Source organism: Papaver somniferum, chromosome 11 (assembly GCF_003573695.1).
Source record: "Papaver somniferum cultivar HN1 chromosome 11, ASM357369v1, whole genome shotgun sequence".
NCBI lineage: Eukaryota > Viridiplantae > Streptophyta > Magnoliopsida > Ranunculales > Papaveraceae > Papaver > Papaver somniferum.
Window position 1 is genome coordinate 98,687,860 of NC_039368.1, and position 72,089 is coordinate 98,759,948.

At 35.7% G+C, this 72,089-nt stretch overlaps 4 protein-coding genes across 5 annotated transcripts; 1 reads left to right on the forward strand and 3 right to left on the reverse strand.

Moving 5' to 3' along the window:
- The first annotated feature begins 17,282 nt into the window (after positions 1-17,282).
- On the forward strand, positions 17,283-19,043 carry LOC113323414 (protein trichome birefringence-like 36). Its single transcript, XM_026571713.1, has 5 exons — positions 17,283-17,708; positions 17,802-17,973; positions 18,067-18,245; positions 18,331-18,489; positions 18,563-19,043. Exons 1-5 carry the CDS (start codon positions 17,365-17,367, stop codon positions 18,882-18,884), a joined length of 1,176 nt encoding a protein of 391 aa, XP_026427498.1. The 5' UTR covers positions 17,283-17,364; the 3' UTR covers positions 18,885-19,043.
- LOC113323415 (germin-like protein subfamily 3 member 2) lies at positions 18,930-19,952 on the reverse strand. The gene has a single exon (XM_026571714.1). It carries the CDS (start codon positions 19,897-19,899, stop codon positions 19,246-19,248), a length of 654 nt encoding a protein of 217 aa, XP_026427499.1. The 5' UTR covers positions 19,900-19,952; the 3' UTR covers positions 18,930-19,245.
- Positions 19,953-20,765: 813 nt separating this feature from the next.
- Positions 20,766-26,157, reverse strand: LOC113321148 (ABSCISIC ACID-INSENSITIVE 5-like protein 1). 2 transcript variants are annotated; one of them, XM_026569036.1, is made up of 5 exons: positions 25,769-26,157; positions 23,448-24,708; positions 21,738-21,809; positions 21,589-21,618; positions 20,766-21,235 (listed from the first exon to the last, which is right to left on the reverse strand). In XM_026569036.1, the coding sequence occupies exons 2-5, from the start codon at positions 24,591-24,593 to the stop codon at positions 21,146-21,148; spliced, it is 1,338 nt and encodes a 445-aa protein (XP_026424821.1). In that variant the 5' UTR covers positions 24,594-24,708; positions 25,769-26,157; the 3' UTR covers positions 20,766-21,145. The 2 variants fall into 2 exon arrangements, with proteins under 2 accessions (XP_026424821.1, XP_026424820.1); XM_026569035.1 differs by having other exon boundaries at positions 21,729-21,809.
- Positions 26,158-50,805: 24,648 nt separating this feature from the next.
- On the reverse strand, positions 50,806-53,877 carry LOC113323151 (ACT domain-containing protein ACR12-like). The gene is made up of 10 exons (XM_026571419.1): positions 53,631-53,877; positions 53,388-53,433; positions 53,147-53,269; positions 52,526-52,620; positions 52,260-52,338; positions 52,073-52,132; positions 51,916-51,971; positions 51,639-51,744; positions 51,482-51,550; positions 50,806-51,066 (listed from the first exon to the last, which is right to left on the reverse strand). The coding sequence occupies exons 1-10, from the start codon at positions 53,792-53,794 to the stop codon at positions 51,004-51,006; spliced, it is 861 nt and encodes a 286-aa protein (XP_026427204.1). The 5' UTR covers positions 53,795-53,877; the 3' UTR covers positions 50,806-51,003.
- Positions 53,878-72,089: the final 18,212 nt, after the last annotated feature.

Consider the following 72,089-nt stretch of genomic DNA (forward strand, 5'->3'; position numbering starts at 1 on the left):
AATTCTTCAAGTGTATATGACTCAAGCCTGGGAGGTGAGTCACGGACAAATGATTCATTAGATATGATAAGCAACAGAAAAGACCAGGAGAGAGAAAATAGGGCAGTAAAGAGATGAGGGCTCTGGGGCGAGGTTTATTCTATTTATATGAGGATAAAAGGAGGAGCAGTTACTGTGCAAATTAGTAACCATCATATCCCAAGAGTCGTGAACTTAAACCGCCGATAACTCCCCATTGTGACCGTAGCATGAACGTGTGACTGTTGACATGGTCTTTGACCAGTCAAACAGTCAGGGGAATAATGTTGATACATGAAAATATTTAATCCTGAAAAGGAGTGTCCCCTAGATCACTAAAAGTTCCTCTTAAGAGGAAGGAACTTGGGGACTAGGCCTAACTCATTAGAGTGGGGCGGTCCTAGCCCATCCAAGACCATGTCAAGACAGATGGGCTTTAACCCAAAAGGAAAGCCTCTTAGGGTTTAGTATTAAATTAAGGAAAGGGAAATAGTAGTTAGTAATATGCTAATCTTATGAGCACTTATTCATAAGATATTCATCATAAAAGGGAAAGAGGAGACACTTCTTGAGATCATCATTAATTCCCCTTTACTTCCCTAAACCTACCTTCTCCTTGGGAGTACTTTCTGTGATTAGGGCTAGTTCCTCCTTCCCACATTTTACCCATCAACAGATTTCCAGGTAGTTTGATCGTCCCCTTCTTTCTTATGTAGCAACAACTCCCATCTCCGAATATTACTAGACCTCCTTCAAAATCGCTTGAATTCACAAACCACGAAAGATTTCCAATCATATGTCGGCTACATCCACTATCAAGGAACCATTGAAAGGGTGATGTTGATTTTATAGAAAAACCTCTCATACTAACGCTACTATCCCGTTTGGGTTTTCTTGTTAGATTTGTACACCTTTGTAGAGTAGTAAACAGTTGTTCAGATTTCTTGTGAAGATTACTAGCAACCTTTAAACTTTTCTTGAAAGGTGTACATGTATGTTGAAAATGATCACGAGAAACACAAAACATACATGTATCAACATCTTTAAACTCATCTAAGAAGTTCTGAGTCACATCATATTTCACAAAGCCTAAACCTCGCTTATCTCATGACTTACGACAATTCTTCAGGGAAGAATTAAAGGAGTTTTTCAAATCTATTGAAAAAACTTTGACAGACTTCAAATCCTTATTTTTTTACAATTTCTGCAACAAGATCAGAATTGATCCGGATTTGTTCATCCAACTTCTTCTAGAGATTAACTAGCTCTTCAGAACGATCTCGAAGATCAGAGTTTTTGAGATAAATTTCGCAATGAATACCATTAATTTTCCTTATCAATCGTTGTTTCTCTCGACACAGATTTTTGATGATTTTTTCTAGATCAAAATACTCAACTTCATCGATGGTTTCTAGAACACACTCGGAGTTGAGTAGATCTAATCCTGGTGAAGTGTTTATACAGACTTATGAGGTCTTAACATGTTTGCATGCTCTGATACCAATTGAAAAAACGGGGGTCTAATAACCACACCAATATTTCGTTTGGAAATCTGTATGGACTAACTCCAATATAATTCCAATAGAATCAACTAGCCAGTCAGACTCAATCAAGGAAATATATCCAAGATTTATATCTCAATTTCTCAATACAATCTGCAATCGAACAGATAGAAATTTGTGAGCCCGATTGATATGAGAAATAACTTGAATGGTATCAAAAACCAGTGTTCAAGTGTCAATCAATTTCAATAAACAACCAAAGGTCAGATTTACCAATTAATTAAACTACGCACAACCTCTGATATTTCAATAATATAAACAAATATAATGCGAAAAAGAAATAACACACACACCAGAAGTTTTGCTATGAGGAAACCACAAATGCAAAATAACCACGGGACCTAGTCCAGATTTGAACACCATACTGTATTAAGACGCTACAGACACTAGCCTACTACAAGTTAACTTCGGACTAGAATGTAGTTGATACCTAATCAAGTCTCACACCGATTAAGGTACAATCGTGTTCCTTACGCCTATGAATCCCAGCAGGACTCTACGCACTTGATTCCCTTAGCTGATCTTACCCACAACTAAGAGTTGCTACGACCCAAAGTCAAAGACTTTATACACAAATCTGTCTCCCACAGAAAAGTCTATTCTGATAGATAAATCTGTCTCCCAAAAAAATACCTACAAATTTTTTGTTCCGTATTTTGATAAATCAAGGTGAACAAAAACCAATTGATAATCTGGTCTTATATTCCCGAAGAACAGCCTAGAAGTATCAATCACCTTACAATAACTTAACTATATGGTAGTAGAACAAGTTATTATGGAATCACAAAGAACGAGACAAAGATCTTTGTGATTACTTTTTATATCTTACCTATCAGAGATAAATCTCGAGCCAATCTTAGAGAAGATAGTACTCAATACGATAGAACAAGTAAGACCATAACATCAACTATAGAGGAAATAGTTGGGTCTAGCTTCAGAATCCCAATGAAGTCTTTAAGTCATTAACCTATAATGGTTTTAGGAAAAACCTAGGTTAAAGGAGAGTCAACTCTAGTACGTAACTAGTATCATACTAGAAGTGTGGGGATTAGGTTTCCCAGTTGCTAGAGCTCTCCCTTATGTAGTCTTCAAATCAGTGTTTGATAACGATAGCTTTGAAACAAAGCAATCAATATTCACCGTTAGATGAAATCCTGATTTAAGATTCAAGATAAGTTTGCTTCAAACTAAAGCAATATCTCTCCACCGTTAGATGGTCGCAGCTTGTTACACAAAAATAAAATAAACCTTCATTTAGATATGGGTAACCGTACCTAAACGTGTATATTGAGTTAGCTCAACAATAGTTACCCGAAGTTAGCCATATGAACACTTTTTTATTAACCTCATTCATCTAATACTTCTAGATCAAATGAATCTAATTGTGTTACTCATAGAGTTTTTCAATTGTTTATATTCTCATAGAAGTATCCAAGACACAATTGGAAAAAAAAATCGAATTTATTCAAGAGAATCAATTTATGAACATTAAGCCACGGTTTGCAAAGATTGCATTCCTTAATTTATATATGAATTTGTTCATGAGTATGAAATCCTATTTAAACGATTTTAGAACTTAAACCAACTCAGTTTGCAAACGGGTATGCAAACTTAAGTTCCAGACTTTGGTCTTGTCGGACAGTTCGCAAACAGGTATGCATACTGTCGTCCCGGATTAACTCAGGTAGAACCATTTGCATACTGGTATGCATACTTGGTTCCCGGATTTTAACAGTTAATACCGTTCGCATACTGGTATGAAAACTTGGTTTCCGGACCTGAAACATGCTACAACCGTTTGCATACTGGTATGCATATTGTGTTATATCCATATAATGGTTAATTGTTCTAAACTCTCATTTCAATCATTGAAACATCCTTAGAAGACGACAATAGCTGTCTCACACAAACTATTAGCTTATAAGTAATTTTGAAGTGATCGAATGATCAATACGAAATATTCCGAGTCTACATCAAATGACTGTCTCACACAAATCATGTAAGATGTTTTAAGGCAATTTTCACATGATCATATTTTGACTCATTATTTAGTTTCCAACAAATAAATTGTTTCCAACTAAATTCGTCAAGTATAATGATGAATGTAGATAAAGAAAAAAGCTTCCAACACATATTTCGAGAAAGATATAAGCAAGATAAACTCAGTTCGAAATATCAAATGTGTATAATGTAAGAGTCTATATAGCTATACGACTTAGTCCCAATAGGAGATAGAATAGAATAGACTTCTGAGTGATAGATAAGTTTTAGTCTCTACATACTTTTTATTGATGAAGTTCCTCAAAGATCTCCTCAGTAGATCTTCATCTTCAATCAATGAATGCCGTGAAGTCTAAAGTTCAACTACACATTTTATCCTAGTCTGAGACATAGCTATAAGAAGAATAGAAATCAAGACTTATAGTTTTGATCACCTAAACTTGACAAACGAGCTTGAGATAGCAACGCTTGTGAGTTCGACCGAGCAGTGCTCTAACACTTGTCAATGAGATGAAGGTCAATGGTAACACAATGGAAGATTCTTCAATTGTAGAGAAGATCTTACGAAGTTTACCTGAGAAATTTGAATCAAAATTTACTGCTATAGAATAATGTAACACTGCTGCAACTATGACTCTTGATGAGTTATTAGGTTCTTTACAAGTTTATGAACAAAATTACTTGAAAAAAAAACTGCAATAAACCAGTTAAAGAATCACTTCAAATTCAAGTAAGTTGGAATAACAATCAAGGAAGATCTAATGCTGTAGGAAGACCTCATACCGGAGGTTATCAGGGAAAAATACAATTTTTTATAACAAAAATTCTGTGCTACAATTGTGGAGATTATGGACACTTTGATAATGAGTGTTCTTAACCTAGAAAGACAACTGATAACAACTTCAAAGCAAATATAGAAGAGAGTCAAGAAGAAGAAGAAGAGAAAGATGAAAACTTACTACTTGTCTGTCATACAACAGAAGAACAACCTCATATTAAGTGGTATTTAGATACAGGTTGTAGTAATCATATATGTGGCAGAAAAAAATATTTATCAATCTTGATGAATCAATACGTTCAACTGTGAAGTTTGGAAATAATTCTACAATTCCAGTTATGGGAAAAGGAAGAATAAGAATTGTTCTTAAGAATGGTTCAAAGACATACATCATGGATGTATTATATGTACCAGGTTTACATCAAAATTTGTTGAGTATGGGTTAATTATCAGAAATAGGTTATTCTATAAACATCTACAATGGTGTTTGTTCTATACATGATCGTAATAGAAGACTTATTGCAAGAGTACAGATGACCAAGAATAGATTGTTTCCTTTGAATATTCAGTTTCAAAAGCGAAGTTTTTATAGTACTCATGTACATAATGACTCTTGGTTATGGCACAAGAGAATGGGTCATGTGAACTTTACAGTTTACAAGTTTTAGCAAAGAAAGAGATGGTGTCGGGTTTACCCATTATTGAGATCCATGGATCAAGGTGTGAGAATTATAAATTTGGAAAATAACACAGAGATCCATTCCCAGTGAACAAAGCTAGAAGAGCTGAACAACAGTTGGAGATAGTTCATAGTGACTTATGTGGCCCTATTAAAGTAACTTCACATGTAGGTAGTAATTACTTTATAACTTTCATTGACGATTTTAGTGGAAATGCATGGATATATCTACTTAAACAAAAGAGTGATGCTTTTCAAGCTTTTAAAAGTTTTAAAGCTTATGCTGAAAAACAAATTGGTAGAGCATCAAAATATTATGAACTGATAGAAACAAAGAATATACTGTTGTTGATAGTTTTATAAAAGAACATGGCATTCAATATCAGTTAACAACTAGATATACACCACAACAGAATGAAGTAACAGAAAGAAAAAATAGAACCATAATGGAGATGGTACATACTATAAGAAGAGAAAAGAATATACCAAAGAATTTCTAGGGTTATGCAGTTGATTGTAAAGTTTATTTACTTAATAGGTGTCCTACAAGTAGTTTCAATAATACGACACCAGAAGAAGCTTGGAGTGGTACAAGACCAAGTGTAACACATCTTAGAATATTTGGATGCATTTCTTATGCCCATGTGCCTAAAGAGATTAGAAGAAAGTTGGATGATAAAAGTGAAAATTATATTGTCGTTGGTTATATCTCAGTAACAAAAGGATATAAATTGTTTAATCCAGAAACATGAAATGTAATAACAAGTCGAGATGTGATCTTTGATAAAGATTCCCAGTGGGATTGGAATACTACTTCAACAAGAAAAACTGTCAGAAATATACCAATGACAGTTGAAGAAGAAGTAAACATTCAAGATGATGTTATAGAACAACAAGAAGAAGGAAGACCAAGAAGAAATCATGTCATACCAACACGTATGAATGATTATGTCTTATCAAGAGAAGATGATGTTACAGATGACGATGTGATTAATTTTGCACTCTTTGGAGATTGTGATCTTGTAGCTTATGAAGAAGCTTCTAAAGAACAAGGATGGATACATGCCATGTATGCAAAATTGAAGTCAATTGAGAAGAATAACACATGGTAACTTACTGCACTTTCACCAGGTAAGAAACCCATAGGTGTTAAGTAAAAAATACAAGTAAAATGGTGAAGTAGATCATCTGAAAGCAATATTAGTTGCTAAGGGATATAGACAGAAATGATGAATAGATTATTCAGAAGTGTTTGCACTAGTTGCAAGACTTGATACATTACATATGATTATTGCTTTAGCTACGCAGAAGCATTGGGAGATTTTTCATATGGATGTGAAGTCAGCATTTTTGAATGGTATGCTGGAAGAAGAATTGTATGTTGAACAACCAACATGTTATATAATGGAGGGGAAGGAGAATCAAGTATACAAGCTAAATAAAGCTTTGTATGGTTTGAAACAAGCACCACGTGCTTGGTATACAAGAATAGATTATTATTTCATAAAGAAAGGGTTTACAAGATGTCCATATGAACACAATTTATACATGAAAAATGATTCTCTTGGCAATCATATTATAGTGTGTTTGTATGTTGATGATCTTATTTTCACTGGTAATATCTCAGAGATGATCAAGGAATTCAGGGAGGATATGGTGAATGAGTTTGAGATGACAGATCTTAGGTTGATGTCATATTTTCTAGGTATTGAAGTACAACAAACTGAAAGAGGAATTTTTATTAATCCACAGAGATATACAAATGTGATACTTAAGAGTTTCAAGATGGAAAATTGCAATCCAACTTTAACACCAGTAGAGGAAAGATTGAAGTTGACAAAAGATGGATCAGGAGAACTTGTGAATTCAACAGACTTTAAGTGTCTAGTTGGATGTCTCAGATATTTAACTGCGACAAGACCTGATATTATGTATGCATTTGGATTGGTTGATTTATGGAATCACCAAGACAGTCACATTTACAAGCAGCAAAACGTATTTTGAAATATGTTAGAGGAACAACTAGCTTGGAATTCTTTATACAATTTCAGAAGATCCAAAGTTGGTTGGATATACAAATAGTGATTGGGATAGAGACACATAAGGAAGAAAGAGCACTTCTAGTTATGCATTTCATATAGGAACATGTTTTTTCTCCTGGTCATCAAAGAAGCAACAAGTTGTTGCCTTATCTATAACAGAAGAAGAGTATATAGCTGCTGGAAATTGTACTACACAAGTTGTATGGTCGAGAATGATGTTGAAATCACCTTTTCATGAGCAAATAACACCTACAACAACAGATTGTGGCAATAAGTCCTCAATTTCATTGACAGAGAATCTCGTGCTTCATGGAAAGAGTAAGCATATTGATATCAAATATCATTACTTTAGAGAACTTGTCAGTAACAAGGAGGTAACTGCGGAATTTTGTGAAAGTGAAAATCAAGTAGCTGATATTTTCACCAAGTCTTTCAAATCTAACACTTTCATCTACTTGCGTGGAAAGCTTGGAATGATCAGTAAAGACTATCTTGGTTTAAGGGAGGATGTTGAAGGTTACCAAGATAGTATGAATAAGACAGTATGGATCAACTATGATAGTTGACGTAGTTGAGTGGATCAACTAAGTACAGTTGACACAGTTTGAGTGGATCAACAAATATTATTAACACGGCGTGTATGGATCAACAAATATATTTGACATGGTGGATTTAGCTTGGACATGAAGTAAGCTTGTGAAGCAAGTTATTCTGGTTTTGGAGTTTTTTTGCGTTAGAATATTCTAGAAGAGTCTATGATTAGAGTTTGATCTTGTTAGGAAAGTCTTTTGCTTGAGAGTCAAGTTTGTTAAACTATATATACGCTGTTGAGCCATAATTTTTAATATATCAAGAGAGAATTAATTTGAGTTGCTCGTGTTTTTCATTAAGTCTTTAATATCAGATTTTCTACAAGCATTCATAACATGTGAGAGCTTCCATCACCCTATCGATTTCAGGTTGGAGAATCTATATTTTGGGCAAGATTATTCAGGTATGTGAGGTTAATACAAACCTTTACTTTGTCATCCTTCTTTATTACGACTACAGTGTTAGAAATATAGACCGGATACTGACATTCTCCTATTATGTTTGCTTTTAACATATGATTTATATCCGCATTAACTGCTTTGCACAACTGATCAGCTAACTTTCGATTTTTATGTTTCACAGGTTTGAAAGGTTGATCTATATTCAATGAATAACATGCTACCATTGGATTGATACCTGGCATGTCTAACATTTTCCAAGAAAAAAAAAATTGTGTTTTGCTTCAAGACCCGCTGAATTAGGATTTGCATCTCTGATAATTCCACCAATCCCTGCAAGTCCATACATCATAAGAACCGTCGTTTGGGAATTGTACTAAAAGAAACTGGAATTTGATCTCGCCTCGGTTCCAGGGACAATATAGTTTCTTTCTAAGAGCATCTCCAATGCTAGGGGTGAAGGTAATCCTATGTGGAGGTGTTATTAATATCTTTTAGTTGTGGGTCATAACTACATGGCTAAAATATAATATAAATTTGACTTGCTACCTAAAGTCTCATCTTTAATGCTAAGGTCCTAGTCCTCTAAGAAAAATCAATTTTGGAATAAAAAATGATGATGTGCCATTATACCTAGGATCATAGAGAAAGTAAAGATACGACTTTCTGGTTTACCCTTTCTTATGAGATGGCATCCATGTTGTCATTTATTATTAACCTTCACCCTAGCATTGGAGATAAATATTTATTCAAAAAAGTGTTAAATCCTATGTGTCATGACTTTTTAAGACCTCCATCCCTAGTATTGGAGATGCTCTAAGGCTTAGTCCTATGGTGTGCTAATCTAGCAGCTAGATTAGCAGTCCACGTCAGCTAGAGAAACCTCCTAAGTAATATGGGAGTGCTAATCTAGTAGCTAGTCCCTGAATAGAACAACGTTGAACGTTGAATAGTTCAGCACCCAGGTGAGCGCTGCACAGAATAGCGCTTGAGTCAGTCAACTGGGTTGATAGCACCTCACCATTCAGCGCTCAAAAAATCGATATCTTCCCAGAAGATCGATGTTCTTCCCCATTTTCACTTCTCACTCATTTCTCCCCCGTTTCTCCCGAAAATGCATGTCCAAATTCAAGAGTTCCAGAATACTTTTTCAAATTCCTTCAATGGGGTTGTTCTACATCGAATTTGTGATCGATTAACGGTGGTTTGATGTGATTCCATCCACGAAATCAATCGAGGTAAGAAATTTAAGATTTTTGATTTTTGGTGCGATTTATTCAAATTGATGATTGATATTTCGTATTTAGATGATTTATATGATATGTGCATGATGTAATTTGATTATTTGTGATGATTTCTTTTTTCGGGATTTAATTTGATTATTTGTGATGAACAAAAAATGAAATTTTGATTTTGTAATGAAAATGAATGATAATTTGTATGATTAGTTTGTAGGTAAAATTTGTATGATAATTTGATTATTTTTTATTATTTGTAGGGCAATTTTGTGTTTCCTCCCCTGTCAAGATTGCTAATTAGCGTTTCCTCCCCAAATAGATTAAAATTAGTGTTTCCTCCCGTCGTTAGTTTTTCCATCCAAATCTCAGTTAGCTGAGTCAGCACTACGGTACCCGTGTCATATATAAAATTTATTTCTGTAAATTTTCCAAAATACCCGCATCTTCTTGGATAAATGCAATTTAATCGTAAAACCGTTTTTCTCCGTAGTAGTGAGGGGTCCCTGAATCGTGGTTGTTCCGGCACTTTTATAGCTGAAATTGCTTCCTCCAACCCCTGCAAAACCGAATTGGGCGAGTACCTAAATTTCCCAATCTCACACATTCTAAACACGGCTTTAATATTCTCCATCCTTCGCTTAAATCTAATGGAAGATTTGGAGATTTTTTCATGTAATTTCGGCTAGGCTTAATATCAAACAATTGCCTTACATTTGGATCTACAACAACAAGATTTGGGGATTTCGGTCGTGACTGAATTTGGGTTTATTCGAGAATCAGATCTCGGATATTGTGAAATTATGTTATGAATTATTGCCATCTCGTTGATGATTCGTCAACAACAACAGAATTTTGGGGTAGCCGTGTATACATGGAGGAAGCATGGGATTTCAGATGTAATTTGGGTATAAATTAAGTGTTCGTTATGGCTAAAATTATACAATCAGTGATGTAGTGTTGTTCGTGGTGATTGTATGGGTAATTCTGACATGTAAATAAAGATGGAACAGAATTAGGCTTTTGATGTGGCATGAGATTGAGAACACTGCAATCTTGAGACATGAATGAATATGGTGCCTCTAGGTGGTAGTGGAGGCTAGAGGTTCAGAAGATGGAAAATGGAATAAGTGTGATTTTGTGGCTATTGTTTGAGATGGTTCAGTGAAGGAAGGTTCTGTACTCGAACTTGAAAGGATTTTGGTGTTAGGAAATGGTGATGGTCAGATGGTGGCTATTTGGAAAGGTCAAACAACAAAGATGAGGTTATTTTTGGAATTTTGTTTGACACATGTATATTTTTCCACGCGTATACCTCTGCTGACACAGCTAACTGAAATTTGGATGGAAAAACTAACGATGGGAGGAAACACTAATTTTAATCTATTTAGGGAGAAAATGCTAATTAGCAATCTTGGCAGGGGAGGAAACGCAAAATAGCCCTTATTTGTATGATAAAAATGAATGATAATGAATTTCAATGATAATTTGATTATGATTAGTTTGTATGATTATTTGTGATGCAAATTTTTATGAAATTTAGTTTGTACGGTTGATATTATTTTCATGTTTTGTTATTTATTGTAGTATGAGTATGGATGAAAATACGGACGAATTGCTAGATCGTTTGGATATAGTATCGGCAAAGACTATTTATAAACATGTATGTAAAAATACGAAAGATCATTGCAAAGTAAGCTTTAGAAGTAGTTTGAAAGAGGTTGAAGTGTATTATAAAATTGTAGTGAACAATAAACCGGAAGCACAACGATATTATAACAATTGTGGCTTTTCTTCTGTTTTTGAGTTTGATTTCGCCAATGGGGATAGAGGCTTAGTTGAAGCCATAGCTGAGAGATGGTGGGAAAAAAGAAGAGTTTGAAATTGGCCTCATTCATGTAGATTTATATATGTTAACGGGAATTCCCACTGGTGACCCTAGTAAATGACCAGTGCGTATGCCGCAGTTGGGTAGTGATCTAACATATCATGCTCTGAATGATTTATATTTCTTGGATATCAAAAATTTTCATGTTGGATGGGACGCTAAGAAAAATTCATTATTCTTGGTTATCTTGAAAAACTACATTAACAGTAGAAAAAACCATGACAATATTGGATGTGCAGAGACATTGACACGAGCATTCTTTATGTGGTGTTTTGATCATTTTCTTCTTGCGGATTCTAATGAAAGAGCAGACAAGCATTAGGTTTTATTTTTGGATGATTTAGATAGAGTTGGGGAATATGATTGGGGTATATCTTCGTTAGGTTATACCTATAAATTTCTTGATGAATGGTCAACCAACGGTAAGGATTTTTCTGGCATGGTTATGGTAGTTGAGTATTAGTACTATTATTACTTCCGCAACATGCAACCCTTGCTTTGTCAGACACCGGGAGGATATTATAATGTTTTTCCAAATATTAGTCTCTTTAAGAATATTAACATTATATCAAGGAAGAAGAGGAGGCCAAAAGGATACTAGGAAACACTCAGTCACAAGCGCAAGAATACAAATTGACACTAGAACAAGTGCATCATGTTTTTGGCAACCACGGTTAGACAGTGAATATGTTGTGGGAGAAAAATATGAATACGCGCTACAAGTATCCAAAAGGAGAGTTTTGTTTTTTGACCTGAATGACAACACAAGAGTTAGTTGTTACTTGGTTAAGAGATTTCATAGGAAGATTGTAGGTGAGATTGTAGTCCCAGCAAATCCTATGAATTTGCAATCAGTTGAGGACGGAGGGAATATAGATGTAGGAACCGACTATTATGCAGCCACAGAGGATCAATATAACACTTGGTGGAAGAAGAAGAGTGTTGTAATTATATCACTGAGGCGTAACGTTCACAGAACATCGATGAGATAGCACTGGGTAGATCATCTGTTCCTCGTCATTTGTTTCCTAGTCATCCGCCTCCTGACATGATGTCACAGACATATACTTATGACACACAGAATGAGCCCCTGTGACATCTGCCAGAAATAGATTTTAGCATATCATTTTCTAATGAAGCCGGTGTAGCAAATCCATTACCATTTCCAAGGATTGCTTGTCCGTATAACTTTCGGGAGATGAGTTTGACAGTAATAAGTGCATTTACATTTACATTTATACTCATTTTCATTTTAAGTTTCTTGAATATTTAACTAAATCTCTCTAGTTTATACTTGTAGGAGGATTACTATAGGTTTATGGAACTACAATGTTCATTCGAGCTTGGAGCTCGTAAACTCGTATGGACTGAGACATACCGAAGAGCTACAACTTCATGTTCCTCATATGGCATATCTACATCTTCTTCAGTACCATATATCCAATCCAAAATACCAAACAATCCAGATGGGGCTACATCACAAGACCTCACATTGGGCGGTACATATGAATGGCTTATAGGTCAACAATTTTACACTTCTACGGTCGAAGATGGAGATACTACATCACAAGATCAACAACAACATCACTAAGGCAATGAATTTACCGATGTGTTGTTGGCGAAAAGCGAGACTAATATTTTTTATGACACTCAGTTCACCCAACAACAACGACAACCCCATAATTTCTTTGACCTGAATTAAAATACTTTTCGTAGTGTTTACGAAACCATATGGAGTATGATTTGTTTTTTATGGAGTGTTATACTTTTAAGTGTTATTTATTTTATGGAGTGTTATTTGTTTTTTATGGCGTGTTTGAAGTTTTTTTTTTTCATGTATGTTGATTTATAAAAGATAATTTTATTCGTTGTATTAGGTACACTATGCAGGAAGCTTTGAGAAGAATTTTGTTCGGCCTTCCGAATGATGAAGATGATTTTGAGACTAATGTTCTAGCAGTCGCTACACTTTTGGATTCACAGAGAAGGCAAGGAATACATCAAACCGTCCCGAATGAAGTCAAGATTCATCAGAGGGTGCATAGAAAACGTGTAGATGCCGATGCTCGTATGATGCAACAATACTTTAACTTCAATTTTATGTATGGGCCAAAGAAGTTCAAAGGTCGGTGTGCTTTGCCTCCTCCCCTTTTTCTGAGAATTTTAGAGCAAGTTTGTGATTATGACCATGCTTTTAGCCAAAAAAATGATGCTTGCGGTATTGCTGGTCATGCTCCATATATGAAAATGGTTGCCGTCATGAAACATTTTTCCAAAGGTGTTGCACCCGATTCCTTAAATGATTACACCCAAATGGGAGCGACCACAATCTACTATTATACTATGAAGTTTATGGATGCAATTATTTGGATTTATAATGGTTGATACATGCGTCATCCTACCGCTCAAGATATAAAAAGGATTTCGGCAGAAAATGAAGCTCGAGGATTTCCTGGGATGCTTGGTAGTTTCGATTATTTTCACTGGGAATGGAGAGCATGTCCAATGGACCTAGCAGGATCCCACTGCCGCTATAAGTCATATTCCTCGGTTGTTTTGTAGGCGGTAGATTCATATGATAGATGGATATGGTATTCCTATTTTGGGTTGGTTGGGCATAACAATGACCTTAATGTCTTGCATGCTTCGGGTTTTTTCGATAGACAACTTAATGGTGTATCACCTCCTTGTCATTATCAAATCAATGACAGGAGCTACGACAAGGGGTACTACCTAGGAGATGGTGCATATCCTATGTATGGTTGCATTGTGCAAGCGTAGAAACCCACCTCAACCAATAGAGAATATCTTTTCAATCAATACCAAGAAGCCAAAAGGAAGGATATAGAACATGCATTTGAAACCTTGTCGCAATTATAAAATATCGGATATGAAGGAAATTATGAGGGGGGTGCTTGGTAATGCATAATATGTGTGTTGTGATGGAATATCACAATGAGGAATGGGGGAGGATCACGGGAGATGAACCTCAACCGCCAATTTAAGGAAACGTAAGGCTAGATCCTCATGTATTGTAAAACCCTGTGATTTGGGAGGAACTTCGCTTGGAACTCACTACACACATTTGGAACCGACATGGAGAAGGTTTGAGAGATGGTGATATTCCAAACATGGTGATGGATGACGCCTTGCCGGAAGTTCATGAGGGTATAACCGACCTGGATACCGATGAAGACCAATATGACCCTCAAGGAGATGGTGCATTGGATGAGAATGGAGAGTAAATTTCATATTCACCAATTTATTTCACCATAAATACTCTTTTTATCGTTCAAGCACGTTTTCATTAATTAGACATTTTAATTAGTTCTTGTAATAACTTCGTAATACTCTTTTTTTCATTTAAGTACGTTTACAATTACATTACATATTTAACTAGAACTTCATAATACTTCTTCATGCATATACTTCATTCAAATCAACTTCGAGCTCCACCAAATATCTCCAAATTGGTGGTATGAATGAACGGAATTCTATGATCCGCTTGGTATGCAATCATAGCATCTTCACGATTACCATTTGATTCCATTAATGAGACGACAAAAAGCTTAACGCTTGATGCTTGCTAACCGACATTGTAGTTGTTTTCGGCATCTTCCATTAGCATTACCATTGATTCTCACAAATTCTTCAAGAATTTGTTCTCAAAAAATGTTACATGTTTGAGACGTTTCTAAAGGATTTGTGTTGTTAATTTTGCGAAAACTTCTCACCAAGTCATTGTCTTCGGTAATTGAGAATCCAACCATGCTTGAATTTTGAATTGAGAATTTAGGAGAAGAAGAAGAGAGTGAAACTTCACAAGTTTGGGGTGGGGATTTTGAGTTCATGTTTTGAGTTTATATAGGGAGAAGAAATGATCTGAGTTTGGGATGGAAATGTAGTCGTTAAAAAAGCGTTGAACCAAACAGCTCCCCAGCGCTGAACAGAACAACGCTTTGCCTAACAGCTGCAAGATAAAAAAATAGTTGTTATTTTCGACGGCTGGTAAGGAAGTGTTGTACCATTCCGCGCATCAGATCAAGATGACCGTGAAATCTCAACGGCTCGGATTTAATGGATGTTTGAAATATTAACAACTATATTTTCAGGCTACCCTATAAATAGAGAACTACTTCTCCTTCATCCCTCACACCAAAATCAATTGATTCTCTACTTCATTGATTTTCTTCTTCTTCTTCACATGATTTTGTTCACACAAAATTATGGCACACTGTAGTAGAAAAGAGGATGAGGCACTAACTTACGGTCGGGTTATAGCAAGCAACGATCTGACTAAAGGAAAACATCAAAAAGGTCCAATATTTTGGAAGAAGATTATTGAAGAGTAAAAAAAATTCCTAGTGGTACCGAAAGGGATAAAAAGTCATTGCAATCAAGGTGTAACACGTTGAGATCCGAAGTGAGAAGATATATTTCATATATTAGGCCCTACTTCCGAAACAGACCTACGGGATTGACAATCCAGGATTATGTAAGTACTTGAAAAAAAAATTGATGTTTTTTTTTTTCCTATTTTGATCTCTTTTTTCTTTCTCTAAATTTTTTCTTTCATTGTTTCTCTAATACATTTTTTTCCCAGTATTATCATGGAAAAAATAATTATGAAGCAGAATTTAAGAGACTTTGGAAACATGAATCGGTTTTCCAGATTTTGAAGACCTATCAACCCGACTACAATCCTGAGGTGAATAATGATGTTGGAGTTGGTATTTCCGCCCAACCTACTCAAGACAGTCAACATACGTAAGACAATGAAGCTGAAACATCCACTCCAGTATCTATGGATGAAGATTTGGAGGATATGGCAGAGTTTGGTAGCTCATCATCTACTCGTAATTCTGAAACCTCAGACATATCTCGTAGAAGACGTTTTTTCGAACAAACAGATGATGTTAGACATGCAGGAAGAGATAATGCAAAGAAAATGACTCGTGAGGCTAAAGCATCGCAGAGAGCAGATGGCAGAATGGATAAGCTCATCAAACGTCTTGAAAAATCACAAGAACAAAGGGTTTCCAAGTATGAAACAGGGGAAGAGTACCTCAAGAAGCACATGGAAAACTCTGACACAAACACAACAAAGGGAAGCTGACTTGAAGATCCTATGCCAAAACTTGAATGAAGTAGAGGAATTTACAAACTATGGAAGAACGAGATTTTGGTCCGTAATGGATTACCACCAATCCCTTAAATTAAAGTGATATATTAGTAATAATTCAAGTTATTTAAAAGTTCATTTTTAATTAAGTTATTTAAGCTATTTAGAAGTAGGATTTCAATTTCAATGTACTTTTTTATTTTTTAAGTTACTTAAGTTATTTTAATTCAATGTAATTTTTGAATTTCTTTAAAAAAAAAGATGTTTTTAGCAATGTGACGAAAGATATTCTCTTACTTTGGTAAATTTTCAAATTTTGAAACAAACAACCATTGGAACAAATTGTCAAATATTTCACAATTCAAAATTTGAAAACATAGTCGTTGATGATATAAACTAGGTGTAGGAAGAAAAAGGAAACATTTAAAAATTCAGAATTTGAAGAAAATAGCCGTTGTGGTGTAGGAAAAAAAAAGGGTCAAGCGTTGTATTGTGCTGAATACAAGCGCCTGTGTCTGGCGCTGAATAGTTCAGCGCAGATGCCCTGGAATATTCGTTCAGCGCTGAACCATTCAGCGAAAAGATCATTTTTTTTGTTCAGCGCTTCAATCTCGCTGATAGTTGAACTGCGAGCACATGCTGGAAGAGAGAATCTAATGTTAACAAATAGACCACATTTCTTTTTGAACTGCAACACTTTTCTGCTAAAGCCTGGTTACTGTTCGTAGGTAACAAATCCGCGCTTGTCAAAAAGTTTTCTCTTACATAGAAAACCAAAAAAAATTCAACCTCGTTGAAGAATCTCATACTTTCTCGTTCTCGCTAACTAAAGTTACTTAACTGATTAGTAAAGAGAGAAATGATCGTGAATTGCTAGACATAATCATATCAAAAGAAGGTCAAAAGAAAAGTAAAAGCCCAAGTTTATCAACCGTGACTTGTGCCGAAATTGAAACACATTTCCAATCTAGACCAGTGTTATTACTGCTATTTCTAACTTCCTTTAACTACCAACAGACTTTCTTATTACCTTCATTTACTCTATGTTCCATGGCTGAATTTAAACTACTTCACTCTTACCACTGCTTCCTCTTCTTCATTACTTTAATCTCCCTATTAACCATTTCTTGTCCACAAGCTACATATAGTAATGACCAACAATGGACGGAGGAAAAGCTTGATGGTGATATTAATATTGTTCAAACTAGAGGATTTTCAGGAAACAAGAGCTGCGATTTATCGTCTGGAGAATGGGTTTACGATCGATCCTACCCTCTCTATGATTCGGGTACATGTCCCTATATAAGTACAGCATTTAGTTGTCAACCGAATGGACGACCCGATTTTGATTACGAGAAATGGAGGTGGAAACCATATGGTTGTTCAGTTCCAAGGTAAGTTATGTGCAAAACAGTGTCAAACTTAACGTGCTTATAATTTACCCATGTAGACATATATATCAAGGGTGTTTTGGTTCATCAATACAGGTTTCATGCACTTGATTTTCTTGGAAGAATGAGAAGGAAAAGGATAATGCTGGTCGGAGATTCTATCACAAGAAACCAATGGGAATCTTTAGTATGTTTGATCCAAGCAGTGATTCCGCAGGATAGAAAGACCGTCACGTATGACGGTCCAACCATGGCATTCCACGCAAAGGTGATTAACATGTTTTTAATGAGTTAATGAATTAGATATAAGATTTCAATTACAGTATTTAACAAAACAAATTGAGTTCAAATGTGTTGTTAGGATTTTGACACAACAATTGAGTTCTGTTGGGCTCCATTTCTAGTAGCTCTGAAAGGAGGAAACAAAGAAAGAATTCTACATTTGGATTCAATTGAAGAAAATGCGAAATACTGGAGAGGCATCGATGTTTTAGTATTCGATTCAGCTCACTGGTGGATGCACCTCGGCAGATGGAGTTCGTAAGTATCAGTTCGTCCTCCTAATTGAAAGGCCTCATACTACTAGCTTGCACAAAACCCATTATGGTGTGCTTTACTGCTGCAGGTGGGAATTTTACATGGAAGGAAGGAGCATAATGACAAACTTAAATCCAATGGTTGCTTATGAAATAGGGCTTACTACATGGGCAAAATGGGTCGATTTAAATCTCAATCCACGGGAAACGCGTATCATTTTTCGAAGTATCTCGCCTCGACATAACAGGTGAATAGCACTATGGATACTGTTTTTTTGGTATAAGTGCATGAGCTAATGCATAGTTTCTTAATATCTACAGAGAATTTGGCTGGAAATGCAACAACCAAAGAGAACCTCTCAAGTTCTTTAATCATCAACAATCTCCTCGAACACCTGAGCAACTTCTAGTTCTGAAAAAAATACTGAAGAAGATGAATTTTCCAGTTTACTTGCAAGACATAACAAGAATGTCAGCTCTCCGGTTAGACGGTCATCCATCAATTTATGCGCGCGAGGTAGAGCATCATCGACGTAATAAGAGAATAAAACAACCCATAAGTTACTACTATTCAGACTGTAGTCACTGGTGTCTTCCGGGTGTTCCTCATGCTTGGAATGAAATGTTAAATGCAATACTTTAAAAGTTTGACAAAAACAATAGAAACTACTAGATATGTCATATGTGTTTTTCTTGAGTGCATTTGAAGTTTTATTATCACTCTAATAATTTCTTCACTCCTTTTCTTTCAAGTAGTGGGAAAAATGATTTCATGTGTAAACTTTTAACATGTTCTCTTTCACATTGGGTCTTAAGTCTTGGCAGCGCACGGTCTACGTTCGCTAATTAAATCCGGCATAATCAACAGGGTTAAGACGGATAACGAACTCGCTAAACAAATTAGGGTGAACTAGAACAGGAAATTTTTTGACAACTTCATGTATTCATTCAAAAGATATGTGCATCCTTTTCTGGCCGTTTAGCTATCCTTTGGTGTAGTAGTGCTACGGTTTTGGCATGAACCTTCTCCTTAAACTTTCAATCTCTCTAATAGTCAATCCAAAAGACTTCTCCAAGAGTTCTTCATTAATCCCAGATCCAAATATGGCTGTGGAAATTCTCATTAGTCCTGGATTTTGACTACTAAAACTCCCAAAAATCGTCGCAGGTGAATCCCCTACATTCATTTGAAAGTGAACTAGGCCTTTAGGAAAGACCATAACTTCTCCTTTGTTAATCACTTTTGCAAAAATCCTGTTTGAAGTATCTACAAATCCCGAATAAATCGTTCCCTCTAAAACGAGTGCAACCTCAGTTGCTCGCGGGTGGAAATGTGGAGGGTTAATGCTTCCAACACCAAGATCTGCTCGAACAAATGACATTCCCAGCGTGTTTAGTCCCGGAAAATTTGTCGGGTTCACCGATGTCGCTGCGATTCCTGTTGCGGAGAAGTTACCAGCATGCTTTACACCTGAAAAAATAAAATCGTTGACAGTTGCTTCTGATGAATTCTTGCATGAGAAACTTGTGAGATGGGATGATCTTGTCGACCCCGGTTTTGTTTCCGGAATGCAAAAGTCTTGTGCGGGATCTGGGTCGGATGCTAAGGTTGAGTGTATGTTCAGGAGGAATACAAATAACAAAACTGTTGCCTTCATTTTGTAGGCAATCCCTTTCCCTTCTCTAGTCTTTGCTATGTATATGTAGACTTTGATTGCATCTTAAACTCCTTTTAAGTTTTAACTCTAGATGATAAGAAAGTGATGGCTTACCCGATTCGGTGGTTGTTGATTATAATTATTGGGTATCATAGCATGATGGCATTATCCATTGCTTTGGAGACAAGGAAATGCAGAGGATTAGCTCCACCTACTCCCACTACTAGCACTCAGTTGATTCTTTTAACACGCTTATAATTGTTTCTCGTTAGGAAAATAAGTTAGGATTCCAACTATTATTTTCTCCTAGCTTTTGGAGTTACTGCCCAACCCCACACTGACTACCCTCTGAAGCCGGAGATGGTTGATTCTTAAGAAAGCTCCTAGCAAAAAAAATACACAGCATTGCCGTGTCCAGAGATGTCCAGAGAACCAAATTGTCTGGTTACTTGAACTTGCACTCACACTCCTAATCCTAGCTGCAGTCCTTCCATTAGAAAGCAAAACTCTAATGTCTTTAAAATTGCCACCATGAACAAAGAAACGAATATAGAGGTCGAAGACACAAGGGTATCCTGGAATTAAGACGATGCATACCGTCAGAGAAGAAATAGTACATCATCTCAGAACTCGAAACCATCCTGGAATTAAGACGATCCACCACGATTCAGTAGTTGTCACCTCCCTAAATGGTTAACATAAAACTCACCTCTTAAACAAATAGTACATCATCAGAAATCTTATACAAGCCTAACACGACTACTCATATCAGAACCCGAAATCATTTACCACTCCTATCTGAACCCGTTTACTGTTGGAATGTATGACCCAAAAAAACGTCCTTCCCTACCAGATCAGACATGGCATGGTAAATAAATAAACTTAATTACAAAGCTAGAGCCAGAACCAGCAGGTTACAATCGCACAACATTATTGCTTAAATATATATGATTAAAACCCTCTTTAACATCTATTTCTCTATGTATAAACGAAGAAACAAAGATGAGACATAACCCACTAGGTATAACAAAGCAATCCATTTTGCCTACCCTTCCAAGGAAACAATCACCTGAGAACTTTTTTTTTGTTATTTTGTTTTTTGTTCTCTCTTTTTGATAATAGGGGATGTAATAAAATGAGAATCTCCTAGAAATTAATTGAATGTTGAGGATAATCAGCAAACTCATCTTATTTCACATTAGACTCAGATGCAGGTTCTTGTTCCCAAGTGACTTACTCTTCCACTTCAAGAGCTGTTTGTTCTCCTCAATAACCTCAGCCTTTCAGTTGTCTTTTGTGCCTTAGTAGGGGGTTTTTCTTTCATCAGTTCTTGCAGCTGTACATACACAAAGAATCATATTATTTACTACAAACATTCGTTGGGTTATAGGTGATGCATAGTTAGTAATGGATCCTGAGAGAACGTCTTTACAAGACGAAAACACTAGATCACCAAGAAAAAACAGTTCGTTTACGAAATACACAGCTTTTGTTGCCACTGCCTCTTAATGGGGCTTAATGCTGCATACAACTGACACTTGGAAATAGTGCTACGCAAACTGTAAAATTGCATTCTAGGTCTCCCGTCAAATATAAAGAATGTCATCTTAGTTGCTAAATGAAGCATTATATAATAACCTGAAGGAGATCACTAGAAGTGAACGTTTAGAGAAGTATAGTGATAAGTACCTGCAGTCGTCTCTTCTTTTCCACCTCCGCCTGTTTTATATCAACGTCTCCAAATCAGTACAACAGTGGTAAATAAAATACCAAGAAAGCAGTCATAAAACAGGTAAAAGCTTATTTATGATATTAACGACATTACGTACAGCGCTCACCAGAGACTGCTTGAGACGCGCATTCTCTTCCTTCAGTTGATTCAGTTCTGCTTCTAGCTCCACTGTATACGCCTGCATAGATAATAATAAGTACACTTGGCTTATTCACTCGTTCATAACAGATGTATCTTTGTTTGTTGAACTATGGATTAAGAAATTAGAACAAGTGAACAACATGCAAATCCATTGTAGTCCAGCCCGGTTAGGATACCTGGCTTTCACCCAGCCGACCTGGGTTCAAATCCTGGCAATGAAACTTTCATTTTTTGCCTTCTCTGACGAATTACAATACAAGCTAAATTCAGTAGTAGCACATCAATCTCTATCAGAAGCTCTAACCAATATCATGGGTCCCTAGACCTAGTTGTATTCTATCCTGGCAATGTTGCTGAATATCTATTTAGTACAAGCAGAATGCAATCATTCCACAGAGTACATAAATTTGAACCAGATCACCAATGCCTTCAGCCTTTATTAGTTTTTTTGTTTTTGTTGGGTATTTGTAAACAACAGCTATGCCAGTCATCAGAGATTCCTACTTGGTAATATCACATACACATCAGAGATTCCTACCAAACAATATGCAAATCCATCAGAGTCACCAGAGATTCCTACCTAGTAATATCACATACACATCCATTCAGTTCTATACTACCAATGTTTCAAAAAGAGAAATCCCTACACAGAACTTGTTACTCATATACCATATGAGCAGATAAAAGGATATTTGAAAACACTGAAAAAACTAACACGCAACTCTTAAATCACCTAAGCAAGCACGTGCCAATTAAAAGGAAATACGACTTGAAAACAATTTAGCATGTGAAAATAGAAGAAAGAGAAAGATATAAAAGATACCCGTCTTCGCATATAATCTGATACATCTATCCTTTTGCTTTGATCCATTCTCTCTACACCTTTCTAACCTTCTAAGTCACTCTAGAGCAAAAACTTGTAATGGAAAGACAGGTTTCTAATCTTCTTAGGGCAAATAGAGAGACTGAAGAGGGAGCATAAATTCTCTTAAGTAAGAGTAAGATTATGCCCAAAACACAAAAAGGGACACCACAATGTTTCATCATGCCTTATCTGGATACACTCATCTTAATTAATTTTTTCATCAATTAATGCCTTTCCAATTTCGTCTATAAATTGGATTGATACGTGTTGTAGGTGGATTTTTGATTCTTGTCCCTAACTAGATACATTCACTCTATCTGTTTTAATTCACATCCATATATACTTTTTCAGTTTGATTGATACGTGCCATTTGAGTAATATCCAACTCATTAACAAGTAAGTCACTCAGTCGACACCTAAGGCAGCAAGTACATCTTTTGGGAGAGAATCGGACATGCATTAGTACTATCCTCCGGGACAAATATCTAACCAACTGACGACCTTAAAACCTTATGTGATTTCCTCACACTAATTCATATGGATGTCAGATGAGTGACAGCACGAGTACCTGGCCATGGTTGTGAGTCTGAGACAACAAAAAGAAGGTGGCCCGAGATTGTTCGCTGTCTCAGACTCATCCAGATAAGCATATCACTCTATGTACTGTTTCCACACAGACCATTCAGTCCTCATTTTTTTCAATTTTGAAACCTTGACAACAATCAATGGACCCACATATGCAATTCAAAACTTTTATGGCATTTTTGTTCGTAGTTGAATGAATATCAAAAAAATAAACCAAATATGTACCTGCTTTCTAGCTCTAGACCTCGCTGCAGATTCTCTGTTTTTGATCATTCTTCTTTGTCTTCTCTCCACAACTTTCTCAACTGGGCCGTCTATAATCCTCTTCCTTCCTCTCATTCCTCCCATTTGATCCAATCCATACTGATTAGTGCTTTCCATTTGATTCCCACACATACCATCAGAGGACACTGGACTTACAGGTGACCCTAGGGCCAGCGTCTGTGCTGCTGCAGCATAACCACCTCCAGCACCACCATTCCCTACCCTTCCACTAAAACACACACCACTAGATTGAAAACCACCATTTCTCTTCCCACCCCCACCAAAATTCGACGTTTCTCCAACACCAACTCCGGCATGTGGAAACCCTTGGTAAGCTGTTGGAATACCGCCTGAAACACCATTTCCAACAGTTCGGTGATCTGGAAATCCAAGACCCATTACAGGTCCCATTCCAAAATTTGGGTCTACACCAGCAGTGGTAGTTCCAGGGTAAACCCCATATTGTTGTGGCCCACCTGGTGTAGGTGCTGCTGTGGGTGGTGGAGTTTGTGACTGTAGTAACTGATGCTGAGCTGAAGTACCACAAGCTTCCCGAACTACCCCTGCTCTAACTAAGAAATCTTCTAAAGTCATTTCCCCAAATGTAGGTTGACGATGGGTAGTCCCGGAATTCCCGACATTATTAAGTTGTTGTTGCTGCTGTTGCTGCTGCTGTTCTCTGTGAATCTCACCCCAAACTTCTTCAACAGTTTTTCTACAGAGTGAGCCTGGAAGAGAGATGGAACCTTGACGAGGTAAACTTGGATGAGATTTTAAGGTTTTGGGGTCATTTTGATTTGTTGGTAATGTTTCACTATTTGAATGAACAGCTTGATTCTCTTCAGCAGTCCATATATTTGATAAGAACTCATCCATATTCATTGACCCAAAATTCTTCCCATTTTCCGATAAAGTATGTTGAAACTCATCTAAGGTTAACGAATATATTGAAGATTGTCTTCCTAATGAAGATAATGTATTATTATGATGATGGGTTTTTGATGATGTACCATTGTTGTTGTTATGATCATCTTGTTGCATTGGCTGTGATGATGGTGCTGAATCTACTTCACCATGAGTTAGGTTTTGATCTGATTCTGAAACCATGGTTGTAATAACTAAAGATTTAAGACACTGTAGGTCTAGACTGTCTAGTAGATTTGTGAGCTATGTTTTGTGAATACGATCAGAGAGAGTTGCTACAGTTCTGTGAATTCAGAGTCTGCAAAAATGAAATAAAAGAGTGTCAGGCCGAGTATTTCCTTCTTTTTTAAAAAAAAAAATCGGGAGTGAACAAGAGATGGTAGAAGAAGGAAACAAGATTCTCTGATTTTCATCAGGATTCAATTCTAATTACTCCCTTGAGTCTTCATTAAGCTACTAATTAATACTGTGACCTATAATTTATAAAGAACAAAAGTAGAAGTATTAAGTATCTGCCAAGAACACTATTTTAGTATTTTTGCTCAAAACAAGGAACCAAGAAAGGACACGAGTCAGACATGCAAAACAATGAAAATAGTTGTTACAGAATCAGACAACTCGTTTTTTGAAACTAGCAATCTTTTCCTTTCCTGTGATACTACTGTCTATTCAATTTCAAACACACTTCTTGATTAACATTGCTAAACTGTAATTAATCAATAAGGACTTTTAGGTGAAACAAATTTCTGCAGTAAACATAGTTTCAAACCTTTTTTTTGGCCCCACAATTAATCTGAAAGGGGAAGGAGATGGCCCCACGCTAAAACTGAAAAAGAATTGTGGGCCCTTGCCCCCACAGTATCAGTAATTTAATATCCGAAACTAATTGATGAAACATTGTGAAGATCATCAGAAGATTCAGAACCCTATTCTTTGATTTCAAGCATCCAAAATGATTTTGAAACCAGAGTAATTTTGTGGTAGATGATTTTATGTCCGGGAAAATAAGGCATTGCATGTCGGAATATTAGGTATAGAAGAGAGAGGTAAAAAGGCAGTACAAAGAGGTACAAGATACATACAGTACGTGATATTTTTCATATTTTATGCATAAAAAAGATTACTGTCACTGGAAATGGAATAGATTGGGAATCGAGAAGGTAAGATGCTTTCCTCTTTTGGTTAGTTTTACTCAAAAATATCTCAGTGGCAACTCCGTAAAAATATTTAACGTTCCGATCTAAGTTTTTACTCCGGCTACGCAAGAAACACATCATTAAGGTAAATCACAGTCAACACACTAATATAAATGTAATCCAATCATCACTGGAACATAAAAGTTTGGGTTTGATTCTTACTTTTTTAGGTTTTGGATAAATAGTAGTCGAGCTGGATCGATGAAGATTGTAGTAGAAGTAGTGTATAGCGGAATGTCAAGAGTATCTTGCAAATCAAAACTAGCTAGCGAGCCACAATCATAATTATACTGTCACCACCGATGAGGATATTCGAATCAAAACACAAAACTGCATTTCTTCTTCGTCTTTTCTTTGGTTACTTCACAGTATTGAAGAAATTTCGAATATATATATAGTTCCCAGCAACGGTAACTTCAAATCATAAGAATGGATCCTGAGCGAGAAAACGATGTTTAGAGAGAGAGACAGATAAAGAGAGCTGCTTCACCAAAGCATTTTCTTCGTCTAATGACGTTTTATATTAAAGTTTGGAGAGAAATGGTGAGAGTGAAGTTGGTTTTAGTCCTAGTAGTGCTACAAAGTTTTCTTGCATTAGTACTGTGACGACCATGGTTATCCCAGTAATGTGGGGTCCACAAAGGGGAGGGTTAGGTCAATTAAACTGAATTTCATAGAAAGCGTTCAGATCCGAGCCCCAGCCCTTGATGCACATAAAAAAAAGTTTGCAACCTCGAGCACCTGATTGACACGTTTAAGACGCGTGTCGATCAGACACCCTCTCTTTAAACTTTGTTAGGTTAACACGTGTCGACCTTTAATAGTTGAACTCTACAAAAGAGGATTCCTCGTTGCACGTGCGATTTCTGACACTTCTCAATCTATTGGCCGGACTACTCTGGTTAACCTTTACTATTGTTAATCTAATTTTCTAGTGAGTCGTCGAGCGGGTCTACAAGGCCGTCTTACGGGTTAGGAGTGCCCCAGGCGAGTTTAAATTACGAGACTTTTCTATGTGTCATTAGGATAACTCATATGGTATGGGGGTAAAAACATCCATAAGTTGAAGAGTATCCACATATATATATATGGATCCTCGCTATTTATTGGAGACAAAACCCACCGTGGAAACAAAAATAAGAAATTAGTCCATCCGGCCACTCTTTGTCCGGATTAAAAAAAAAAAACTCATCCGTCTAAATTTTGGTGGATCCCAAAATCTGAAATTTGCAACGCTTACAAATGTTACAAATGGCATAGAACCGTTGCTATGTTTTAGGAACACTTATATTTGTTGCTATTTACGTCATTCAAAAAGGTAAGACTCCCATCCGGTCATTGAGTTGTCCGGATGGGTAAAATGAATTTTGTTGCATCCGGTCATTAAGTGACCGGATGGGAGAAAAAAAAAAAAAAAATACATCCGAACACTCAATGTTCGAATGTTGTATCCGGTCATCCAATGATCGAATGGACCCTCTACATCAACCCCCTCAAATCAGTGGAGTTCCTAATGGAGTTGATGGTTTTATGGACTCTTAAAAACATCATAGTAGCGCTTTTTGGTCCATATCTTGTGAATTATCCAAGATTTATGGATGATTTTACTTTCATAGGAGTTGCCCTTAAATCAAGAATGGAAGGAAAATTTAAGTTCAGAAAAGATAGATTTATATATTAAAGCGATAATTTGGATTTATATTGGCACCTAACAATCTGGGTTGTAAACTTTAAAATTGGACTATTAACTATTAACATATACTTAGTGATGCTCATCGTTGTTTAAAAGTATTTTGTAACAATTATAACCGTTACAAGCTTCTATTACGATAATAATTGTGACAGAATCATTTAGTGACATTTATAATCTTTATCAATTAACTACCGCCTAATTCACCTACCCCTTAAGACGCTGTTAGTCTACACTTACTGTCTAAACACCCTCGGACATGTAGGCTAACTTTAGAAATAATAATAATTTACACTCCCTCAATCTCAGAAAAAATGATCGTGAAACACGGGAATAGTAATTTTTTGAAACAGTTCTACTAAAGGACATCTAGATAATTTTAAAATCATCTACTCTCACGAAAAGGTTCCGAGCATTCATGATTAGCATTGTCATCACTCGCAAACACAATTCTTTTGACAAACTTTCGGCTCAAGGCTATAGTTTTGGCACTTTGGCTTTCTCGATGCTTAATGAACCGGGAATAATATAGTGGATTTCTTGAAAAGGCTACATAATCACCTATCTAGGTTTGATGTCAATGCTAAACAATATAATTTTTTTCTTTCACAGATTAGGGATGGTAATACAAAAGGCGTTGGCTTTTTCCCAAATGCATTACACTGACTATAAACATTAATCAATATAGGTGCCGATTATGAGATTAATGAAAATCTCTTACGGACAATATTTTATTTCCTCTTTTCTTTTCTTTTTTCTTCTACAACTATTTTAACAAATCAGAAACAGTAAGTAATAAATTATACAGATATGTGTCGGTTTATCGATTTTTCTTGTACTGTGTAATAAAAACAAAAACTTTGTGGCTTTATGTGACTGTAATGAGTGATAAAAACAAAATTTATATGCGAAAACCAAGATGGTGTTAATTTAAACATGTCAAAAAAAAGTTACCCTTATAATAACAATTTTTTTCTTTTACCACCTTTGTTATCAATATTACATCCTTGATAGAGAAAATGTTTAACCGAATAAACATGGATTACTAAAACAAAATATCTTCGTCTTTTTTTTTGTCCGAACGCTTGCTAAACCGTATTTGTTATTGCTATCACCACTTATCATCACAACTCTATCAGTGCCAATAGTTTTGTTAACTTTTTTGTATTTATTACATTTACGACACCCGTTTCTCTTTCATTTAAACCTCACCTTCATCGTCTTTAGCATGAAGTGTGATCCATAATTTTTTTGTATGATAGGTTATTAAGTATTTTGACAAATATTATACTAACAAATTGATTTTCTTTTCTAACTATTGGTCAAATTATGACAGTTTATTATTAAAACAATTAATCTATTTTTTAATTGAACGAAAAGGAAGCCTAACTACATTATAATTTCATTAAAATAATAGCTTTGGGACCAAAAAATATTATTTTAGCGAATTTTAGCTTGCATAAGCTTAGTTGGGATAAAAGAATTTTATTATTTTAACGAGTATAATTTTAAAGAAGTCATACTATATTATGATTATCGTTAAAAGATCGGCTCCTTAATAATATGAAGTAGATCAATCATTTAGGTGCAAGGGTTCATTAACAATTTCATCAATAAAGATTAGAGGAACAAAAATGATTAATGGAGTATGAGAAAGAAACTCAATATCAAAAACTTCATTAAAATAAAAAATAAATGTTAATTTTTTGAAAAGGTTTGTGGATATTTACACTAGTATTTAAACTTATTGCAACTTTTTACGATGAGTAGAATATGTAAAATCGAGATAATAAATAGGCAAAACCAAAACCTTAATAATTTGTATCTCAATAACTTAATTAACCACTCAATCTTATTATCTTAGGCTTTTGGGTTGGAAATGCATTTGGTTTATTTTGATACCATACTGTTACAATCGTTTTTGGTGATGTATATTTATATCCAGCAACATTCTTTCTGAAACTCTAATATCAACTTGCTCGTATTTGGTCCACTGAGACCAATGTGAGCAAGATATTTGTTTTTATTGAGTTTTTAGTAGATCAACTAATTAAGATGTCGCAAGAAGTTTTGTTTTCCTTAAGTTTTTATAATAGCACTTTACTCCTTATATAAAAATTGGGCACATTTATAATATTTAACTCTTTCTCTTTGTGATTTACAAATAATTGGTAGTATATTTATTTGTACATGGGTTTGATTTAGTGGTGTCAACGGGTCTGGGTGATAACTATCTAGGACCGGAACCGGTTATCGTATTCAGTTCTGGGTTCCAACGGTGCTGGTCCGGTTTCTAAATTAGTAGACCTCGAATCGGTCCCGTTAAAAACATCAAATACTCGTTAGGTCCGGATATCTATTGAGATCTAAAATCAACTATATTGTTTGCTAAATCTTTTTTATATTCATCATGTTGGCTTGAAATTAACAACTTTTTTGATAGAGTTAATGTTAAATCTATGTAAATGCTTTAATTATGACTAAATGTAAGAAGAAAAATGTGAATGAAAAAAAAAAATCTAAGCAAAACTAGATGAATTTTTTGCATTTTAGATAAAACTAACAAACAAAATGACAAATATATGGGTTCCCTATACCCACTGGTATTTGACGGGTAATAATACTTATTATGACTTGAAAGCTAACAGTTCCTAATGATTCTACCCGTCAGGTAACAATATTTTTAATGGATCCAATTTTAGGATCCGGAACCAGACCCGATTCGTCTGGATCTGGTTCGATTCTGGGTAATCGGGTACCCATTGGCAGCTTTATTTGGATTTGCTTGTATTTGATGTTCTTTTTCTTCTAAACAATTTACTTGTATTTTAATATTCATTTTTTTCTGAATAATCATGTAATCACTATTTTGCTTTGAATGAAATGTAATTTGGTTGTTCATCAACAATAAAAACAAAAAGAAAAACGTATTTGATGTAAAACTTTTGAAGGCTCTCACATTTATCTTTATCCAAACACATTAGTTAATCGGGATTATAAGTTAACCTTGTTAACAACATGTTTGGTTTTGTGGATTGGGACTTACGCGATTCCAATAACTAAATTATAAGGAACATTTCCTAAATTACAGATAAAGATAGTTGGTTGGAAAGATCCACTCAAATCATTATGAAATTCATACGTGTATTAGTACATGATGTTTTTTATACCTTGAAATCTTGTGTTTTACATCATGAATCAAAATGCATCAAATTAGAAGCTATGATTCCATATCGTTGTGATAATTTTGATAGCAATAATAACACAAGAAATAAAAATTCTTCCGAAAATAAATTAATAACAAAAATCTTATGAGTTTTATGTTTGATTCAATACAGATAGCATCATTAGCGAAATGCAGACTTCTAGGCTAGCAAAACAATTTCCTTAAAAGTTCTAAATCCCAAGCTGATTTTTCTACTCCAGTTTAAAAACAAAAATTAGATTACACAAATATTGTGTTTGTTTCATTCCATAAGTTTCTAAATAAATTAAATTCCAGCGATTTTTATGGAGTTTATTGTACACATAGCTATGTATTTTACATTAATAACAATCTCTTGATGTTGAAGTTCTATTCTTACACTACTACAAATAAAAATGTGAAGGGTTTCGTGTACTTGGATTATTTAACGTTATTGCTTATTCAATATTGGTTAAGGATAAGATATCTAAAATTTGTGCACCAAAAATATTTGGTATATTATTAAAAAAAAGAAAAGGAATCTAATTTTGTGCAAACTCTCTAACAAGTATTCACCTAGTATTTCAATATCATTTGTTGATTTATTTTTAGTACTTTTTTAATAAAGAGATGAGATTCTTACCATGCTAAGTTGTGAGGTCAATCGCTAATTATTAAACTAATTTAATATGTCAATTAGCATTCTTTAGAGGGATTAAACACAAAATTGAATTTCTAAAAATAAATAAATATATTTTTCTATCTTAACATATTTTGTAATACACAAATGCATACTCCAACTGGAATATCTGGTACGTATTTTCAGGTATCCTTGGGTCATTCGACACGGGTATGATTCCTATTTTAAAGTATTTGTGTTGCATTATATATGATTTTAAACAAGAAAAAAAATGTAAAAAAACAAGGACTCTAAGATTCATTTCCCAAGAAATGCGCCATGTCTGCAACAGAAAATTAAAAGCTAGGACACAGACACGTTTGTGGATGAATACCGATTCTACTTTATGAAATTTTCATATATGATAATTATATGATAAAAAATTTAATCATAATATTATGTATAATTATAAACTAGCTAGCTTAGATACTCTAAGCCAGTTTTAATTAGGAATTCTCAGTCCAATTTAGAATTTAAGAATGTTAACTTATAGGTTTTGAAATTTTAAAAAAGTTACTAATAAAGGCCATTATTAAGGGAGTATTACCACGATGAAATTGTATATATTATACCTTAAACTCATGGTATTACAGTTAAAACACATAAAACCTGATTGTGAATCTGTATTCTTAAAACCAGAGATCCAATCTTAGTAACTGGTTTATGCTCCTATAAGTTTTAGATTTACATAATGGTAGGATCTTAAATTTCACCAAAATAAAAAATTGATATATCCTAAAAAAGACTATGATGAATACCTGGTAGCGTTAATCCTTCATACGTCATTGATCAATTCGTTGTAGCAGAAATACCTTGTGGAGATCTTGCTTTCTCTCTCTTGACCTCAGCCGTAATTCCTTGGATTCAATATTTATGGGTTTTTGCTTCCATTTTATATATAGAAGAAATGGGACCAAGTTTCTAGGGTTTTAATATTATTCTTACATCTTGACCGTCCATCAAAAAAGAGAAAAATATGGAACTAGCCTCTTATAGAAGCCCAACAAGTTTAAAAACATCTAGATTAACCCAAAGACATCACATTGGCCTAAGGGATAATTACATCATGTGGATATTATCTTACAGTCTCCTACTGGTCCATACGGTACTCCATTAACGTCACAAAGCGCATATGGAACTAGCCCCTTATAAAAGCCCAACAAGTTTAGCAACATCTAAATTAACCCAAAGACATTACATTTTCCCAAGGGATAATTACACCATGTGGATATTATCATACAGTCTCCCACTGGTCCATGTGATATTCCATTAACGGATAAAAAGCGCGTATAATTACTAAACAAATGTAATAGTTAACATAATATTTTAATCAAGTAGACTACTCACGAGGTCGTAGCGATTGAATATTATCTTGTTATCAACACGTTCTCTTCCTTGTACCAAAACACGAATAACTTACTCAATAAGGCTTTATATAGGAACATTTTAATGGTCCATTATGTATTTAAGAAATAAAAAAATTGTTTACATTAATTCATTCACATAAGTGTATAATGAACATATATACAAAAATGAATTTAAAATAACAGGAAAAAAAGAAAAATAAGTGTTCGAAAATAACCACATAAACTATTTGCTTTTAATAATCAATTACTTATATAAATCTAAGATTTCAATATGTTCTTAAGTGGTCTTACAAAGAAACAATTATATATGTACATCTTCAGATACAATTGTGTTTAACGGTAAATGAACAACTATCATTTCTTAATTGTTTAATCATATATGAATACTTCATGTGTTTTATTCCTTTTGTTTCATATTGTGTTTAAGGTTAGTCTGCATATCCATTAAAATTGACGTCTGAAAACTCAATCAAGTATAATTTGGCAAATTATTAATTTTACTATTCCATTATTAAATCTCAAATTTACTATACAGTTTTCCATAATCTATTCTTTGACTCATGAGACATTTAACTAGCATATCAAAAACTTTTTATATGTTCTTTTTCATAATTAAGAGATAATATGAATATTCAACTAATATATTCTTTCCAATATGAAACAGATAAAGTTGTTGAGTATGTTGGTATCTCAAAATTATTCGAGCATTCAATATATGCTTTATACGAGAGCATTAGTAATCCACGTGATATGTGACTATCAGGAAGTAATCCTCGTTGGTATCTTTTATTTCGAAAAGCGTAATGATATATGCATAAAGTTAAGATCACTGAAAAACCAGGGGTCTAACAACCACACCTAATATTTCGTTTAGGTAATCTGTATGCACAAACTCCAATATATTTCCAAGAGAATCAACTAGACATTCCGAATCAATCAAGGGAAATATATCCAAGAGTAAAATCTCAATTTCTCGAATCAATCTGCAATCAAACATATAGAAATCTGTGAGCCGGATTAATATGAGAAATAACTTGGATGGTACCAAAGACCCATATCCAAGTGTCAATCAATTTATATCAACAACCAAAGGTTGGAGTATCGAATTGATTGAACTACGCACAACCTGTGATATTTCAATTATACAAAAATATAATGCGGAAAAGAAATAACACACACCGGAAATTTTGTTAACGAGGAAACCGCAAACGCAGAAAAAACCCGGGACCTAGTCCAGATTTGAACACCACACTGTATTAAGCCGCCACAGACTCTATCCTACTACAAGTTAACTTCGGATTGGAATGTAGTTGAGCCTTAACCAATCTCACATTGATTAAGGTATAGTCGCGTTCCTTACGCCTTAACCAACTAGTATCACACAGGAGGTGTGGGGATTAGGTTTCCCAGTTACTAGAGTTCTCCCTTATATAGTCTTCGAATCAGGGTTTGCAATCAAGTCTACCTTAGTAACAAAGCATTCAGTATTCACCGTTAGATGAAAACCTTATTAGATTCAAGCTAATATCTTTCAACTGTTAGATCGAACTTAGCTTGTTACACACAAATGAAATATGACATCATTTAGGTATGAGTAACCGTACCCAAAAGTGTGCACATAGTTGGCTCAACAATAGTTAACCGAAGTTAGCCGTATGAACACTTTCATATCAACCTTTTTCATCTTAATCACAACTAGTTCAAATGAAACAAGTTATGGAGTTGTTCAATTTTTTATATTCTCATAGAAGTATACAAGACACAATTGAAGCAAAATCGATTTTGATTCACTTGAATCAATTCATGAACTTTATAGCCAGAGTTTGCAAACGATTGCATTCCTTAATATATAAATGTATTAGTTCATGAACAAACCGATTTTAAAACTTAAACCACTCAAGTATGCAAATGGGTACGCATACTTAGAGTTCCGGACTTGGTCTGGGTTCGCCAATGTGCGAACGGGTACGCATACTATTGTACACCACCAAAATCAGTTGAATTTCTCGGACTTGAACTATTACGTCGGTACGCATACGTGTATGCATACTAAGTTCCCGGACTTCAACTTCCAAACCAGTATGCATACGGGTATGCATACTATGGCTCCCGGACTTTGAATAACTTGCAACAGTTAGCATACAAGTACGCATATTTTTCTATATTCAATCAATGGTTAATCGTCCTAAACTCCATCGTAATCATTGAAACATTCTTAGAAGACGGGAATAGCTGTCTCACACAAACTATTAGCTTCAAAGCAATTTTCAAGTGATCAATAGATCAATACGAAATATTCCGAGTCTACATAAAATGATTGTCTCATACAAATTATGTAAGATGTTACCAGGCGATTTTCACATGATCATCTTTTGACTTTCATCAAGAATAAAGATGAACTTGGTTAAAGCGAAAGCTTACCAACACATTTTTCGAGAAATATGTAAGTGAGTTAAACTCAGCTCGAAATATCAAATGTGTATAATATAAAGTCTATATAGTTATACGACTTTTGTCCCAGTAGGAGATAGAATATAAATAGACTTCTGAGTGATAGATGAGTTCAATTCTCCACATACCTTTTGTTGATGAAGTTTCACAAGCTCCCCTTAGTAGTTCTTCGTCTTCAATTGATGAACGTCGTGAAGTCTAATGCTCAACTACACATTCTATCCTAATCCGAGACATAACTATAAGTAGACTAGAAATCAATACTTATAGTTCTGGCAACTAAACTTGACAACAAGCTTGAGATAGAAACGCTTGCGAGTTCGACCGAGCAATGCTCTAACAATCTCCCCCTTTGTCAATTTTAGTGACAAAACTATCAATACATGGATTACAAAATAAATAAACTTTGTAGCTTCTCATCCAAATGCTTGATTTCATTGGTTCTTCAACATTACTCGAAATATTTGTCACTTCCAAGTACTCCAGTGATTCTGAACGTGTTCAACTCAGCATCATAGTTGTTGAAGATCCGTAGCCATGACAATAAGAAAACAGTTGTTCTCAATTATTGTTATACAATGTCATAATATTATTACACAACATCAAAGTCCAATTATATCACAACTTTGACAATAATACTACTGTGATATGTATCACTCCCTCTTAGTCGATACTTCATCTCACAATGAAAACCACTCCCCCCTTACATAATTATCCGTAAACCATATGTATTTGTAGTGTGAACTACACATTAATTCTTCCCCTTTTTTTTAATATAAATTGGCAAAGGTACGAAAACTAGTGGGATCATAATGAAATTCTCATAGATATATTTCATGACTAAAAGAGAACATATCAACTTTGTTTCAATGATTTCACATAGTCGAAACTTAATGTATTCATCAAAAAGTTTATAAAGATACAAGAAATCTCCTACAATATTCTACAGCCGCACTCTCCACAAAGATTTGGCAATTAAGCACAAGTTCAATTAAGAACTCTTCCCCATAAAATGTCATTCCCGAAAGAACAACAAGAGCGACCTTACTTTTGCAAGAAAAGAAGGATTTCTTTGGATATTAAAAAATTACATGAAGCATGAACTTGTATCCAGAAAACTCAATTAAACTAACCACAAGAGAAATTAATTTAATCGGAAATGCTCAACATAAGAGAACTTACGGAGTCATACAGTACTTTCACATAGAAGTGGATCAGGAAAAGATCAATACTGCGGAATATTCAAAGATTCATTCTATTTTTTATCAATACTTGCATAACGACATAATAGACTTAATTTTTGCAAATCAAAAGTTCATCCTATCTTCCATCAATATTTGCATAATGACATAATATGCTTAATTTTTGACATATATGGGACAGTCATAGTTCACGGACGCAAACACACATATCCCATAACAATTTTTGCAATATATAAAACCAATAAAGATTAATACTGCAAAATCATCTTCCAAATAAACTTTAGAATTTAAATAAACAAATCTAAAAACATTGCAAGATGAAAATCGTTGGCAATAGCAATGTGTAATCACAATATAGGTTATTCCAAACCCTAGTTATCCTTCTTAAAACACAAGAATAAATTCTCATAAGAAGTTTCTTAGATGAAAATATAACTCCTAAGAAGAACAAAACTGAAGGTCTTCAGACAAATCCAACAACTAGAGATCGAACAACAACAAGTTCATCACTTGCTTTCTTCAGTTCGTTTTTCAGAAATTCAAGATTCTTTGTTGCAATTTCAAGTTGTTCATGTACAACCTCCAAATCTCGAAGAAGATTTCCTACAAATTGAGATGATATCTGAACTAGAAGTTTGTTTTCATGATCAACTGCATGGTACCATGATATGGTAACAGAGTTCTCATAAAACTCGAAAACTTTGCCTCCTCCAACTTTATCTTCCTTTTTGCATCAATCCATTGTGCCCACCACAAAAATTTCAAGAGAAATATTGATGTTAAGGAACATGTATATACATCATGAAAAAGAGTCCATGGTGTACATATATATATATATATATATATAATATTTTCATAAGGAAACCCTAGAGTTACTTGTTTATGTTCGGTAAGGGACGGGTGCACGAACATTCGTGATTATGAACCAGGTTCAAAACCAAGGAACTGATGGAGCCTATTTCTAGAATAAAGTTTTTGATAAAAACAAATTATAAGGAAAAGACATCTTAGATTAGAAATATAGCACAAGATAATTGTTGATAGACAACAAATCAACTGTTATTGAAGGAAAACGAAGTTATTCAAAGTGAACAACAAAGAAAAAAATTTCTCAAGAGTTATTCATCATTGAAAAAAGAAATGGAGCAAGGCTCAACAGTGAGATGATCAGTTTAATTTTTATTATTATTATTTAACTGAAAACATATACAACAAATACCACTTTATCAAGATAAAAAGAGCTTCTTGAGAATTATGAGCATCCTCACATGATCTAAACGAGGATGCTCATTTGTAAGCAATCAAGTTGTAGTTTGACGAGCATATAGCTCATCAGAGGTATTGAAATGTTCCCCTTTTCTTACATGAGTATCATCAGGAAATTCAATAGATTTAGTCTCAAGAGAATTAAAAAGAGGAGGACAAGAGATACCCGAAGTTGTTTCCTTCCTTGCCTTCTTAATACCTGCTTGAGTCTGTTTATACTGGTTTTAGTTCCGAAACACGATTATTGAAATGAATATGCTCAGGAAGAAATGACCCTTTTGATCCAACACTTCCTCTAGTCTCGGAAGAAAGTTCGAAGAAGTTTTCTTGCTCATTGGATCAATAAGAGAGTCATTGGTCCGTATAACCCAATTCTTTTTACAATTGTAGAAAGCCTTTGTGTTATCTTACAAGAAAGACTTGGATCATCACATCACTTTTTTTGTCTGAGAGTTGGACAATTAATACCAGTAATATGAGAAATTGGTATGATTACTTCCTTAGACGTCCAAATAAGAATGTTACGAAGCTTTTCATTCCGCAAACGAAAACGACATCTCCTCTCAAGATGACCTTTGTTTCCGCAGTAATAACATTTGCAAGGAGAGTTATTAACTTTTCTCACATGACTAGTTTTAGGAGATAGACTAGCTTGGTTTGTTAAAACTTCTGCTGTCAAAGGTAAAGTTTCACTTTTGCCATCAGTGGAACTCTTATGATGGAGGTTGTCATTAGCTCAGATAAAATTGACCACACCACAGCTTGGAGCGTTTATTCCTTCATAGCCCAAACCTCGTGTATCACGATGTTTCTTGCATGCTCCAGCATTGTGGATAATTTCGTCAAGCTAGCGTTGAACTTTTTCAAGTTTCCTCCAGTGATTTGACCTGATTAAGAGCAGTTTTTAGGTCAGTCTCTAATTGTTTTTCTTTCGCGAGAAAAATGATTTCTCTATCACTAAAACAATTTTGTTGAGAGTCATATCTTGCTTCAGATTCAGCAAGTTCTTCTTTTAACTTAAAGAGATTTCGACGAAGATTTTCACATTCAGAATTTTTTGAGCGCACATCTTCCTCACGATCTTTAAGAATGGATTATAAGATATTATATCCACAATCGTAACCTTTAAATAGCTTTCTCAATTTCTTGTTTTTTAGACAGAGAGGAGTCAGAAACTCAGCCAAGCAAGATTTTGACTTCTTTTTCTTTATGAGATGGTCAAAGAGCTTGATGTATTGAGAGACTTCCTTATCAACGTCGTATGTTTGAATCACTTTCATCCAAAAGACCATCCAACTATTCATCTAGGCGTGTTTCCCAGTTATACACAGTTTTTGACAATGGAGAGGATGAGAAAGATTCTTTAGGAGAACCAGAGCTTTGAACCAAGTCAAAACGTTTCTGAACTGGTGATGCGTTTACTGAGATAGCATTACTGTCCATAGAGTCAAATTGCTACAAACACAGACTTATGAGGTCTTAAACGTGCCTACTCCAATACCAATTGAAAAACCGGGGGTATAACAACCACATTCAATGTTTCTTTTAGGAAATCTGTATGGAAAAACTCTAATATATTTTCAAGAGAATCAACTAGACACAGTCAGACTCGATCAAGGGAAATACATCCAAGAGTTATATCTCAATTTCTCAAATCAATCTGCAACCGAACAGATAGAAATCTGTGAGCCGGATTAATATGAGAAATAACTTGGATGGTACCAAATACCAATATCCAAGTGTCAATCAATTTATATCAATAACCAAAGGTTGGATTATCTAATTGATTGAACTGCGCACAATCTGTGATATTTCAATTATATAAAAATATAATACGGAAAAAAATAACACAGACACCAGAAATTTTGTTAACGAGGAAACCGCAAATGCAAAAAAACCCCGGGACCTAGCCCAGATTTGAACACCACACTATATTAAGCCGCTACAAACTCTAGCCTACTACAAGTTAACTTCGGACTGGAATGTAGTTGAGCCCTAACCAATCTCACACTGATTAATGTACAATCGCATTCCTTACGCCTCTTGAACCACGCGGGATTCTGCGACTTGATTCCCTTAGCTGATCTCATCCACAACTAAGAGTTTCTACGACCCAAAGTCGAAGACTTGATAAGCAAATCTGTCTCACACAAAAAAGACTATTGAATAGATAAATCTGTCTCCCGCAGAGATACCTACGAGTTTTTATTCCGTCCTTTGATAGACTAAGGTGAACATGAACCAATTGATACACCAGACTTATATTCCCGAAGAAAAACTTAGTAATATCAATCATCTCACAGTAATCTTAATCATATGGAAGCAAAACAAGATATTGTGGAATCACAAACGATGAGACGAAGATGTTTGTGACTACTTTTTATCTTACCTATCGGAGATTAAATCTCGAGCAAATCTTAGCGAAGATAATACTCAACACGATAGAACAAAGTAAGATCAGAACACACAACTACAGAGAAAATAGTTGGGTCTGGCTTCAGAATCCCAATGAAGTCTTTAAGTCATTAACCTATAATGGTTTTAGGAAAAACCTAGGTTAAAGGAGAATCGACTCTAGTCGCAACTAGTATCATACAGGAGGTGTGGGCATTAGGTTTCCAAGTTACTAGAGTTCTCCTTTATATAGTCTTCAAATCAGGGTTTGCAATCAATGCTACCTTGGTAACAAAGCATTCAATATTTACCATTAGATGAAAACCTTATTAGAGTCAAGCTAATATCTTTCAACCGTTAGATCGAACTTAGCTTGTTATACACAAATGAAATGTGACTTCATTTAGGTATGAGTAACCGTACCCAAACGTGTGCACATAGTTGGCTCAACAATAGTTAACCGAAGTTATATGAACACTTTCATATCAACCTTTTTCATCTTAATCACAACTAGTTGAAATGACTCAAATGAAACTAGTTATGGAGTTGTTCAATTGTTTATATTCTCATAGAAGTATACAAGACACAATTGTAGCAAAATCGATTTTGATTCACTTGAATCAATTCATGAATATTATAGCCACGGTTTGCAAATGATTGCATTCCTTAATATATAAATGTATTAGTTCATGAACAAACTGATTTTAGAACTTAACCCACTCAAGTATGCAAACGGGTACGCATACTTAGAGTTCCGAACTTGGTCTGGGTTCGCTAGTATGCGAACGTGTACGCATACTGTCATACACCACCAAACTCAGTTGATTCCCGGACTTGAACTATTACGCCGGTACGCATACGGGTATGCGTACTAAGTTCCCGGACTTCAACTTCCAAACCAGTATGCATACGGGTATGCATAATAAATTCTCGGACTTGGAATATACTTGCAACAGTTAGCATACAAGTATGCGTACTATGCTATATCCAATTAAAGGTTAATTGTGCTAAACTTCATTTTAATCATTAAAACATTCTTGGAAGACGAGAATAGCTGTCTCACACAAACTATTATCTTCAAACCAATTTTCAAGTGATCAATTGATCAATACGAAAAATTCCAAGTCTACATCAAATGACTGTCTCACACAAATCATATAAGATGTTACCAGGCGATTTTCACATGATCATCTTTTGACTTTCGTCAAGAATATAAGATGAACTTGGTTAAAGCAAAAGCTTTCCAATACATATTTTGAGAAAGGTATAAGCGAGTTAAACTCAGCTCGAAATATCAAATGTGTATAATATAAAGTTTATATAACTATACGACTTTTGTCTCAACATGAGATAAAATAGAAATAGACTTTTGAGTGATAGATGAGTTCAAGTCTCCACATACCTTTTGTTGATGAAGTTTCACAAGCTCCCCTTAGTAGTTCTTCGTCTTCAATCGATGAACGCCGTGAAGTCTAAAGCTCAACTATACGTTCTATCATAATCCGAGACATAGATATAAGTAGACTAGAAATCAAGACTTATAGTTTTCACAACTAAACTTGACAAACGAGCTTGAGATAGTAACGCTTGCGAGTTCGACCGAGCAGTGCTCTAATAATCACTACTTGTAAGTAGTTCGTCTTAACATACAAAGCCAAGAGTATAAACTTTTCCCATTTATCTTAAGGTATATGCATGGATTTGTGATAATTTTATCGAAAATTAGAACCATTTATAGTTTGTTGAATTTTCATATATAATTTTTGTGAAGCTTGTTTAATCTAATACGTTGATTTTTAAAATTTGCAGACCACGTGTTCTTGTCTTTATGAGTCAAGGCCTTTAAGTTAACACGTGCAAATTTTATTGTAATTTCTTTTTCGTATTTGTTTGATGTAACTCTCAGGTCATATTAAGCTACTAATATTGATATGATAATTTTGATTAAGTCATATTTATTGATATGAGAATGGAAATGAGTGATGCTGCTAGTTTCTAGAGTTGCAGTTGATATCTAGGGTTTAATCCGCGGTTGTACTGATAAGAGATTTTAAAGGTGCTTTACAAGAGAAAAAATAAATTATCTTAGTAGAATTTCAGGTGGTGGTTTGAGGTGTTATTTGCTCTGGAGCTGCAGATGAATATTTGATTATGATTTGTGTTGATTGTGATGCAGTCGGACTAGCCATGGTTGGTGATCTGTGGTGATGAAGTTAATGCCATTCTTGGCAGTAAAGACGGAGACGTTGAAGGTGGGAGTCTGGTTTTGGTATTGGATAGAAGATTGTTGTATTGCAGCTGAAGAGTGGGTTTGAAGAAATTGATGTGGTGGTTCTTGACTTTGGTTGTGAGTTATATATGAGTTCTTGACTTAGATTTAGCTCTGACTCACGATTGAACTCACTAATGACTCGCTACGATTACTTGATTTAACTCAGTATAGTGAGATGATTTAAGGGCGTAGCTATTCTTTACTAAGCTGAATAACTGCCACATATGCATTAACGGATGTCAATTATTTTCTTGAAAAAAACAGGATGGAAAAGATCAAATGTGTAGCATTAAATAAATTCTGGAAAAAAAACGATGCCACTTTTTACCCGTACTACGCACCGGACGGACCCGAAAACCACCCACCATCGTTTTTATTTTAATATAACCATATTTTTGGTTTAGTGTGATGTGGCTTAGTCCCGCCCCGATGCATGCTTGGCTCGCCTCGCCCTGTCGCTTAAGATTTTTGATTTGGTGTGGCGTGTCTTCGCCTTACCATGGCTTATGTCGGTTTAGGCTGATCGTCTAACTTTGCAAATCCAATCTTAAATGTACCTAAAAATAATTTTTACGAACTGATATAAATGGAACCAAAATAAATGTAAGTTATTTGTAACACACACAATTCTGCCATTAATGCCATAATATCTTCAAAATATTTGGTGTTTTCATCTTCCGACTCTACTAGTGCGCATTCTATAGGCACGTCCATGTCTCCATACTTTTCATCTTATAAAAGTTAAGAAAAAAGTCATACAAAGATTTGGTGTGGCTCGGCTTCACCTCGCCCCGTCCAGATACATTTTTAATTTGGTGTCGTGCAGCTTTTTCTCGCCCGTCGTGATGCATTCTTAATTTAGTGTGGCTCGACTACGCCTTACCCCGTCGTTTATGATTTTTGATTTAATGTGAACTAAAATGGTTTAGTGAGACATGCATTGCAAAATAATCTATAAATTGTTGTTTATATAAAATTTGGTGGGAACATGAGGTGGTGTTAAATTGTTTCAAAATAGTGACGGAGAAGAATATCAAAAAACAAACAAAGACACATTTCAGAATATGAACTTGTGGAAAGTATAATATGCACAGAAGTGTAAACTTGGTCTTAACTTGTTTACCCTACGTGGAGAAACTCCACAGTCTATCAAGAGATGTCTAAACCTGTTTTATTTTAAACCTTGTAATACATAGACTCAAAACATAAGTATATTTTGTTCCCGTGTGCTTTGGATTTGGTGAAGCTCGGCTTCGGCTTAGCCTCGCCCCATCACTATTTAATTTGGTGTGGCGAGGCGAAGAACAGGTGAATATCACTAGCTTATTTGTAAAAGTTCAGACATATTTTTGGTTTGGTTGTCTTGTCCGGTCGCTATGTATTTTTGATTTGGTGTGGCTCGGCTTTGCCTCGCCCCATCACGATACATTCTTAATTTGGTGTGGTTCAGCTTCGCCTCTCCCATCCGGATGCATTTCTAATTTTCTATCGTGCGGTGAAGAATGTATAATCCTATTTGGTTTGGATTACGGCGAAACCAAAGAGATAGACTTTCCAACCTTAGAGTATACAAAAACAAAGTTTTTTCACACAGGAGTGACTTTTTTAGTCCCGTATCAGTCTTCTCGGAACCTGTAGTTGTCACTATATGCTTCTCCATTGACCTCTCATCTTGGAGTAATTCCCCTGTGGGAAAATGGAAAAACATCTGTAGCTGTTGGAATCCTTAACACCAACAATCATGATATCAAAAAAGAAGGTACACCAAATTTATCAGGCGGAGAGACCAATTTCTAGAGCAAGGACCATTGAAGAGTGCAGAAATGTTGATCATCAGGAGTAAGCAAGCAAAAGAATCCTACTAAATATTTAATATGAAGGGCAAGCACGACACTAAATTCAAAAAAAATGTTATAATCTCTTCTAGGTAAATGATGAGCAGTTTCAAAAACCTTGATCAAGAGTGAATCGTGGATTACACATCCTCTCTTCTTTAACTTTAATTCATCCAGATTGGTGCATTTCGTAGCACACTCATAGTATTGAGAATTACATATTGAATATAGCCATACAAACTCTAGTGTGAAATTCAAAAGTAAGAATTAGACTTGCCTGCAAATAAAAAATTATCATGAGTTTCCAATGAAAGGAATTTCTAATATAGCACATGCTTTTTTTTGCATATACATGCATATTCTATTAATTTTATAATTAATAGTGAACATATTATTAAGATATTTCCAGCAACTGTATTTTAAGATGTAAAGAAAGAAATTATCTTCCCTAACCATGATCTCATTCTCGCAGTCTGTAAAGAGTAATTCCTCTACCTTAACAATCTATAATTATTGCAATGTAACTTCATGAGATAACATATCCCACATAATCCTCCACATCCAGAATCCAATTAATCTAGAAACTTGTAAACAAATAATTGAGGTCATGAATCCGCATATATCCAGTCCAAGCTGCCACCATTAAAAACCACTACATTAAGATAGCAAACCTGTATCACACAGAAAATCACACTTAAACACTATTAGTGATAGAGTTGTTGTACCCCACATACTTGTAGGTGTGCTTATAATTTGCTTTAAATTTACAAACAAAGAGCGTATGCCCCATAGTAAATGATAATTATGTCGTCATAAGCTTATATAAGACGTATTAGCACTAAGTATAACTCAAGAAAAATTAGATTGTATTCCTCAAATTGCTCAACCACCAAACCCATATTTGCGGCAAAGACTTACCGATCAACATCATATTTGCGATCTTGTTCCAACAAATTCTCCCAGTGCAATCAAATCCTACGCGCCATAAAGGAATACCAGATTAAAACAAAAATTAGTCATTTGTTCATGCTCATTTAAAACTCTTAATGATAATCCACAATAATCAAGATTATGTTAAAAATCAAGCAAACCCATATTTAAGAATTCAAAAAAAGAAGTAAACCCTAATTTACCTGATGAAAGTTGGTTATGGGATCAGTTAGGTTACTAAATATTACAAAAGTTGATCACTATACCGATTAAACTACGACAAAAATATTAGTGCTTTGTGACAATCTTATCAGTATCCTGATAGCAAATGGATGTTATTGTAATAAATATAATATCAGAACTCAATCATATGGTACAATAAACTTAGTCGTATTAATCCTAAATCCGAAAATCAAAGCCTAATCAAGTAATCAAATTTAAATCCCCATACCTATGAAAACAAAACCCAGATATTGATCAGAAAAAGTTACAACTTTTATATCTTAAATCCGCTAATTAATCACAACCCACCACTTCAAATCAAGTAGATTATCTACTAATCGATTCTTTTACAAATTTTGATACGGCTCGATATGATGATTCTGAACACTGAAATAAGAACCCCCGGAACATCAACTAAACAGAGAGAAGATGGTATGAAAAGGGAGAGATGGAGTGTTAGGACTACATCTGTGACGTGATAGTCAAGCTATCAGTTTTCATGAATGTTCTACAATGTGTTATATGTAGAATGTTTGTATTCTAGGAAAGCTTAAGATAGGCAATACTTGAGGTGCAAGTCGTTAGAGTCTGTATATATGTATGTATGTTCTCCTTGTATGATCAAACACATTGAAATTAATAAGAAGTTTTACTTCTCTAAATTCTTCTGTCTCTTCTCTAAACTCTCATATCTCTTTTCTAAACCTAAACTACACCAAAAGTCAACTTCCTATCATCCTTGTTCAAATCTCCATGTCTTCCGCATCTTCAACAGATTCAACAGTCTTTACTATTTTGAACTCTTCTGAATCTATGATGGCTTCATCTGTTTTCTCTCAACCTCATCATATTATTAATGTTAAACTTGATGAACCAAATTATTCCCTTTGGCATGCTCAGTTTTCTCCATATCTTCAAGATTATGATCTTGCTGGCTTTGTTACTGGTAAGAACCCATGTCCTGCTGCTACTCTTGAAAATACTGAAAACCCTAATCCAGCCTATGCTACCTGGATGAAACAAGACATAATTCTTCTAGGTTGGATTTTTACTTCTCTAACTCCTACTGTTTTACGAAAAGTTCATCGTCTTATTAGCTCACATGAAGTATGGTATTCTCTGGAATCCCTATTTGCTTCTAAATCTGATGCACATATTCATCACTCCATGTGAATTTCGTGCCTTGAGAAATGATTTCTTTCTATGAGAGATTACATAGATCGTGCTGCTGGTGATACTACAGTTACCAATAGTGATCTTCGTCATTGTATTCTGGATGGTTTGGACTCGTCTTATGATACAATAGTAACGTCAATGGGAACCATGAAGCTTGAAAATTTTATTACATATCTTCTTACTTTTGAGATGCGTGTGGATCAACAAAACAAAACTCTGAATTCTCAACTTGTGGCTAGTATTGCTTCTTCTTCAAGACCGATTATATCTAACCTTATAAGTAGCACTGGACAACAACCTGGTAATACTCTTGATAAATTGCCTTGTCAAATTGTGATAAATCTGGACATCCTGCTCACCTCTTCTGGAAACGCTTTGGTCGCAATTTTAGACCACAACCTCCTCGTCGACCACCAGTCTCACCCGCCCAGCCTACTAATGCTCCTCGTACCTATATTGCTCAAGCACCAAGATCACCTTCTCATGCTCCTTGGGTTCCTGACAGTGGAACGACTGATCATATCACTAATAATTTTTCTCGGCTAAGTCTTCCATCTGAATACACCTGTCCTGACCAGATTAGATTGGGTAATGGTTCTTCTATTCCAATTTCTCATATTGGTTCTTCTATTCTAGGCACCCCTGATCATAAGTTACATCTTAAAAACACAATCTATACTCCTCAAATCTCTCACAATTTGTTATTTGTTTCTCGACTAACAACTGATAACAATGTGTTATTTGAATTTCATCCTGATTTTTGTCTTGTGAAGGATCGATGTACGGGGAAGGTACTTCTACGCGGCCGTAGGGAAGGTGGTCTCTATGAACTTGATGCTTCATCAGTATCTCCAACAGCCTGTGTTGGTGAACGTACTAGTCTACATAATTGGCACTCTAGGTTAGGCCATCCTATGATGCGAACTGTGCGTCATATTATTTCTAAGTTTTCTCTTCCTGTTTCTAGTAACACTATCAATTTTTGCTCTTCCTGTCATAAGCATCGTAGCCACAAATTACCTTTTCCTTCTAGTACAACTAAATATTTGAATCCTTTGGACTTAGTTGTCTCTGATGTTTAGGGTCCGTCTCATGTTTTGTCTAATGAAGGATATCAATATTACATTATTTTCATCGATGCACACAGTCGTTTTACCTGGATGTTTCCTATGTCTCACAAATCAGAAGTATCTTCCATTTTTTTTTTTCAAAAACATGTGGAAAATATTTTTGACAGGAAAATAAAAAAAATTCAGTCAGACAATGCTGTTGAATATCGTAAGTTCACTTCTTATCTTCAACGGCATGGTACTTTTCACCGATTCTCATGTCCACATACATCTGAACAAAACGGTTTAGTTGAAAGACGACATCGTCATATTCGTGAAAAATGTCTTACTCTTTTGTCTATGGCCTCAGTTCCTTCATCTTACTGGTATGATGCATTTTTTACTACTTTTTATTTAGTGAATCGTACTCCATCTTCTGCACTTGCATAAATCTCTCCTTATGAGGTTCTCTTTGGTACACCACCTAATTATAATTCGTTGCGTGTATTTGGGTGTTTATGTTATCCTCATCTTCGTCCGTATAGATCCCATAAAATGGAACCATCATCTTCTCCATGTGTTTTGATAGGATACAGTTAGTAGACATGTGGTGTTCAATGAGACTGTCTTTCCTTTTGCTGCGTCGACAACACCTTCTCTGTCATCCACTGATCAGGTAATATCTACTCCCACTAAACATCATTTCATTCTCTATAATCTCCACTCATAATATTTTACCACAAAAGTATTCTCCTGTTAATGACATACCACCTGTTGACACTCAAGTTTCACGGGAAGCATTACTCGTAAATCCTCAAACTGAGGTGCCTGTTACTACTTCAGCTGCTACTGCGCCAAATTATTCTATTCAAGATGTTCATGTTTCGTCTACTACTGATTCAACTACATCAACATAGACTGATATATCTCATATTTCTGTTTCTACTGGTCATCCTATGATTACTAGAGCTAAAATGGTATTTACAAACCTAATTCCAAGTATGCTCTTGTTTTGAACCAACTTGTTATTCACAAGCTCAAACAGATCCAAAGTGGCGTAAAGTATAAGATACTGAATACAATGCATTACTTCAAAATAGTACGTGGACTTTAGTTTCTTATCATCCATTTATGAATCTTATCGGGTGTAAGTGGGTTTTTTGTATTAAACATAAAGATGATGGAACCATTGAACGTTATAAAGCTCGTTTGGTAGCCAAAGGATACAATTAAAAAGAAGGTGATGATTATGGTGAAACATATAGTCCAGTTGTCAAACCTTGCACTATACGTATAATTCTTACGTTGGATCTTTCTCATAATTGGTCTATCAATCAGTTTGATGTTCAAAATGCATTTCTACATGGAAATCTTGAAGAATAAGTTTATATGAAACAACCTCCAGGATATACTGATCCTAATTTTCCGACATATGTGTGTAAGTTACATCGGTCTCTTTTCTTACTACACAATGGTTTTGTTACTTCTAAATGTGATTCATCTCTATTTATGATGATACAGGGATTGTTGTCTTACTAGTCTATGTTGATGATATCATTCTTACTGGTTCCAGTACATCATGGTTGGCATCTATTCGTACTTCTTTGCTGCATGAGTTTGCAATTAAAGATCTTGGCTCTTTGTCTTATTTTTTTGGAATTGAAGCAACCCGTACGTCTTCTAGTTTACTTCTTACACAACGACGATATGTTCATGATCTTCTTGTTAGAGTTAAAATGGATGGTGTCAAACCAATACAAACTCCACTCAGTACAACTGGAGATATGTCATCTAATCATAGTACTTTACTCATTGATGCTACGGAATACAGAAGCATTGTTGGAGCTTTAAAATACTTGACATTCCTGATTTGGCTTATGATGTTAACAAGGTTTGTCAATTCATGCATAACCTAACTGAATTTCATTGGAGTTTAGTCAAACGTATATTATGTTATTTAAAACATACATCTACGTTTGGAATATATCTTCGACCAGCAACCACCTTACAGTTATCTTTCACTGCTTATACGGATTCTGATTGGGATGGGTCTTTGGATGATCGTCGTTCAACTAGTGGATATTGTATCTTATTAGGTGGTAATCTTATTTCATGGAGTGCTCTTAAACAAAAGACCGTGTCTCGTTCCAGTACTGAAGCTGAATATCGTGGGCTTGCTATTACGACTATTGAGATTATGTGGATACAATCTCTTCTTTCAGAATTACAGGTGTTTACTAAATTTCCTCCAGTGTTATGGTGTGACAATCTTTGAGCAACTTATCTTACAGTTAATCCTATATTTCATGCTCGAACAAAACACATTGAAATAGATTATCATTTTGTTCGTGATCAAGTTTCTTCTAAACAGTTGGGTGTTCGGTTCATTTCTTCTGAAGATCAAGTGCAGATATATTTACAAAACCGCTTTCCAAAGATAGATTTTTATTTCTTTTAGAACCAAGCTTACAGTTCAAGATGACCCGTTACGCTTGCGGGAGGGTGTTAGGACTACATCAATGACGTGATAGTCAAGCTCTCAGTTTTCATGAATGTTCTAGAATGTGTTATATGTAGAATGTTTGTATTCATATAAGTAGAGGAGAAAAGAGAATTTTTGATAGTAAGCCATCTTTTTTGAGCTGACTGGAAAATCCAGATCAAGTTTATTTTAGATTTTGTTAGACAAATGCCATACAAATGGCATTCACTTTTGTACTCTTTTCTTATTTCATTTTGAGTTGTAGTTCTTTTAACTCCGTTGGTTATTAATAAAATTAAATTGTTAAACAAAAAAATAATAGAATGTTTGTATTCTAGGAAAGCTTAAGATAGGCAATACTTGGCGTGCAAGTCGTTAGAGTCTGTATATATATATATATATGTTCTCCCTGTATGATCAAACACATTGAAATTAATAAGAAGTTTTACTTCTCTAAATTCTTTTGTCTCTTCTCTAAACTCTCCTATCTCTTTTCTAAACCTAAACTATACCAAAACTCAACTCGGAGAAGATGTTTCCGCTACCATTAATGGTTTGGTTTTAAGTTTTCTTCTTTTGTTCATTTTCTCTCACCGAAGCTTTTGGGTTTTTTTCTTTTCTAGATTTTATTTTTATTCTCTGTGTAAATTAGTTAATCTAGTGAGAAAAAAAAAAAGGAACTACTCTATGTTGAGAGCTTGGTTTTTGGAGCAAAATTAGAGGAGAGAGAAATTTTGGAGCAATTCTACAAGGAGATAAATTTGGAACAATTCTAAGGGGTGGGTGACGCTTACCGAAAGTGGGTATTCTCACCGTGCGACGTGGAGCTCATATGACTTAGGATTTTAAAGGTTTTGAATATTTGATTGAAAGTGTGGCACTTTGTTGAAATCCCCTTTCTCTATTTATGATAGGCCAGTACTTATCTGGTCTTAAACCAGAATAAGAAAACATATACAATGGCATTTACCCGAAGAACCTATGGGAGACCTACGGCCTTTGCTAAATCAACCAAACATCTTAAAAAGATTTTTCCACTGTCTTACATTTTCTTAATTGTTGCAAGTGTTATTAAGATCAAATGAACTAAACTAAAAAGGTTGATGTTTTTTCTTCATGAAATTCTTGTACTGGTTATTGTGTTACAATCATAGCATAAATTAATATAACATGGCTTTAAACATGTACACATCGCCACTTAATAACTATCTTCATCAGTTTCGGGTCTTCGTAGGTAGTAGCGGAGACAGTTTATAAGAACCTGCAAGAGAGGAGTAAAGTTTAAACTTGAAAATGTAACACACTACAAATAATTTCTTAGTGTATTCGACAGATGAATAGATTAAGCTGCCTAACTTCATGGTTTAACCGCACTGTTGGTCTCAAAACACTTCTGAAAAACAAATAAGGAAACAAGAGACCATGATTAACTTGATTCCCACAAAACTGTACACCTAACCTGCCTTAAGTATAAATGAGGAAAATAGAAATGAGGAAAATAGAATAAGAGCTTTTGCCCACATCTCGCTAAATATCAAGATGGAAACTCGGAGTAACTATTACTTCGTGTAAAACGAGAACACAGATTACTGCGGAACCTTAGATGAATTTACAATTATTAAGAATGCAGAGAAATTATTCTGTCTTAATTAATAACTAATGAGGTGGTAGATTACCTGTGACAGAGAGTCATTTAGTGCGGCTCCGCTGTAGCTAACATGAAACTTATCCTTTGCTACCAATCCCTGTTAGATAAACAGATGAAGATTTAACAAAATATAAAACATAATAAAATGTACGAACCAAGTGAACTAATGTTTTGCAGGCACATACTTCTGTATCAATTTCTGCTGACTCGACATAGACATTGCAATCACCCATGATCTTGATGATTTCCATTAACAACCCAGGTCGATCTGCTGTCTCTATATAAAGCATGCTGGGACAGAAAGAAAGGTAAAATGGTTTCACTTTAATCAAGAAGTATGTGAAAAAAAGAATGCTCCAGCAAGCCAGCTTAAAGTTAATAATCTCAAATCAACATATTATACATCAGAATTATTATTGCACAAAGAATGACAATATATCACTGAAGCAAAACATTACTAACCTTCTTTTGGGCCCATCATCTGTGATATGGATATGTGTGGCAATATCAACATCAAGCTGTTAACGTGAAAGACAAGTAAGCACTATGCCACTATATACCAAAACCAGAACAATAATAAGTGGAATCGGAAGTGTAACAGGATAGATAAGAGGATAACCTTCTTCTCTGGAGCTTTAATTCCAAAAGCCTCACCCATAGCAAGCCGCTCACTGGATTCCTAGAGAGGTAAAGATTGAGACCAAAATTTAAAAACTGAGAAATATATAAGTCAGACAAAAAAAGGGTGCCAGCAGTAAAATACATGTAGAGATTAACAAAGAGAGTGTCAATTTAAGTGAACAAACCGGATGATACTTCAGAAGGTTGTTAATGATGGTGAGCCTTATTGTTTCCAACATATCTGGATCCTCGACTTTCCGTCCCCTAGAAATTTGTGCAGATAAATCTTTGGTAAGCATTCTTATTCGAAGATTTTGGAAAGAAAACATGAGCTCAACATGAAGCCACACGGTAAGCAGTTGATTACCAACAAAGAAAACACCATTAAAAAAAAAGATAAGGAGTGTAGCAGACAGCCTTAATCATACAACATAAAGGGAACGATATTTACATGCGTGTAATGAAAAATTTGGTCTCTATTACGGATTCCACAGTTGTCACAGTTCCCTTTGTCACATCCAGCCCTAAATCTTTAAGGGCCTTCATCTGCCAGTGACACAACCAAATGCATCAGAAATTATATCTTACAGACATAGCAAATAAACAAATTGGATTAGGTTACCTAGGCATCAAATGCAGTACTACACTGTCATTCATATGCAGATTTTGCAAGAACTTCATAAACCTTATCTAGGAAAACTCCATGAAGAACCAAAATTCAGGAAAAACTCATCACCAAACGACTGGCAGGAGAAATGATAAGAAGCAGGCAGTTTGCCCGTTTGCAGGTTTACAGAACCACTCAGTCATCATTCATGAACAGAAGAAGCATTGACCCCGAATACTACTTAAATGAGAAACCTTTAACTTGTAGAGTTAAGAGAAAGCTTAATAGAGACTTAGAAAGAAATCTTTCAAGCCCTACCATCCACTTTGACTTTCCACATCCATGTCAAAACTTACAATAACCACTCAGTACGAAAATAACCAAAAATCATCCAAGGCAGCAACATGACCCACAATCATTTTACTAGTACAATTAACTGAAACAATTGATTTATAATTCCTTTACCGTGTCGATAAGAGCTCCAAGACGATCTCCAAAGCTAACTTGTACAAGTGTTGCCTCAGAATCCGAATCTTGATCTATCAAAACTATTGGCACCGGAACAGATTCACCATCCTGCTCTGACTTCTGCAAATTGTAACAACTCTTCCTTAACATAAAATTTTATACAAACAATAAACTGATAATCATTATAAACATGTAACATCCTCAATAAGAGCTAGTTATCAAGTGCTGAATCACTGACCGAAAATTTTGATTCTACTGAATCAATTGAAGCTCGCAAAATGCACCTAAAAACACAGTTCAAGAGTAACTTAGGAAAGACAAGTACAAATTCTTCCACTCTAATTAACATATATGTACAACATTTAAAATCAATTTTAGCCACAGATTTCCTCTTGTACCCTAGTTAAACCACTTCAAAACAATCTCTAAGAACAGCATGAAATTAGTAAACTTTAAATCACATGAAAAGATGAATTCTTACTTGTTTGTAGATGACATGAAACCAAATTGATCACCAAATCCAATCCGATGATGAATCTGATTAGCAGTAGTAGTAAACAGTGATATTTTTGAAATTGAACCAAAATCAGTAACCCTAGATCGAGGGATAATGGAAGAAGAACAGAAAGTATTTGTGATTGCCATGGCGATCTTTCTTGTGTTCTTGCCTTGCCTTTTTTTCTTTTCTTTTTTTCTTTTGTTCTTCTTCGTAGACTCTTGTTACTTCTTCATCTCGGCTATGATATACTCGATGATGTTGTCCAATCACTTTCGTGATACCATGTGATGTAGATGTTTGACACGTCAGATATCATTATATATTTAGCTGATGTAATCAGAACGGGAAATAATGTTTCATTCATTCAGGAGTATTATAATTAAGTTACTTCTGCGTGTTTCATGTGCCACGTGGGAGCACACTTTGATCTGTGCCGTTTGAGTTTACTCGAAGTGCTTGGCCAGCTCCTGAAGTAGGTTTGTGTTTAGGAAATGCGTCTTGTGGCATAAACAACCTTTACAGGGACACATAGAAATAGACTGAAAGAAAGTCGTAGATGAAGAAAAAACCAATAGACTGGTCGAGACTCGAGAGAGGTCCAAATCAACGGCATCCTGGGAAACATGTTTGATGTACATACCCAGAGTTTAAGCAAGGTCACATATCCGGTCCGGTGTAAATATCGATTGAGTCGGATACCAGTTGGTTTTCGGTGCTTTGATAATTGTGGGAATTTGATTCTTAGTCCATCAATATGAGGAAACTAGTCAACAAACCATTTCCTGTTCCTGGAGTAATATGATTATGATGACTCAATGATTCAAATTTCTAAAGGTTGGCTCACTGGAGCTCAAAGAGCTATCATACTATTATTATTTTCTTATTATCTCTTTAATTTTGTTTATTGTACTTGGTTTAGAGATGATGCAGAGTAAAGTAAAGATTTGTATTGCGATTTTCAAAGGCGTGAAGTGAGAACCAAACAGGAAGCGTGTTCAAATAAAAATAAAAAAAATCAGATGAGTTAAAGATAAGATAAGATGGAAAGGTAAGCTAATATGCTATATTTTTGTACTGTATCATTGTGGACTAATTTTTTTTGTTGCGCCTAGCGATAAAATTTTGTTTATTTATGAGCTTTCATGAAAACCTATTTTAATGTGTGAGCCTTCACAAAAAATCGAATAAACTCTCGTTTCGAAGGTAAGTGCTCCTACGAGAGAACATGTTTTCCGAAGGTAGGTGCTCGTATGAGAGAACATGTTTTTTTTTTAATATATATACGTCTTGACTTGCTCACGTATTTTTATTTTTATTTTTGAAATTCAAATTTTGATTTTGAATAATCATTGAAAGTAGACAATTATTTGCGATAAAATAATATCTTTATGTGAATCTTCATAATTTAATAGTGGATGTTCACACAGTAGAAAATCAGTGGATGTTCACATGGTGAAAATTACGTGAATTATTCACGGTTTTGTAGAAATCAAAATTTTGATTTTGAATAAAGAACTTTGCTCGTGTTTGCAGGTTGAAGAAACAAGCAAGTTTTGAAATCGCCAATTGCTAGTGAAATTGCAATCAGGTGAGGATCGAACTGTTACCATTTTAATGCATGTTGTTATCGACGTGTTTTGACTCCACGTTTTGTGACATATAATGGTAGCTCCTGGAGATAACCACGTTCCCGAATCCTCTGAAAAATGTTCCAGAAACACCAAACCGAAGATAAGAGAATTTGCAGATGTTTTAGATCAACCTTTCGACAAGGCAAGAAAGTTGATATATGGCATGTCTCTTGCTCATTTAGGAGTGGTTCGTGCTGGAATATGTGATTTCTTGGACTTAGTGGATGCAGAAGAAAAACAAAGACGTAATGAAATATCACAAAAGAAGAGGGTTGAGGACGAAAAGCTCGTAGTTTATCGGCGGAGTTGACGTTTGACTCAGCAAGCAAGACTAGCATCAGAAGATAAAGTTCGATCCCGAGCTGATGGTGTAGCCTCTGATTTGGATGCGGATGAAGCTGAGTCTGTCTGGAGACCTATCGAACGCAAAGTTAAGCCATATCTACCTGGTGTGAGGGATGAACGATTGGCTAGAGCTGATTTTCGAGTCGAATGTGAAGAAGACGACTATTTAGACGCAATGTATGACGATCCTGAAGATCGTTTAGAGGAAGTTCTTGCTAAAAATTCTGAAGATGATTCCGAAAAAGAATATGAAGGGGATTTCACAGAAGCTGATGATCGTGAATACGACAACGAATCTGATGATTAGTCATACTTGCAATTTTCCTGAATATTTGAACGTCTTTTAGTATTCTTAATAGATATCTCCTTGATCATTTGAGCAGCTTTGCTTCATATAGAATTAAGATAATTTTTGTTCGAATGACAATCTTTATACTATATGTTTTCTGGTTCCTTTTATACCTTTGATTAAATGAAGTAGACAAAATCCTTGTGCGTAAAATTGATTATAATCCTTCAATTAGACCTTATTTGGTGACGCTCGTCAGTTCGGAAGTACTGGATTGTGCAAACAGTAAAACGTGTGATATGCACGAACAGTTAACCCGAATTATGGTGCTATCCTTGACCGCGCCTGGTCATGGTCATGGACTGTCAGTCCCCAATATTATTACTTTTCTATACATCGCCGAGATTTTGTTTGAGATTTAGGGCTTCAGTAGAAATCGTAACTGATTTGACCATCTGTAAAGGATAAGTGTCCACCGTGTCTTGTATATTGATCTTCAAGACTTGGGGTTTTCGGTTTTCCACTTATAAATATATCTTCTTCAATTCTTGAGTTTGATCGTGCGGAAGAAATTTTAATCAAAATCATACCTTACAACAGTATGTCCGACGATAGCTCATCTCCTCAAAGCGTATCTCCGTAAAGGCGGGGAAATGAAACACCCAACTTGGTACGAAGTATTCTTCTTTTATTTTCTTCTCTTTTATGTAATCAATGGCTGATTTAAAAGAAAATATTCGTCGTAGATGAATCAGGGTGACCGACTTTCCTCTTTTTCCCCGTATAACTTGAGACCCAAATGAACTTTTGAGATCGCTGCTCGTTTCAAACCTGCCCGTGCAGATGCTGGAACATCTGTGAGTGTTGGTATAGTTTTTTCTTGAGTGAATATTTATCCAAATATCTGTTAAACTTGAGTGCTTTGTTATTGTAGGTTGATGTTCACGTTGTTGAAGCTGGGAAGAAGAAAAATGGAGACTCTGCAGTAGCTGATGATGATGATCTTGCTGACGATAACTCAATCAACCTTGTAGATGCTGATCTTAGGGTTCCTATTTGTGATTACCCGACATATGGACTTCCATTTGACATCCCCATGTAAAATTCTTTCCCATATAATTAACTCTTCGGTGGCTTTATCGTTCCCAAATGTTACCCGCCTCTTTACACCAGGATTTGGAGAAAGTATGGGCATATTGCCACTACTGAAGTGTGAAAGAATTTCCAGCCAACCCTTTTGACCATAGTTGCTGGAATGTTACCGATTATTGATGAGATAAACACGAAAAATCTGAGAGACGTGAATAACATAGAACTTCATCGATGGGAAGATATGATATTGAACTGTGAGGCTTTGAGGTTCAACATGGGTTGGCTTCGTTGTCGTCTCAAGGTTATCAAGATTGATAGAGCTGCCATTGTTCCTAACATGGTTTCCTCTTCAACCTCCATCATGGAGGAAGAGAGAGCATTATCTCTGGAATCGATAAGAACTGACAAGGCAATAAAAGATTTGAGGGTGAGAACCGAAAGCTTCCTGATGAGACTCAAAATGATGTTTAGCAGGAATTATCTGTTGTAGGATGGTGTGCTCTAGATGAGTGTCCGTGGTTGTTGCTTGAGTATGTTTAGGCTTTTCTTTTGAGTAAGGTAGAATAATTGATAATGACGTTAATGAAGGAAAATTCTCGTTAGATTGATGAAATATGTTTGAAATTTTTCTTTTGAATTAACGAACGAGCATTTTGCACGCTCTTTGAAGGAATAAAAATTACATTTTAAAATCAAAGTAATTGTTTTCTGTTGATCAGGCATAATATGCTTTGAGCCATATGTCGTTGATTATATTCTTTCCACTCCTCCATTAACAGCCAAAATCTTGTAATATCCACTGGATACTTCCTTGATGACTATATATGGTCATTCCCATTTTGCAGAGAACTTGGGAGTAGATATTTCTTGTTGAATGTGCTTTGCTGTTTTTTATACCAAACCTCCTACTTGGAATGTTCGGGGTCTTACCATTTTGTTGTAGGCTCTGGAGATCCTTTGTTTTTTATGCCTCTACATATTTCTCTACTTTAGCCCTCCTTGACTCGAGCATGTTCAGTTCAGCAATCCTTGAATTGGACACTTCAGCTTCATCCCATTATACCCCACTGGTTGTTACAATCCTTGTTAAAGGAATCTTGATTTCGGTTGGGAGTATGGCATTGGCTCCATAGACGAGAGAATATGGTGAAGTTGCGATCGAGTTTCTTGGTGCAGTTCAAAAGGCCCATAAAGCCATAGGAAGCTATTTATGCCACGTTTGAGGATTTTCAAGAACCGTTCGACTAATAATCCGGATCAAAGTCTTGTTGGTACTCTCTGCTTGTTCGTTTCCTTGGGGATAGTATGGTGTAGAGAAAATATGTTTGATACCATATCTTCAATCAGTTCTTTCACATGTTTGTTGGCAAAAGGAGTTCCGTTATCTAAGATGAGATGTTTAGGAACGCCGAATCTATATATTATGTATTCCTTGATGAAGGCCGCAATCATGACTCCAGTGGTGCTTCGAAGAGGGATTGGTTCAACTTATTTAGTGAAATACTCATGGTGCCGTGATGATGTATTCATGCTGCTTCGAACACGCAAGATTGATTTTTCCGATGATATCCAGTCCCCAGCTATATAAATGCCATGGACTGCTCAAAGAATGTAATTGAAGACAAGGAGTGTGGATGAGATTACCATGGGCTTGGCATTGATGACATTTTTGAATGTAGGCAGCTGCATCATCTTCCATGGTTGGCCAATAATATTTCTCATGCTATTATGAATGATAAAGACCCATCAGGATTCCGGTAATATAATGCTCCATGAAGCAGAAAAAGTTCTTTATTTCTTTGAGGTTGATTTTCCTTTCTGAAAGAGAACTGTTCAATTTATGAATGATAGGTGCTCGCCAATATCTTGCTTGAGCATCCTCGACTTGAGTGAGCCAGGTGGATGGCACAATACGTCTCTACACCGTGATGGATTTCTATGATCCTTCAAATTATAATTTGGAGGCAAGAGTTTCTAAGCGGTCAACATGTCTGTTATTGGTACGACCAGTATGGACGATTGTTGCATCAGTAAAATGAGATAATAATCGTTGTGCTTTGGCTCTGAATTAATAAAGGGTTACTTCTTTGAGATATTTTACGTCATTCATTTGATTAACTAATAGCTTTGAGTCTCCTCTTAACTCCAGGTGCATTGTTCCTTCTTGCTTGACCGAGGATAATCCTAGCAAGAAAGCCTCGTATTCTGCTGAATTGTTGGTGCAGAGGAAATCCAACTTGAATGAGTGTGAGAAGACTTCACTGATGGAGATACTAGAACCACACCCGCTTCACCAGTGTAGTTGCTAGAAGTGGCCGATCCATCAAAGTATAAGGACCATGTTTCTTCGTTAATAATCAAAATCTCTGAGAACTGACCGGGAACGTCTTCATGTAGCACTGTGATATCCTCCCTTGGAAAGGCGGCGAGTAAGTCTGCAACTGCTTGGCCTTTGATTTCCTTGGGTCGGACACATGATATGTCAAACTCTGACATCTGAAGTAGCAACTTTACAGGTCTCCCTATCAAGGCTGGTTTTGATAGTAAGAACTTAATCGGATTAGCTTTAAAGACGACCACAACTCTATTTGACAACATCTGAATTTTTGAATCACATGGACCAATGCTAAGCATGCTCTTTCAGGCTTTGGGTACCGGAGTTCAACATCTCTCATCGTACGACTAAAGTAGTAGATCGGACGCTCGATGCCTTCATCATCCTCTTGAGTGAGGAGAGCTCCAACAACAACATCACTGGAAGATGTGTAGAGTATTAAAGGTTGTCCTTGCACTGGAGATTTCATGACAGCATGTGATAATAACATTTTTTGGATTTTCTATAATCCAGCTTGTTGTACATTCGTCCATAAAATCTGATCCTTTCTTCAGCAAAGGAGTAAAAGAAGCAATAAGTTTAGCCAACCCATGAATGAAACGTCGGATGTAATTTACCTTGTCCTTGAAACTTTGAAGCTCTTTCACAGTACGTGGAGGAGGCATGGTGGTAATAGCTTTCGTCTTATCTGGGATAACTTTGATTCCTTCTGCAGTGACTTGAAACTCCAGGAACTTTCCGGAAGAAACACCAAAGGTGCATTTCAGGGGATTCATCTTCAGCTTGTATTCTCTGCATCTCTCGAAGACTTGTCTTAAGACATCCAGGTGGGATGATCGAGTTTTCGATTTGATAACCACATCGTTGACATATTCTTCTACTTGTTTATGCATCATGTTATGGAAGATAACAGTCATGGCTCGTTGATAAGTCCCCCCACCCCCACCCCCACCCCAATTCTTTAATCCAATAGGCATTAATGTATAATGGAAATTCCCGATTGGAGTTCGAAATGCAGTCTTGTTAGCATCATGCTTGTACATCTTGATTTGGTTGTATCCGTTGTAACCATCCATGAATGACAACTAGTTGCATCTACGAGCATGTCAATGTTGGGTAAGGGAAAATCGTCCTTCGGGAAACATTTGTTCAGGTTCCTGAAATCCACACAACACCGGATTTGACCATTCTTCTTCTTGACTGGGACAACGTTTGTGAGCCATGTTGGATGTTGAATAGGTTTAATGAATCCTGCTGCTAATAGTTTCTGGATCTTAACTTTGATTTGTTCCTCAACCTCGTATCTGGACTTCCTGGGCGGTTGTTTGACAAGTTTAGAACCGTGACTGATGTGCAAGTGATGACTAGTTTGTCATATGGATCGGGAATTTCCTAGTACGAGCGAAGATATCTTGATACTCCTTCAGCAGACTTATCAATCCTGCTCGTTCTTCCGATAACAAGACAGAACTGATTAAGATTGGTCTCGGTCCTCCTATGTTCCGATGTTGATCATTCCAAGGTCATCGGTGGTGGAGTCAGTGTCATCTTGTAACTATCATGGAGAATCCTGGATTTCTTCTTCAGGTGATTTTCCGTTATGACATGACTCTTCAGGGTGGGGAGGCTTTTCATCGGTATCCCCTGTTAATTTCTAATCTTTGTATTAGATGGTCTTTCCTTCTGTATTGCAGATGGTTACAAAGTTGGATTCCTTCTTATCAGGACTGCGAGTCGAGGTTTGGGTTTGATGACGCTTAAGCGGCTTAGCAGGTAGTCCGGAAGACCCGATATCCTTTGTCAAGGTTGGTTATTTGTCAACTTTCTCAACGTACGTCCAACTCAGGAGTGCGGTACTGTATATCCTGCGTGGTAGTTCAGGGATGCTTTCTCGAGGTTCGAGGAACTCAGCATCATAAACCGAATCATATGGAGATGATGAGGCTGCAATACGAATAATTTTGTTGTTGAGAAGAGCCTTCATGCATTGGTGATATGTTGAAGGGACAAATTTTTTATCATGAAGCCATGGTCGTCCAAGTATCATATAATAATCAGGATCTTTCTCGATCACATGAAACTTGATTGTCGAATGAATAAGCCCTACTTTCATATCAACATAGCGTACCCATATGTATCGCTCTGACTTCCTTTGAAACATGTCATCAAGATGTGATGATGGATGATCTTGTTTTGTGGGACCTTGGCTGCTCAGAGATTTTTGAGGAAAATAACATTGGTCGAAGCACTTGTATCGACATGAGCTCTCTTGAATTTAGAGTCCTTGATAAAAAAAAACAGTTACAAATAGGGCTCCGTTATGTCCTTCCTCCGCCATTTGGTATTCTTCAGTGAAATTGATATTGTTGATAGAAATATCAGACACCATGAATACTTCTTCAACGATTGGAGATGACAGAGTTAGTTGCACAGCAGATGATATTTGATTGAGTGCAACAAATGTATCCGCACATTGATTTTTGGAGTCGCATAAACTTTCAATGAGACGTGCGATTTCTTGATCCACCGGTTTCTTATAAGTAGTGAAACTGTCGACATGAGGAGGATCATCGGAGGAGTCAGTCCTTAGTGTCGAAAGTTCTGGAGCATAGGCGCCGCTTAAATCTGTCGTTAGCCTTACGAGGAAGTTAAGTATGTTTTTTATTGTATCTTTCATCATGTCCATGTTTCCAGTGTGGATTTCCTGTATCCGTGCCAACTCGATCAAGGTTGTGACTTCTTCATCGACCGTGCCATCAGATAGAGTGTTGGAAGGAGGAACATTACCATTTGAAAGATTCTGACCGGAATTTAGAATAGTTGAATCAGACCTAAGACCGACCATCTTTGTGATTGGATTGCAACCGAGAGGCTAGTCTCCAACTGTGGTCGTCAATCTGTTGATGGGAGAAAAGGATTTGTTGGTTTTTTAGGAAAAGTGGTGAGACGAGGGTCGGTTCCTTAAACGAGAAAATTGCCTTAACCTTTTGCAAAAAGATGTACTGCACAAGAGTGCTTTGAGTTCAATAAATCAATCTGTAGGAATCCGGATTAAACCAAGACAATGGTCGTTCCAGAGTCAATTCGGTCACAAAGAGGTAAGAGGGTCGATCTTTAGGAGGGAAGCTAAGAAGTTTTTGAGATCAATGATGATCAAGGATTGTGAATGTGTTGTAGGTTTTTGCAAATTTGTGAACTGTTGAGTTCGAACAAGATAAGTTTAAATTCTGCTCTGTTGAGAGTGATTTTTCAGATGAGAATTCCTGTGATAATTCCCGTATATCTGAGGTTGTTTCAATCATGAATTCAAATACTTATTTATATTGCCAGAATATAGACACATTGATCTCCAGTAAGTGTGACGGTTGCTCGAGCGAAAGAGTGGTAAAGTCGTGGTCAAACCAGTTACATGTCGTGCGTAGACTTGGTTGATTGTTCACCCACTAATTTTCTAACTTCCTCAACCGCATCCACGACTTACTCACATTTCTCGTCGTGGATGAACACACGTGTCGTAGGCTTTAAGACCAAAACCCTAGTAAATATACCCTCATGTGACATGATTGATGTCTCATGAATGTGGAGTCTGCAAGGAAGACGTGTATTTAATTATTCAGTTGTTGACTTAATTGGATGATGAGACTTAGTTTTGCTGAATTGAGCTTGATTGACGAATGCTCTGTGATTCATGAATTGAACATGTATGCTGGGACATATGAATAGACGTTGAGTCTAATGAATTATGCATTATATGCGGCAACTGAGACATTCATATTGAATGAAGTTATAATGAGATTGCTCGATCAAAGTCTTGTTGGTTGAAAATGCTCATCTGTGTCATGAGTTGTCGAATGACAAAAAGAGATTATAATGGTCGACAAACCAAATATTGATTGACGAACCAATAAAATATGATAGAATTATCGAATGTTGATAGTTGAACCAACCTGAGATATATTGTTACTCAAATATTGATAGTTGAATTTATATGAGAAATATTGCTCGTTCGAGCTATTAAATATTGATAGTCGAATCAATATTGCAAGTCTGAGCAAATATTGCTAATTTGAGCAAATATTGATAATTTGGGCAAATATTGCTAGCTTGAGCAATTATTTCTAATTTTAGCGAATATTGCTCGTTTGAGCAAATATTGCTCGATTGATGAATTATCGGTAGCCGGAACGAGTAAAATATTAATTGAAAATACTAGTAGCTGGACCGAATATTGTATAATTGATTGAAATGTTGATTGCTGGATCAACATAAAATTATTAGCGTCTGAACTTGCTCAGAATTATGATTCGCAGAGCATTTGGTTTGAAACCCTAATTTTGATCGATTATTGATCAATTGATGATTTACTGAAAATCAACCAATGAGTGAGAGAGGGACCGGCTACATGGGATGATGGGCCGACCATGTAGCGCCCAGGAGCTCGAATGAGTATGCACCAAAGTCCTTTGTAGACCAGTTGATGAAATGATAATTAAATGCTCGTTTAATCATAATTAAAATAGTGCTCGTCTGAGCATTAGGTGGTAAAACCTAATTATGGAGAGAGGAGGGACTGACCAAGGGGTATGAAACAAGCCCTGGTGGTGGATTGATCAAATTCCAAGTTGGTTGGAAAGAGTTTGAACCCAATATGAATTAATGAAAATTAATTAGGTCAAAATTCATGGTAGGGTATGGGGTCGGTTCCTTGCAAACCTAAGGGACGACCTTGGTCAGTCAAGGTGGCATGCCAGTGTCACCATACTCAATTATGAGAATTTTGATATTTTCTGGTTCGCATTCGTGCAATATTTTGGATTTTCAGAAGAGTTTGATCTTGACTAAAACTCTCGATTTTGCTTGAGTAAGCAAGAAAAAATTTGCTCGCGCGACCAAATATTTTGATTGTATTAAAATAATGATATTTTAATATTTTCTGTGAGAAGCCCGGATGGTCGTGTGACCATTCGACTTTTTGGATTTTGGTAGTGAAAAAGCGGGGGTCTAACAACCACACCCAATATTTCTCTTAGCAATCTGTATGGACTAACTCCAATATACTTTCAAGAGAATCAACTAGACAATAAGACTCAATCTTAAGAAAAGTATATTAAAGAGTTATATCTCAATTTCTCAATTCAATCTACAATCAAGCAAATAAGAATTTGCGAGCCGGATTGAATATAAGAAATAACTTGGACGGTATCAAAAACCAAAATCCAAGTGTCAATCAATTTAATCAACAACCAAAGGTTGGATTCACAATCGATTGAACTTACGCACAACCCGTGATACTTCAATTATATAAACAAATATAATTCGGAAAAGAAATAACACAAACACTTGGAAGTTTTGTTAACGAGGAAACCGCAAACGCAGAAAAACCCCGGGACCTAGTCCCGATTTGAACACCATACTGTATTAAGACGCTACAGACACTGGCCTACTCCAGGTTAACTTCGGACTGGAATGTAGTTGAGCCCTAACCAATCTCACACTGATCAAGGTATAATTAGGCTCCTTACATCTCTGAATCCCAACATGACTCTACACACTTGATTCCCCTAGCTGATCTCACCCACAACTATGAGTTGCTACGACCCAAAGTCGAAGACTTGATAAACCAATATGTCTCACACAGAAAAGTCTATTGAATAGATAAATTTGTCTCCCACAGATAAACCTATGAGTTTTGTTCCGTATTTTGATAAATCAAGGTGAACAGAAACCAATTTATGTACCGGACTTATATTTCCGAAGAACAGCCTGGAAATATCAATCACCTCGCAATAATCTTAATCGTATGGTAGCGAAACAACTTATTGTGGAATCATAAACGATGGGATGAAGATGTTTGTGACTACTTTTTGTATTGCCTATCGGAGATTAAATCTCGAGCAAATCTTAGAGAAGATAGTACTCAATCATGATAGAAAAGAGCAAGATCAGAACACGCAACTACAGAGAAAATAGTTGGGTCTGGCTTCACAATCCCAATGAAGTCTTCAAGTCGTTAACTTACGGGGTTTTGAAAAATCCTATGGTTAAAGTAAAATCGAATCTAGTCGCAACTAGTATCACACAGGAGGTGTGGGGATTAGGTTTCCCAGTTGATAGAGTTCTCCTTTATATAGTCTTCAAATCAGGGTTTGCAATCAATGTTACCTTAGTAACAAAGCATTAAATATTCACCGTTAGATGAAAAACTGATTAGACTCAAGCTATATCTTTCAACCGTTAGATCGAAACTTAGCTTGTTACACAGAAATGAAAAGTGACTTCATTTAGATACGAGTAACCGTACCTAAACGTGTACACTTTTGTTGGCTCAACAATAGTGAACCGAAGTTAGCCATATGAACACTTTCATATCAACCTCATTCATCTTAACCATAACTAATTCAAATGACTCAAATGAAACTAGTTCTAGAGTTGTTCAATTGTTTATATTCTCACAGAAGTATACAAGACACAATTGAAGCAAAATCGGTTTTGATTCACTCGAATCAAGTCATGAACATTATAGCCACGATTTACAAAAGGTTGCATTCCTTATTATATAAAGGGAAATTTATAAATATATGCCTGTTTTTTTTTTGTTTTTTTTTCCAAATATATGCCTGTTTTTTTTTAAATTTCAAATATATGCCTATTTTGACCAAAAGCGGTTAACGGAAAGTTAGTGTCGTTAAGTCTAGGAAAAAGACTTAAAAGTCCTCTGCATCACTAAGTTTTCGCTGCAACTTAGATCGCGCACTGTGTACCTGTACGTGTGGAGAATTTTGACACTTCATCACTAGTTGCCACGTGGAAACTCAAAAAATGGTCGACTTCTGTCTCTTGAGTTGTGTAAGTAAAAATCTTAAAGCATACCAGACGTAGATTTTCATCTAAATGTTGTAACCAGAGATTATCGATTATGGGATCTCCATGTGTAGGTTGTACCCATTTTGTCTAGAACTTTCTCATGCATCCACACCGCAAGATATTCCAGAGATCTCAACTATAAGATTGAAAAGTAACGGTCATACACGTGTCCAAAACCCATGTATGATCCGCACATGACATTTATTCCCCTTCTTTGCATGACTTAATGGTAATTAAGTAAACAACATATCAAAATTTCTTATCGGTCAATGAGAAATTGACCAAACTCGTGAGATATTGACCAAGGTTAACAAAAATGGATGGAAAAGTGGAAACAAGCCTATATTTGAAAAGTTTAAAAAAAGGGGCATATATTTGAAAACAGGGTTTCAAATAGGCATATATTTCTTAAACTTTCTTATATAAATGTATTAGTTCATGAACAAATCGACTTTAGAACATCATCCACTCAAGTATTAAAACGGGTACGCATACCTTAGTGGTTGGACTAAGTTTGGGTTCGCCAGTATCGAACGGGTATGCATATCACCAAACTTAACAGAAATTCCTGGACCTGAACCTCACGCCAGTTCGCGTACCGGTATGCCTACAAGGTTCTCGGACTTTCACAAACCAACCAGTATGCATACGGGTATGCATACCATGGTTCCCGTACATGGACTACATATATGCAAGTACGCATACTATGCTTATATCCATGTTCTAAACTCTTATTTCAACCATTAAACATTCTTTGAAGACGACAATAGCTGTCTCACACAAACTATTAGCTTCAAAGCAATTTTCAAGTGATCGAGTGATCAATACGAAACATTCCGAGTGTACATCAAATGACTGTCTCACACAAATCACGTAAGATGTTACAAGGCGATTTTCACATGATCATCTTTTGACTTTCTTCAAGAATATAAGATGAACTTGGTTAAAGCGAAAGCTTACCAACACATATTTCGAGAAATACGTAAGCGAATTAAACTCAGCTCGAAATATCAAATGTGCATAATTGAAGTCTATATAGCTATGCGACTTTTGTCTCGATAGGAGATAGAATAGAAATATACTTCTGAGTGATAGATGAGTTCAAGTCTCCACATACCTTTTGTTGATGAAGTTCCACAAGCTCCATTTAGTAGTTCTTCGTCTTCAATCAATGAGCATCGTGAAGTCTAAAGCTCAACTACACATTTTATTCTAATACGAGATATAACTATAAGTATACTAGAAATCAAGACTTATAGTTTTGGCAACTAAACTTGACAAACAAGCTTGAGATAGCAACGCTTGCGAGTTCGACCGAGCATTGCTTTGACAGGTAGTTTGAGCAATATGGAAAAATTAGGTTTTTTGCTCGAACGAGGGAGTTTCATGAGACACTACACGAAATCAGGGAATTTGTAACGCTCGAATTTTGTAACGGTTTTTTTAAGTAATGTCGTATCGACGTAGTTAACTTTGTAACGTTGAATAATCGTTGCAATAATTGGTATATGTTACAGAGTTTCAGGAGGGTTGTGGGTAATTACCTTCCTATCCTCAACTTAAATTTCCAAGTTACATTTTTCACCCTCCGTTACTACTATTAGCACCTCTATTACTATTATCAGCTCTGAATTTCATTTCACACATAAGGGCTACCCAGCCTCCCAACGATTCTGGCATTTTTCTCCAACATTTTTTTTCCCATTATAACTCTTCATTTTAATTACCGAAAATCAGAAAACAAAATTAAAATCTGAAAACAAAATTAAAATCATCTGAAATTAGTTTTTCATTTAATATGTCTGAAAGTTGAGAGGTAGATAAACAACTTAATGTTTTGATAGAAAAACGGTTGAGACATTACTACATCATATCTTTCACCTCTATTTATTTCACATCTCACCGACTTCTTGGTATATCCATGCATCCGCCATCGATTTCACCAGAAAATTCATCAGATTCAATTTGAGATTCAGTTGCAGGAAGCTTCATCAAAAAAATTGATTCAACTGATACTTCTGTAACTCGTCGATTTCATTAAAGATTTAAGCTTAATCGAGTTATCACAGAAGGATTGAGTTTTATTAAGATTTCTGAATCTATCGATTCTCCTGGGTTATCTTCAGCTAATTATTAAGGTATTTCTTTTATTGTTCTCTTAATCGACATTTTTTCAACATTTGGGGTTTATTAATTTTAGAAATTGATGTTGTTGTGAATTGTATTCTATTGTGGTGTGTTGATAAATCTGTGACATTTTTAGGTTTAGTTGATAAACTTAGGTTACTAAGACATAGTACTTTACTTATTTGTAGGATGTCAAATTTTGTGGATAAATCTTGGATGCGTATAACAGACATTTATAGCCTAGAATACAGAGAAAGGGTTAGAAATTCATTGATTTTGCAATGGAAAATGGTACTTGTGCAAAAATGTGTGCTTGCCTTTGTAGGAAGTGTGAAAATAGACATCGACTTGGATTTTCGCTTGTTAGGACCCATCTGTATGAGCATGGTGTCGACAAGACATACACCACCTAGAGATTACATGGTGAGAGAAAGGATGGTGCTTCAACAAGTCGTTCTAAGGGGAAGGCCATAGTTGATGAAACGCCTGATAAGCAATCAGATTGTTTGAATTTGAATGATTTTATTGACTCTTCCTTTGGTATTCATCATGACCATGATGGAACACAAATTGGAGAATCACCCTTAGAAGATCCAGATGTCGAGAAGTGTTATAATAGGTACAGATCGTTATCGGCAGAGAAGTTATACCCTTCATGTGAAGACAATCTCACAATCCTCTCTGCTATGGTAAAACTGTATAATATGAAGAAAACTTATAAAATTTTGGGTTACTGTGTCAACAGTTTGTTGGATTTGTTAAGAGTGGCTTCTGAAACCTAACAAGTTGCCCAAAAACTATGATGCCATGAGGTTAATTCTTAAGGATCTGGGGATGAAAGCGAAGTCTATTCATGCTTGTGAGAGTCGTTGTATTCTGTATTACGAGGAGAATGAGGATTTAATAGAGTTTCTGGTATGCAAAACTCTAAGGTTTAAGTTGAAAGCTACGAAAGATGGTCATGTGATGACAAATGAACCTTGTAAAGTGATGAGATACTTTCCTGCAGACGAAAAACTAAAGAAAATGTATTCTCTACCTTGGATATCAGACGCAATGTTGTGGCACGATCGAGCGCAAGTTTTATCTGAATATATGCATCATCCAATAGATTCATCTCAATGGGAATAAATGAAAATGAATTTTTCGTTGTTTGCAGCGGAAGGAAGAAATGTTTGGATTGGAATATCAACAGATGGGTTTAATCCTTATGGTGTACATACTTTGATTTGGAGTTGTTGGCCTGTGATCCTTGTGGTTCATAATCTTCCGCCTTCTATATGTATGAAGTATGAATTCCAAATGATGACTCTGTTGATACCTGGGCGTAAGTCACCGGGTCAAGACATTGATGTTTTTTTGCGGCCGCTGGTCAACATGCTAAAAAAACTTTGGCATCAAGGTGTACAAGTTTTTGATTCTTTGAAAAGGGAGTATTTTACTCTGAAAGCAACTCTGATGTTTGGCATTCATGACTTGCCTTATCAAGGTGTTTTAAGTGGATGTACCACTCATGGCTACTGTGCGTGTGTTTGCTGCGCAGACGAAACTCGAGGTACTCATATAGGTTACGACAGCAAGATTGTGTACACTAACTATCGTATATTCCTTAAGAAAAGGCACCCATTTAGGGATGGGACTCTTTTGGCATTAGAGACACATGAGCATAAAAGTGCACCGCTGAGACTAACAGGAGCACAGTCGCTTGAGAAGTTGGCCAATGTTCAATACGAACTTAGTAAGTCAGTGGTCCGCAAGACAGGTAAATGAAATAGATATCAGTCTGATAAAGAGGAAGGTGATTCTGAGCTTGTCACATGTGCTTTCTTTAATAAGTGTATTCTTTAGGAACTTGAGTCGTATTGTGCCTTGACTATACAGCATTGTGTCCACGTGATCCACGCGGAAAAGAACGTCATGGAACATATTATTTACACTATCTTTGATAAAGATAATAAGGCTATTTTTGCATGGAATAATAGTGACAAATTGAAGGAGAATAAACTACACTTTGGAGAGTGGAAAGATAAGAAAACAAAGAAAGGAGTACAGATGGTTCCGCTGTTTGTTTTGAGCAAAAAAGAGAAAACCGATTTTTGTCATATTCTTAAAGATCTGAAAGTTCCCACAGGATTTTCGTCGAATATAAGTAACAATGTAAATATGGAGCAATTGAACTTGAGCAGCTTGAAGTCACATGACTACCATGTGATTATGGGGTACTTATTACCTATTCTGTTTCAACATGCCTTTCCAGGATAGAAAGACTTGCGTACTGCGCTTCAACAAGTCAGTTTGTATTTTAGAATTTTGTGCTCAAAGGTGGTTAGCAGAGAGTATCTGGACCAGGCTAAGTGGACGACTGCAGAGGCCATGTGTTTGCTCGAAAAGTATTTCCCGGCTGGATTTTTTGATATAAGCGTGCACAACATGGTTCATTTGGCTGATGAGGCCTTAGTTTATGGACCTGTTAGGTATCAATTGATGTACCCATTCAAAAGGTGAATTGATATTTTACCATTTGTCCTTTATTTTTATTTATTTTTGTTGTTTTTGTAATGAAATTTACATGTACATACTGAATCAGGGCAATGAAGGAGTGCAAAAACATCCCAAATAACAGTAGATACATTGAAGGGTCAATTACGAAGTCGACTGAAATGGATGATTGTGTTAGATTTTCCATGGAGCACATGAAAAATGCCGATCAAGGACGTTACAAAGAAAATTTGGAGCCCTTTCTTAAAGGATGAACATGGATTCAGCGATGTGGGTTATGTGCTTGATGAAAAGCCAGTTCAGGTGAGCCCTATTCAGTGGATGCAGATACGTCAGAAGGTCTCGATGTTTACTACAGGTATTGGTTGGACGTTTTTTGTTTGTATGTGGATAATGGGTTATTCTTTTTAGATTTTAATACTATGTATGCTAAATATAGGGATTATTGCGAGAATTGTGAAGCTGATGGGGTTGCAATGGAGGAAGTCGAGATGCAAACCAAGTTCCTTAGTTTGATGTATGAAAAGGTTTGTATTGGCGCTCCTGTTTGTTAGCGTAGTAATGATGCAGTATGTTGATGTGTTGATTTTCTTTTCGCTGTCGTATCTTGGATCAGAAGACAAAATGGATACAAATTTGTGGTTTTACATCAGAGGTCCAGTGTCTCAGAAAGAGTACAAAAGATACCATGTGAATGGATTTAGTTTTTGTTCCCAAGCACACTAGGAAAAGGCTAAGACCCAGGACAGTGGTGTCACCATGGTTGCATCGACCACTTTTAAGAGCTCAAAAAGGGACAAAAGACATGTTACTAACCTAACCCGGTGTTATGGGGTGATCATACAAATCCTAGAGTTGAATTATGGTACATTTAAAGAAACTGTCTTCTAGTGCGATTGGGTGAAGGTAGAGAATGGAACAAAGATCTGTCAGGATTCAGATTTTCTTTTGGTAAATCTTTCAAGATTGAAAAGCCATACCAAAATTTCAGACGAGCCTGTGATTCTCGCTGAAGAGGCTGCCCAAGCTTTCTACACCAAAGACGTGAAACATCCAGATTAGTGGGGTGTTATTCATACACCGAGAGGAATGACTGCAGATGTGGACAAAGCAGAGATACCAGGTCGCGATAGTTTTCAGGATATTTTAGAAGAGGAACCACATCTACGTAAATTATTGGAGCAAAAGCGTCCACCTAGATCAAAGAAATAAAAAATCTCCAATATATGTGCGATCAGTAAGTTTCCTTTCTAATGCTG

What these genes read in the sequence shown, in the direction of transcription:
- LOC113321148 (XM_026569035.1), bottom strand. Translation starts at nt 24,593, where the DNA reads ATGGTTTCAGAATCAGATCAAAACCTAACTCATGGTGAAGTAGATTCA. An exon ending in GGTCTAGAGCTAGAAAGCAG is followed by an intron (nt 21,810 to 23,447) that starts GTACATATTTGG and finishes TTATCTATGCAG; the next exon opens with GCGTATACAGTGGAGCTAGA. An exon ending in AAAAGAAGAGACGACTGCAG is followed by an intron (nt 21,236 to 21,588) that starts GTACTTATCACT and finishes GTGTATGTACAG; the next exon opens with CTGCAAGAACTGATGAAAGA.
- LOC113323415 (XM_026571714.1), bottom strand. Translation starts at nt 19,899, where the DNA reads ATGAAGGCAACAGTTTTGTTATTTGTATTCCTCCTGAACATACACTCA.
- LOC113323151 (XM_026571419.1), bottom strand. Translation starts at nt 53,794, where the DNA reads ATGGCAATCACAAATACTTTCTGTTCTTCTTCCATTATCCCTCGATCT. An exon ending in TTCATGTCATCTACAAACAA is followed by an intron (nt 53,434 to 53,630) that starts GTAAGAATTCAT and finishes CTGTGTTTTTAG; the next exon opens with GTGCATTTTGCGAGCTTCAA. An exon ending in GATGATGGGCCCAAAAGAAG is followed by an intron (nt 51,745 to 51,915) that starts GTTAGTAATGTT and finishes TTTCTGTCCCAG; the next exon opens with CATGCTTTATATAGAGACAG.
- LOC113323414 (XM_026571713.1), top strand. Translation starts at nt 17,365, where the DNA reads ATGGCTGAATTTAAACTACTTCACTCTTACCACTGCTTCCTCTTCTTC. An exon ending in TATGGTTGTTCAGTTCCAAG is followed by an intron (nt 17,709 to 17,801) that starts GTAAGTTATGTG and finishes TCATCAATACAG; the next exon opens with GTTTCATGCACTTGATTTTC. An exon ending in ATCTCGCCTCGACATAACAG is followed by an intron (nt 18,490 to 18,562) that starts GTGAATAGCACT and finishes TAATATCTACAG; the next exon opens with AGAATTTGGCTGGAAATGCA.